At 39.9% G+C, this 52,654-nt stretch overlaps 1 protein-coding gene across 1 annotated transcript; it reads left to right on the forward strand.

The window, feature by feature from the left end:
* Nucleotides 1–1,805: 1,805 nt before the first annotated feature.
* On the forward strand, nt 1,806–38,732 carry SLC9A4 (solute carrier family 9 member A4). Its single transcript, XM_032100405.1, has 13 exons — nt 1,806–3,897; nt 4,053–4,573; nt 6,757–7,220; nt 12,456–12,715; nt 15,783–16,000; nt 19,517–19,719; nt 20,871–20,957; nt 22,160–22,230; nt 24,512–24,673; nt 30,385–30,481; nt 32,269–32,400; nt 33,114–33,201; nt 36,565–38,732. The coding sequence occupies exons 2-13, from the start codon at nt 4,264–4,266 to the stop codon at nt 36,861–36,863; spliced, it is 2,391 nt and encodes a 796-aa protein (XP_031956296.1). The 5' UTR covers nt 1,806–3,897; nt 4,053–4,263; the 3' UTR covers nt 36,864–38,732.
* Nucleotides 38,733–52,654: the final 13,922 nt, after the last annotated feature.

Below are 52,654 nucleotides of genomic sequence, written 5' to 3' on the forward strand. Positions count from 1 at the left end.
ATAAAAATTCTTTACCTGTGTTTCATTTGCACACAAACATTCTTTCAACGAGACTTAAAGTTCAATAACTGATCAGTGCTTGGTGTCTGAGCTGATATTTTGATCAGACTTAGCCATTGCTCCTTACACAAGTCTCTCTGTTTACAAACATAACAATGTATGAGAACAGCATATCTTTTGCAAGGAGCTAATATTTAAGAACATTTTTCCTTTAAGATTCATTATATTTTAAAAGAAGATTGACCATTGACAAGACTTTTTTTTGAATCAGCATTTGGGCAAATGAGAGAAAAGATTGGGAATCATTCCCTACCACATGGCTTTTGCCTGGAAGGGACCAGATCTTTAAACTGCCTTGCACTAAACATGAGTACCTTCCTTGTTTGCTTTGGTAGCATATGTCTACCAAATCTGCAAGACAGCAAGGAGCAAGGTTGTCTTTGGTGATTGGATAGCTGTAATCCAATAACAGGTCATAATTTTAGGTTTGTAATGTGCCTACTTAGATAGATATAAATGGAAGCCGAGCATTAAGAAAGAAGCTGAATGCTTCAGCCAGACTTGTTAATGTATAGAATTTATTTATTTATTTATTTATTTATTTTAGATGGCAAGGAATTTGATGCGTTTGTGTCCTATGCAAAAATAAACTCTTCTGAAAGTGACTCTGCTTTAATTAGTGAAGAAAAATTTGCCCTGGAGCTTCTTCCAGATATGCTAGAAAATAAATATGGATACAAGTTATGTATTCTTGAAAGAGATATTCTTCCAGGAGGAGGTAAGGTCCCTGGGGATGGTAGAAAATCTTCAGTTTTTATAAAATTGCGTTTCAATTTCCAAAAAAACCTTATGCACCAGAACAACAAATTGTATAATTTGGTAGTGGAATTTATGTTCAAATCTTATAACGTTTTGATCTTTGTACCTGGTCCCTGTGGCTGAGGCATACATACTTTGGAGTGAGATCACTGGGAGCTACTAGGCTGAGATGAAATTCCTTGTACAAGAATTTCTTTGCAAGCAAACTCTGTTCTCCGGAAAGAAAGCCTCGAATATTTCAGTAGTTACTTTCTAAGCGACTTTGATCAGTGCCACCTGCAGTAGTTAGAAAGCTCTGTGTATCTGTTCCTGGGAGAGATAAAGACAAGTCCAAGTGTCCCTTGAGACTCTGTTTAAGTGTGTTGAGGTCTCAGCTGTGCCCTTCATGTCCTGAGCAGAAAGTTGTGTTCTTCAGTTGTATAAGAACAGCCATGGTACCCTCTGATAGCAAACACATTTCTAGAGGTTATATGATTGCTCAACATTCTTAATCTTGGCTTTCCTTATTTCTGGGTTTTAACTGTTGATAAAGGAACTGATAAGATAAAAAATCCATTGTAGAATGCAGTAACTTTCACCATTTTCTCTCCAGCATACACAGATGAAGTTGTAACAGCTATTAAACAAAGCAGACGGGTAATCATTGTTTTGAGCCCAGCCTATGTCAGCGGACCAAGCATCTTTGAACTGCAGGCAGCAGTGAACTGTGCATTGGAAGATAAAAGAATCAAACTAGTATTAATAAAGTTCCAGGATTTCCAAGAGCCAGAGAATCTGCCTCCAGTAGTGAAGAAAGCACTTCGGATTTTACCAATCGTTACCTGGAAGTCTTCCATTTCTGCTGCTCCACACAAGAAGTTCTGGAAATACATGCATTACCACATGCCAATGAAAACTACGAAGAGGCTGGGAAGTTTCAGCCTGAAGAGCTTATCCCAAAGGTTATTCAGGCTGGTATATTGATAGGAGAAATTTCACAGGGGGATGACATCAGGATCAGAAATGGTAACATGATTGTCAAAGACCTTTTCTATATCGTCTGACCACTGTCAACTGTCACTACAGCCAGCAATAGCTCCCTCCAAAACAGTCAGGAGGACTGAAGTGTCACAGTGCACAGCAAAACTGTGCCACTTCACACAACTGTAAATGTGAGCTATCTCTCATAAATTAATATTTAATTACAATTTTTATTATATTTATTATACCATTTTGTTGTGATTTTGAGACATACAATGTTCTTTGCACTGTATTTCTTTCTGGAATATTTTTACACTTGTTTTCTAGAAAAAGATTAAAAAAAGGGAAATCAAGAGGAAGCTTGCAGTTTAATTTCTGATGCAGTCCAGTGGGACAAAGCCAAAGTTTTCAAATGAGTTACCTCCTCCAGTGCGAACACCAAGAAAATACAGTGGGAGACTAGTACAACTGGGTATGCCAAAGGGATTCAGAAAAGAGGGACCACTGCATAGGCTTATGCCAGGCATCTCCATCCTTTCTTCAGTGAGAGGAAGAATTCTACCACTTTTGAAACAATTCACACTCAGGGACACCTGCACCTGATCATTGCTGATCCTGTCTGGTGCTGGTCACTCAATGCCCACTGAACCTGTTGGCATTATAGGTGTGTTGCAGGTGTAAATCAAAGCCCTGGTTGTCACAGCTAGTAGACTTCCAGGGTCTCCAAAGTCTTTCCCTTGTAGTCCTCTGGCTGCCAACTCTCCAGAGTTCTTATCACTTGCTGTCAAACCATCTTGCAGCCTGTGTGCGTATGTCTGCATCTGAGTGAAATGCAATGGTCCGTATTAAGCAATCTGAGTAGTATAGCCACTGCTCTGCTGTTCTGCTCACTTCATTCCTCCTTTGAGTTAACAACTTCCTGTTTTATAATGCTAATTGAATATCTCATTTGCCAGATTCCTTGTTGGAAAGGGGTTTCAAGAAACACTGCTGTTAACAGGATCAGTATACTGAAAAAAGAACTCTTTTGCAAGCAGGCTGAGCATTATCTACCTAATGCTATATTGGGTTCAAAGCTTTCATGGGAGGACTGATGGTGCTGTGAGGCTGATGGAAGATGGTTCTTCATGTAGAAGCAGAACATCAAAGGCCATCACTGAGTGTACCACAGAAAATGTTGACATTGCAGCTGCACCTGTATTGGAGATTCGGTTCAGATCATCACAATTTTGATGCAAATTTCCCAGCTGTCACCACATATTGCCTTTTGTTTTTCATTATAGAGCATCACAGTTGCACACACTGGATCCCTTCCGCAGAAAGTCAAGTGGAAGACATTCTCCATCCATGAAGGGACTTTCAGTCTGTGAGATCAGTTGGTCTGAAGGAATCCCCTCCCGAGTACACACAGTGTGGTTGTAGGGTTCTCAGAACTAGTTGTTTCAGGGTATCACAACTATTCTCCCCATCTGCACTATCTGCACTGTCTTCTAACACAATCAAATCATTACTGAATTTGAGTATTTTGAATAATTTGTCAGTAAATCAAATACACTCAGTTCTAATGCAAGTAACACAGGCTTTAGAAGCTTCTAATAAACAGCACTATGTTTGTACACCCTGTTATCCTCAATATCCTGACCTTTTAAAAAAATGATCCTGAAGAGCAGTTGGATGAGTATAATGTGTCTGCCCAGTAAATGCCTTACTGGTATGAGCAAAATAAATTCCAAATACAGGAAAACTCAAGATCCAGTTTTAGCTAGGTGGTGTGACTCAGACCTTCCTCTTTACGTTGTTATTACCTGCTAAATTACATACACGTTTAAGAGAGGGAGGCCCTCTCCAAACGAGGCTGTAATTTGCGCAGTCCCCCACCAGATGTCCCTACCGCGAGCCCCGCACAGTCTATTTACACACCGACTGGTTTTGTTACCAGGTGCTACAGGACCAGGGAGTAGAGCCAAGTGTGGCGCCCGAGGTGCCGCTGAGCAGGGGAGGCAGCCAGGGAGCGAGGGCAAGAGAGGCAGGCACGAAGCAGGTTTTCCTATCTGCCCAGGCTGCCACCACCTCTCCCAGCTAATGCTGTTCCCTCGTGCTGTGCTTGCTGCCTGAACGGTGAGCATCAAAAGTTTTTTGTTTTGTTTTGTTTGGGTTTTTGGTCTTGTTGGTTTGTTTTGGTTTTTTTTTTTTTTTTTTTTTTTTGGACAGTGGAGAAATCAGAGAGGCTGGATAAATAATGCAGTGGGAAAGTATTTTTTATTCCTCAACAGGGTGATGCTGTGGCCAAGGATTTTCTGGGTCAGAGAAACCTGCACAACTGGTATCTTCATGCAGCTCTAGGTCCGTTTGTAACACAAGGAATGGGACAGGCACATTAGGACTATAAAATGACCTCTAACAGGCAGCTAAAAGAGCCCTGAGAAAGAAGCGGCTGTGGCTGTGGGCAGCGTGAATCAGCAGAAGGGACAGTAGCACACCTTCATGCACCCACTATATGCTAAATCTGTAATAAAGTCGTCACAGCCCAATATGGGCTCTACCACGCTTGCACATGCAAAGCTTTCCAACCTGCTTCTGTTGCTGTTGAGTGTGGCATCCTGCTCTGCTTCTGCTAATGTGGATGAGCCCAGCTTGGGCAAGAGGTCCTTGCCTCACTATGAACCTGATTCCAGTGGTGCTGTTGGCTCCTCACAAGACACAAGGCTACATGTTCTCACACTGGACTATGACTATGTGCAAATTCCCTATGAAGTTACCCTTTGGATCCTCCTTGCCTCTTTTGCAAAAATAGGTAAGTAGAAAATGGGGTCTCGGGTCCTCCTATCTTGGAAAGAAGTTAAAAAAGTACAATGTAACCAAGTAACTTTCATTCATTTTGTAGCTGGGATTGATTTTACAGTGTCTGTTCTCAAAAGAACAACTGTGTTCATTACCATGGCAATGCCAAAATTCCACCTTAAAATGATTCCATCCTACTTCAGTTAACGTATGACCTCTAACCTTCATGTCTCTTGGATTGTGAGTAGTAAGTAGCAACAGATCTCCCTGACACAGTGCTGTCCACTCATTTTTCTAGTCCTTATACATCACAAGATGCTGGAATTTGCAACCTGACACAGCTGCAGAAATCAGTTACACCAGACTGAGAGTTCAAGTGTATTGAATTTTGAGGAGAAAGTGTAAAGAATTCTTCCTTTGTGTGAATAAGAGGAAACATTTCCCTCTGAGTCTTTGTTTTACATATTTGCTCTTTCAAGTTCGTGTGAAAAGTAATACCAGAGGAGAGAGACTGAGAGTCTCTGAGGGTGTGGATCATCAGAGATGCAGGCTAAGTACCTTTTGAATACACACCAATGCATCTAGCTTCTATTAGAGCTCCATGTGGGTATCTGAATGGGAAAAGACAATTCATGGAGCAGTAATTACAGTAGGGACTGCAATTAACATGGCAAAAAAGCTCATCATACCTTACACATTTTCATAACTGGACTTAAATTATTTTGACCATTCAAAAGTAATGCAGCAATATCAAATAAACGAAGAAGATAGTAATAATGCAAAGAGTTGCACACATAAAATCTCCCTTTTCTTTTGATCTTTCTGTAGGATTTTCAAACATTTCTTTAGAACAGACTCATAGGTGAGACTGATGTTTTTCTGGAGGTGGCCTGAAGATAAACATTTTTCATGTCATAGTCACCCAGCTGACAAAAATCATTACCACTAACCATAATTTGCCAGTTTCATTATAGCTGATGCCCTCAATCCAATTCCAAAAAATGTCTTCACTGATAACATAACAATCAAAATTTTCACAAATAAAATTTGTTATGGCATCAGCAGAGTGTGTTAACAGTAAACATATCGACCAAATTCTTTATTTGTCATCCATAAAATCATAGGACTTAACATATGGCACATCTACACAATATTCTTGTTTTGAACAAGAAATAGATACTTTAGAAGAACTGTGTGGTGCCTCCCAGATGGACCTGTTACTTTTACTGTGAGTTTTCAAATAATATTATTTCTGATGAAAAGTGTGGAGCTGTTAATTTCAAATATAAATCAATGAAAGAGTTAGTCAGAATAATCCGGTTACCCAGGGAAGAAGATTTCCAAACTGTTAAAGTTTTCAGTGTTTTATTCAGGTATGATCTTCTTTCTGGATTTCAAGATTTAAGGGTGGAAAAAAGTTCCAAGATCTTAAAAGGCAGAACAATCCCCTTATTCTGGCAGAAGACTTGAAAATGATTTTTTAAATTAAAAGGCGAATGAGTGGATTTATAATATTAACATACTTCTTGATTTAAAAAAAAAAAAAAAAGTGTCCTAAAAACCCATTGAAAATTTCATAAAAATATTTTTATATTCCTTTGTGTTTGAAGTCTGATAATTCAAGGATCACAGAAATACAGTCATGGCAGAGCCTTCTAGAGCTGCAAGATGAAATCTGAGCTAGCTTCAAGCATGGGGTCACTGACATCGGGTTTAAAGGTTTCTTAGTCTTCCTCATTCTCATTCTTTCAAATTTAAAAAAAATCCTGACATTTGTTGTACAGGCACCTCTCACTCACGATATGATCACACAGTTCCTTGTATAGTGACTAGATGAGCCAGTAGCAGGTGGGAAGTCAGGATTCTTAGAGAATATGTTCCTTCCAAATTGTGGAGGATCTTTTCAAAGAGGTTTCTGCCTTTCCAAAAGTGAAGCTTAAGATCAGACATGCTCGCTCAGAAATCAGGAGCTGGGCAGCAGGAAAAAAAGAAATTCAGGGTCAAACTCTTGCCCTGCTTTAGTGATAGACGTGTGGGAATGTTTAGTTTTGAAAGGAAGAGTACTGTCTGTTTTTACCTTCATAATCCTTAGAGCAAAACCTGCCTGGCTGAAGACAAAGTGTTCAAATGGAGGCAAGACAATTGTGTGACATCAGGTAATTTAAACTTGAATAATCTCCAAATGTTTTATTCAAGGTTTCCATATCTATCACCGATTACCAAGACTTATGCCTGAAAGCTGCATCCTGATTGCCATTGGAGCACTAGTAGGAGCAATCATCTTTGCCTCCCATCACAAATCTCCACCAGTGATGAACACTAGTATTTACTTCCTGTATCTCCTTCCCCCTATTGTCCTGGAGGAGGGTTATTTCATGCCAACTCGACCATTTTTTGAAAACTTTGGATCCATTCTTTGGTGGTCTGTTCTGGGAGCTCTGCTAAACTCATTTGGTATTGGCCTCTCCCTCTATGGAGTCTGCCAGATCGAAGCCTTCGGCCTGACTGACCTGAACCTGCTGCAGAACCTGCTCTTTGGCAGCATGATTTCAGCAGTGGATCCCGTGGCAGCTCTGGTAGTTTTTGAAGAAGCCTCCGTTAATGAGCAGCTTTACATGATGATCTTTGGAGAGTCATTGCTAAATGATGGCATAACTGTGGTGAGTTTCTTTCCACTCCTTGTTTTCCCCTCTTTGTACTCATGTGGCTTGCAGGGTTACTGGGCACAGGGCAAGAACAGCTCAAAGGAGATCCTAATACATTATTTATTTTATGAATACGCCACTCAATTGCACACAAGGGATTTTAATGTATGCAAAAATTACATCTTATATTACCACTTTCAAAAGCATGTATTTTAGAGCTGCCAGAAGAGGGAAACATGCATATGAGATGTGCACTTGCATTCACTGAAGTGAATGGATAAGCTACAGCTGATTTTCCTGGTAGGATCGGTGTAGGACCTCGGAATGTTCTTGACATTGTACAAGCAAATGAATAGAAAATTGTACTGCTTAAAGACTGAAGGCAGCAAGGGTAGAAATACAGGAGACTCTGCTTTCTCACATACCTGAGAGAATGCTCTGGAAAAAAATAAAAGGCAAGCTAGATGTGGACAACCTCTAGAGGCTACACTCTGTCCTCCAGCCCTTTCTAGAAATTTCACCAGAGACCTTAGTCAGGAATTCAAAATGCCACTAATAACTTCACACAACTGTTTCTATCAGTAAAAAAATTGACATCTGACAAATGTTTGCCTTTTTTAGCTGTCTTGTCATAAATATCCAGAAACAACGTTTCCTGAATAAGAGAGATTTTGTTTGGTTGATTGGGTTTTTGTTGTTGTTGTTTTTTTCTTTTTAAAAGGTAAAGAGTTTTACAGAGCTCCTTTTGCTAATATTTTTCCCTCTATCTCATTAGTTCTGCTAAAATTGGAGCAACCTGAAATTCTAGCTGTAAGCATAGGTGACAAGAACATTTAAAACATATGTTTTTCAAGGAAGAAATTTCAAGCAGGACGTTTATTGCTCAGAAACCAACAGGACTGCTCATGTGGTACAAGTTAATGGCAGGTTCAGGAGTTTCACTAGATAAGATCTTTACAGAATTTAAATCACAGGAATCTAAACCACATAAAAACTATTCAGATACTGCTATACATGAGGTACAGCCCAACTCGGACTTGTAAAATCTGTACAGAGTTCACTGCTGAAAGGCTTCATGGGAGAGGTGCAGTTTATGAGTATCGAGAAAAGAAAAAGGAACAAAGTAACTTCTTGCAGCCACAGCCTATTGATCATAAATCCTTCTTCTTGGTGATCAGAGATACAGGGTTGATGTAGAACTAAGGGACAAGTGTAATTTAGTTTTCATGCAAACTACATGGGCGCTACAGGTGTAACAGAAAAATCCCCACTGCATCTATTACTTACACTTTTTGGTTTCCTCAAAAACGGACCTCAAAAATGTAATACCTCTTTTTCATACTGGAAGAGCTTGTTTCATGCTTTTTTTTGATGGGCTTGCTACCTTCCCTTTCCTTTTCTCCCAGATGTTTATGGTGCAGGTCCAACTCCTGATGGTATTTACCTGAGCTTCCAGTCAGGATCCTGTTAGAGTATAAATGTGCAGTGACAGAAAGCCTTTTAAAACAGCAGACTTAGGCACTCCTCAGCAGCACTGGGTGTGTTAGTAAATGAGATGAAAGGGATATGTTGGGTCCACCACTGAGAGTTCCCATTGCCCCACACACTCTCATCTTTGGGGCTCATCTCAGAGCAGCTGTGTTGCCATCAGTTTGTCAGCTCCTGCTACTGCATCTCTGTATCAACCACCACTCATCCTATTTCTGGGCATTTGAGTTTTCAAAATCTCTACCTGGCTTCACGGTTAAGAACACTGAAGTATTTGTCACCTGAATGGAGCCCAGTAGGTGACTTTCCCCTCTCTGATATCCCACTTACTTTTTTCAAGACTTTAAAACTATTTATCTCAGGTGTCTTCTCTTACCATTTCCTTCTCTTTCTCTCTTAACAGTTTCATTTGCTCTAACTGTTTAAAAAAGATAGTATCACCAAGATACATTAAGCATACATATCTTTTTATTGTTTTAATACAAATATCCCCTGGTTCTCTCCAGCCAGCTTATCAGCTTGAACATTTTTTCCCCAGCAGGAAAAACTGGTATGAGTTTTGTTGAACTTGTATGTTACATTTGAGGAAACAATAGCTCTGTCTTCTATATTTAGTTCAATATCCTGGTATATATAAAAAAAATGGCAAAATAACAGACTGTAGAATTAGAATTATAATCTAGAAGTTAGGACTTTGCCTTAAGGGGGTGGGAGAAAAATGGGTAATTTACCCTTTCTACACATTGGTACCTTTTCCTATTCCCCTCAGTAGGGCCATATCTGTGGATGGAACAAGAAGGGTCCAAATCCTGTTAATTGCTTCTTTCCCCACTTACTTCTGAGTGGTCTGCTAGTATCAGAATAGTTCAGACAGCAACAGGTCTGGACCTAGGATTCATCATACATTAGTGGAGTTTCAAAGCCCTGTTCAAAAAAGTGTAGTAAATCCAGTGCAGATCTTATTCAAATCTGAACTCGGGTAGAATACCCTGATTTTGCTGTGAATTTGTGCTTCAGGTTTCTGAAGCTCTGCTCCCACATATACACAGATAATTTTGTTTCTAAACAGGAGCTGAGAACCTGTATGCACCAGGAAATGGAATATTCTCTTACTGCTTAGTCTCTGAGGCTTGATTTTAGAAATACTGAGAACACCTATATATCATGCTGTATTCAAAATGAGTGACAGAGACTATATTCTCTAATGGAACACTCTCTTCTTTGTATGCAGCAGAACAGTTAAGTCTAATACATATTGAAGACCTAAGTAAAATTATTCTTTTATTTGAGGAGACTTGAAACTTCCTCTTTGATGTCACTGAGAAAGACTTTGACCACTGGTTTGGGTGCCAGGAAGGATGATGGAGATATTCTCTGCTCCCACTGTAAAAGTAGTTCCACTGTGCTTACAGTAAAACTAACTACAGTGGTCAGAAATAATTATCAGGGTAGTAAGAAAGAATTATCAAGAAAGTCTGTGTTGCTGGTTAAGGCAGTCAGTTGAGAATCTTTTCTTCCAGTGCTTCTGATGTGGGTGGTATGTGCAGTAATTGTACAGAGACACCTGGAGCATGGAGCAGTCCCTGCGGAGTCCCCTGTGGCAACAGTGTCATGCTCTCTCTTCCTCTCCCTGGCTCTAAGAGCTGCCCAGTGGTACAAAATCCTCTCCAAACAACTCAAAGCATGATGTTCTCAGTCTTGCTACATGACACCACTATCAATCCATCCCTTCTTTTTGTGTGAGCAAAAGCCTCCTAATCTGATTCAGGCTTTCCTAATATGAAAAGAAGTCTAGTATTCCATTTACTGGCATAAACACTGCAATGTAACTTAGCTGATCCTTACTTATATGACACAGTGCATGTTGTGGTACAGAACAATTTACTCCCACAAAGCATGTTACAAAAGAAAAAAGGAAATTATGTCATATTTCCATAGCTTCCATTTTGATGCCAAGTCAGTTAAATCATATAGACACTTTAGGAACTAAAAAAGAGAAAAAAATTTCTTGTTAAGTCATTTGCTGAGAATAACTTTCTTTCTTCATAAGTCAGCAATAGATGCGTTTATAAAGAATGACAAGTCTTAGGAAGAGGTCAAAGTCTACAAGGAAGGGAAACAGAGAGAAAACAGGCTCTGAAATTAAAAGCTATAAGGTAGGTAGGGTGAGGTTTGCTTACTGTGGAGACATGAACCCTCTTTTCCTTATCTGCCGCTGAAGAGCCAAATTTCATACGCTGGCATTAGGAAAAAGTAGTTCTGGGTATTTTCTTAAATGAAATATTTTGTTTGGCTTTGTCTGTCTCCCAGAACTATTAGCAGTGAGCCTCCTGAAGAACAGACTGTGTGACAGCTCAAGGTTATATGTCCCCAGCAGCAATTTAAGATTAGATAGTAGCTGAGCAGTAATTATTATCCTAATGAGCTTGACTCTTCTACCTGCAAATACCTGCTTTAGTCTTCTTAATAACCTTCTGGAATTAACTAGATGAAGAAGAAAGACCAAAGAAAACCATAAAATGCAAATTACTTTGGTCTATTTATTGTTTTTGAACTAATGCTTTAATGCAACATCTTTGGAGAGCTGGTGTCTTTAGTTGTTTATCAAATTCTCTTTGAAACTGAAAGGTCACTTTCATGTGTTACACATGCACTGTAAACAGATCTGACAGGACTTAATATTAACTGATTGTCAACAACCTCTAAGGCCTTTTTATTACTACACCACTCATTACTCTGGAAATTTTCTATTAATTTCTAAAAGATGAATGAAAGTGAAATATGCTTAAAATTTTTCATTAACAGTTTCTGCAGAATAGAAATTATTGATAATAGAAGTATGGTAAAGTTTTCTGCTCTAAAGACATTTTCTTTACAGACCAAATTATAAAATACATTATATAAAATTTTAATTTGAATTCAATTCAATCTTTCTTCTAATCTGATATTTTCTTTTAATTTTTGTAATTTCAAGATTTCTAGTCAAAATGTGTATAAGTGCAGGGTCCTTAGAACATTTAGAGTGTCACAGTATTTGGTTCTTACTTTGAGATTGTTCTCTGGGGAGGTGATTAAGTGGCATCAAGCTCCAAATATATGATGATAGAGAAGCTTTATTTATCTATCTAGAGACAATATGAAACTGAGGCTACCCCCTTCCCTTCCCTTCCCTTCCCTTCCCTTCCCTTCCCTTCCCTTCCCTTCCCTTCCCTTCCCTTCCCTTCCCTTCCCTTCCCTTCCCTTCCCTTCCCTTCCCTTCCCTTCATCAAGTGCTATTGCAAAACATGTAACATTCGTGAGTCCATCCAATGAAGTTTGTCCAGTCTACTGATCCTATAGACAACCTAAATAGGATTTAAGTCAGAAGGAGAATGCGGAGGGTAGAGCCTGGGGCTGTCAAGGTACATGGCTGGGCTTTTAACTTCTGATACAAAGACCAAAACTTAAATTTACCTTCAGAAAACAAACAAACAAAAGACTATTTTTTTATTATTCAGTGGCATGTGGTCCCACAGTAATTTACTTCTATTCCACAGCCATTTACCCTTCTTTTTTTTTGTCTTTTTCAGGACACTTAACAGACTCTTACTTCTGGGACTTGTTAAGAACAATCTGAGATTTCAATTGTTACTTTGCTGATATGTTTAATGCAATTTCAGGCATACAAAGACACAGACACACACAATGTTTCACCTAAGAAATGAGTAAACCTGCCAGGTTCAGAAGCATGCCTGACTGCTTTCTTCTTCTTTTCACATGTAGGTTTTATATAACATCTTCATCGCCTTCACCCAGATGCACAGGTATGAAGAAATTGAATCCATCGATATCTTTGCTGGCTTTGCTCGCTTCTTCGTGGTGGGGCTGGGTGGAGTCTTGTTTGGCATTGTATTTGGATTTGTCTCAGCATTCATGACTCGTTTCACCCACAACGTCTCTTCAATCGAACCACTGCTGGTCTTCATGTTCAGCTACCTGTCATACTTGTCTGCTGAAACCCTTTACATCTCTGGCATTTTGGCGTGAGTATTCCTTTCGCCTTTTTGGATGATGTCTTGGAGGAAGTGGCATTGCTTTTTGGTGGTTTGCTCAAGGCTGGTACAACGCAGCCTCAGAGAGGGAGTGGACAGCTTCTTAGATATCTGTAAAATGCAGTGGTAACTAGGAAAATCAAACCCACAGTCAGTGTAGGCACAAGTATGCTACCAAGGAACATTGGTGAAAGTACTGCCAGTTGTGGGTAAAGTGGCCAGTGCTGCCACCATCTGTCTGTGATCTCTGATAAGATCAACAGCAGGAGAGAATGATTTGTTAATACAGCAGTTTATCTGCATTTATTCCTAAGCAGTTTCACAATCAGATTATAAGAGAGACATAAGAGTATGAAAAACATAAGAAAGGACACCTGAGTTCTTTGTGAACTTCAGCTCTAACACAATTTAATGGAACTACATTACATTTGAACAGCATCACTGGGATTGAAACTGGGCAAAACCGGGCAAAACCAGGCAAAAGAGAGCATCACCTACCCTTGCATACTTACAGCCATGTATATGAATATTGACAATCATATTTTTTTGTGGTCAGGATAGCTTGATACTGCTGTAATGCTGGGGACATGTTCCTCAAAGTATGTGATGGTGTGGGTGTCTGATGCAGAAAGAAAGCTGGCAGGTTCTTGACTGGAGTAAATTCAGAGAGGATGAGAATTGTGGGAAGGAAAGAGGATGGCAGCAGGAAAGGAGCTGGAAGAGAAAGGAAGGAATAGGGATGGAAGTGAGAGACTTAAGGAGAAAACTGCTGTCAAGTGAGTTTCAAGGATACCACACCAAACAGCCCATCTGCAGGGTAAAGCATAAAGAGATGGGAACCTATGTTGCTAAATGCCCCAGCTGGTGCTGCTGGCTGCCGTAGGCTCAGCGCACAGCTGGTGGGTAGCAGCAGCTTTGCATGGCCTGTACTGGCTCTGAGCTTTCATGATGGGTCTTGGAGGACCTCATGTTCCAGAAAGTGTTTCCCTTTATAGAGGAAAAACCAGTTTAAACTTAACAAGTACAAGCATATGGCTGCTGATGACCAGACAGCTGCATGTACTCACCTCAACTTGTGAAGCTGATTTCACAGAATCACAGAATGGTTTGGGTTGGAATGGACATTTAAAGGCCATCTAGTCCAATGCCCTGGCAATGTGCAGGGACATCTTCAGCTAGATCAGGTTGTTCAGAGCCCTGTCCAAACTGGCCTTGAATGTTTTCACAGGTGGGACATCCGCCTCCATTCTGGGCAACATGTACCAGTGCTTCACCACTCTCATTGTAAAAAAAGTTTTTCCTTATATCTAGTCTAAATCTACCAAAATCTTTTAGTTTAAACCCATTATCCCCTGTCATTTTGCAATAGGTGTGACTAAAAAGTTTGTCCCCATCTTTCTTATAGGCTTCTTTTAAATGTCAAAAGATTGAAATAAGGTGTTCCTGAAACCTTCTCTAGGCTGAAGAATCCCAGGTTGTTCAGGTTCAGAGCAGAATTGCCTTTGTAAAAACAAAGCAGGATGGCCCTGGGAAGCAGTATTTGAATATTTAAACATTAAATAAGTAGTTAGTCAGGATATAGATTATCTTGAACAATTAGACAAAGCAGATGAGCCTTGTGCTATGTTTTGTATATCCAACACGTATACTCAGATTGAGGTGACTGGCAACTTTCTTCGAGCAGGATTAGATCTACTATGCAGTGAGCACTAATACCATATAGACCCTTTCCTACCTGCACTGCCCAAAATACTGCTTCCCTGCCTGTTCCTTGCACTAGACTACATAGCTCTTTATTTCTTTCACTTCTTATTTTCATTAGAGTTCTGAAATTATTAGTAATATAAGAATGTTAATATAATTGGGATTTATTATTCTTACTGCTTCATTAAGGAAATTATTGCTTGTTTTAGAGATGGGAACTTATTGTCACCTTTCTGAATTATTGAGGATTCATTCATTTTTCACTTGGATCATGAAAGTCTATTATGTATGTGTATCTGAAAGTCAACAGTATTAATCATTAATGCCTGATGGCCTTGCCTTGGAGTGTCCTTGGACATGCTAAATGACTCAGCTCCACCAGGATACCCTTGAGATTTCTTCAGTGGAAATTAAATGAGCAGAAACTAGAGAAAGGTTATTTAATAAAGAGTCATCATTCTCTGAATTCACAAGTTTGGAAAAATATCATTACAAGAAACCCCAAAAGACTAAAATCATATCAGTAGAAACTAGATAGGTGATAGAATATGTTACTAGCATAGCACTCAATCTGTACTACCTATGGAAATGCAAAGGGGAAAAGGGAATCCCCTTCAGTAGGGCTGATCAAAGACTGCTCCTCCCTGTGATTGTCACCAGCATCTGTGCTGGGTGGCTGCTGATTCCTCTGAAACAGGCTCTAGTCTTCATTAACAGTGAAGAAGTGGAAAACATCCCTTTGCTTCTATAGGCACATTCCCCATGCCCTAGGTAACTAAAGGGAGAAGGACACCTTTGTAGGTTAATTGAACTTTCTCCTGCTGTGGTTGGAGAGTCCTGAAGCTTGCCCTGGCACTGCTGATATGGCAGCCAGCTGCCGGGGAGCCATGGGAGCTTTGGCCCTGGCATGGGACTACCATGGTCTGCCGCTACCACCTCACGGGAGAATATCACTAAGAGGCAGGTTATGTCTGTCTAACTGGTCCACCTGTAGGCTGGTACAAAACACAACCTGCCTGCTGTTTGAGACAAATATTTGGTGCTTGGTGGCTCCATGTTAGGCATTCAGGATAAAATGGACTTTGAACTGGAATGTGATACCCTCACTTCCTTGTCAGGAAGGTTGATTAGTTTTCTTCCTTTATCCTGTATGTAAAACAGATTTGTAAACCTGAATGAAGATGCTTTTCTATCCTATGAAATAGCTGAAGTTACTGAAAAAAAAAAAAATGCTCCTTGTTATGATGAAGGTCAGAATCTGGTGATGGAGAGTGCTGGTAATGATGGCTGATGTTGTCCTTAACTGAAAAGAAGAAGGGGTTGTGGCTGATCTCTGATGTTTTGCTTGATACAGGATGACAGCATGTGCAGTGACAATGAAAAAATATGTGGAGGAGAATGTTTCCCAGAATTCTTATACCACAATAAAATATTTCATGAAGATGCTAAGCAGCATCAGTGAGACCCTGATTTTTGTGTTCATGGGAGTGTCTACAGTGGGGAAAAACCATGAATGGAACTGGGCCTTCATTTGCTTCACTCTGCTCTTCTGCCTCATTTGGCGGACACTGAGTAAGTCAGCTTTTGCAGACAACCTTCTCTGCGCCTCTGAGAAAAACTCTTTGTACAAAGTTGTGTTAAAAAAGCCTGTGGGGCAGGCACAACTTTTTTAACAACAAATTTACTAGGTTTATATTAGTGACAAGAAAAATTCACAAATCTACACACAGAGAAAAGGGGGAAAAAAGCCCCACACAAACCTGAATGCCAGTCTCTAAGCACAGACTTTACGTTCAGGTGAAAATTGAATTTTTAAAGCAAAATTAAAATATTATCATGGTTATGCATGTTTAGGTGAAAATGGAATTTGTTAAGCAAAATTAAAATATTATCATGGTTATGCTTATAGAGATGTTTATATCTTAATTTACTATATGCCCTTGGGTAAGTGAGCCTCATAATGATTTCATCACACACTATCATTAACTTACTAATTAGATAATGTATATCATCAAACTTCTAGTACTGTAACACTACAGGTCCTGGGCTGGGAATGCTAGAGATATACAAAAAGAGGGAAGGTGAAAATTAGCACTGATAGATAACTAAAGAGAGACTTACACCACATGTAAGCCAACCACACTATGCTACTGCTCCTCACAAGTCAAGTCCGAAGTTTTAAACTGCCCATGTGAAATGACTCAATTTTGCACATGCTATGTCCCATTCCTGCAAAGGTCTCCTACTCCGGACCTTTGAGACTGGGATTCCTCTAGCACGGGCAAGGTGGTTTATAGATAATGTCAGATGAGTTGTGAGACACAGTTTCTCATCTTCTCCTAATGTCCAGGATGGGTTGAAAGTAATGTTGAAAAGGGAGAAGCAATAAGGAGGCTGGTGGTTGGTGTTCTGGAGGTGACAGCAGTCCTCATACACTTCTCCTAAAAGCTGCCCTTGTGGCTTTTAACCAGTTCACTGCAACAGTGGAAGCAGAGAGGCAACACATTGCCAGCTTCTCCCTCATCTACTGCTACTGTCCTGCTAAACTTTCTAGACAACACAAGAAAAGAAGGAATGGTCTGCTGGGTCAGACTAACCCTCTAGTGCTGTCTTCAAGAGACCATGCAGGAGATGCTAATTTTTGTAAGGGTAATTTATAATTTTAAAGAAAATTAAGAAAATCCAATTATTCTATCTGGTGACCTTGGAGGAGATATTCCGAACACTGAAATTTAAGCTAACAACATTGGCTAAGTTAGCACTTTAGTTCCTCCATGATTCATTTTTAGTCAAAGGACTATAATGTGGGAAAGAATTCTATATTGGGCACCTGTCACCATCTCCTTCAGCCACCAGCCCCTGTTTATAACCCCTTTAGAGCCAGAGCTGGTGGCTAATGGCACCCCATGGGGCTCAGTACAGAGACCAATATATTTTTAGTCTTCCTTAATGAGCTGGAGGAAGGAATGAAGTGCACACCAAGCGACTTTGTGGCTGACAGAAAACTGCAGGGAGTAGTTAATATTCTGGATGGCTTCCATTCAAAACGACCTGTACAGGCTGAGAAATGGACTGACAGAAGGCTCATGAAGTTCAAGAAGAGCACATGCAAGGACTTGTGTGTTGGAGTAACTTCATACACCCGTATAGGCTTGGAGTCTTGTAAACAGCTCCGCAGAAAAGTCCTGGTCTGATAGACAGCAAGTTGAACACAAGCCAGAATTATGTCCTTATGACAAAGAAGTCAGCCACGTCCTGGGCTACATTAGCAAGTGTGTAGCCAGAAGGTCCAGCAAAATGTTTCTTACTCTTCAGCACTGGTGGAAATGCTTGCTGTCTTCAGTATGCTCTCTCCAGTTCTGGGCTCCCCAGCATATGAAGAGCAGGATTGGTCTGGACCAAGTGCAATAGAGGCCACCAACCTGGTCAGAGGCTGGGGAACTGGATGTATGAGGAATTTTTGGGAGTGCTGAGTCTGCAGCCTGGGGAAGATCAGGCACAAGATCTGATTAGCTCCGCTTTGAGTAGGGACTAGAATAGATGACTAGATGAACTCCAGAGTTATTTTCCAGCCTACAGTACAGATTCAAACATCTGGGACCAGACAAGTGTTGGCATCAAACATCTGAGATTAAAGTCCTATTTCTTAAATCTCTTAGACTGCTTATCCCTCAGTCAAAAAGAATACCAAAGCAGGAAGAAGGTGATGGTTTGACCCACAAAGCCAATATACCTTTCAAGACCTTTGACTTTTAAGTCTGGGAACCCTGGAGGAAGACATTGAACAGAAGAAAATGAGAAAAGGGGAAACCTGTGAAGCTTTGAGTATGTGCATCTGAACAACTTTATTATACAGGGAAGGCACAAGTAGCAAGCAATACAGGTGATATGATCCCTGTGGGTTGACAGCAAAAAGAAAGTAATTACATATTTTCTTGCTATATCTGGACCAAGCGTGGCCTGTAAATTTTTAAAGGCTTGCTTTCCATTTTGAAATATCCTTCCAATCAAGGGAAAATCAGTGCTCTCCTGATATAAAAGCTGTTTTCCAGCCACATGTCCATCCTTCTCTCAGACACCAAGGGGAGTGCTAGAGCTTTCCAGAGGATGGCCAAAATATTTTCTGCTAAATTTGTGTTTTAAAATGATTACATCATTTTCTCTGAAGCTTGAATAAAGTAAAGAGAATTGGCCTGAGGGTGATACCTCACATATGCCGTTTCAGTCTGAGTACCTGATGTCTAGCATAGTTATAAGTAGCCAAAAAAGCTCTTGCGTAAAGTGGTATTCAGCAACCTACATAACAGGATACTGCTACTGGCTTTACCTCTAATAATCTGAATATATCAGAGACAGCTGTGTAAAATAACACCAGTAATTATCAGCATTTGTCAGCTTTTAAGTCAGTAATTTAACGGTTTCCACATAAATCATAGGATACATATTTCTTATGGAAGATGAAGAAGATTGAGTAAATCAAAGGAACAGCTAAAAGTGCCCTAGAAAGAAAAGTTGCAGTCCCTAGACAGCTTCAGACTCTCTATTAATTTTAAAATTTTATTAAAACTAAAATGAAATTTGAGAAATAAACAAAGAATTAGAGACACAATAAGCCCGAGGATTAAAAATTAAAATGCTATTACTCTTTGTCTTTCAGTGAACCTGTCCACAGGAGTTGTTGGTAAAGCACTGTTCAAACACTTTAGGCAGATTCTGTGCAGAAGGCAGGAAACATCGCAAGGGAAGGCACAGGAAAAACTCTCAACCAGTCATTTTTCTTGTCTCCAGAACATTTTGGAGAAAACTATGGAACATAAATATAGGAAGTAAATATTTTCCCCTAATCTCTCTTCTAAACTGCATTAATGAATTTAAATCCTGAAGCCGTTAGGAACCACGGTATTTTATAGGAGATATTTCACACAAGCCAACTTCAGCAGTTGGTCAAAGAGGAGCTGCAAGAAACCAAAACTGAAAAAAACATGGGCTGTCAACAGCTCCCCAAGCCAAGACATTGTTTTGCTTTTAATATTTAATATTTTCTTTTTCTTCTTGATTAATAATAGCTGCGGATTTTTCCCTTCCTAGGTGTCTTTGCTCTCTTCTACATCAGTAACAAGTTCCGGACATATCCCTTCACCTTCAAAGACCAACTCATTATTTCTTACAGCGGCCTCCGAGGAGCCAGCAGCTTCTCTCTTGCATTCTTGCTTCCAGTGAATCTGTTCCCTAGAAAAAATCTATTCATCACTGCAACTCTTGTGGTTATATATTTCACTGTGTTCATCCAAGTACGTATATTCCTTAATGGATAACCTTCATGTAATCAAGGTGACTGAAAGCTTCCTAGTTAAATTGTGTTGAATTTACTCTTAGGCTAGGACAAGTTATTGCATTTTAGGGCCAGATTTAGCACTGCACTGTGTAATTAGCCTTCTTAGGGCTTTTAGATATTACAAAAATTCTCTATTGAAAACATGTATCTTCTAAAATATTCAGGGGAGAGGGCACTTGGTGTCCAAAATTGCTTATGTTCATTCCCCATGCATTTCCCGGTGCTTCCAATTTAATAAGTATTTTAACTTTACATTTCAGGGCTGATTCATCCTTTATTAGTGATGTATCTCAAACTGACCAGAAAACAGTATGCCTGTTCTATGATGGATTTTGAATTTTGTACTTTTATCTTTGTCTGTGTTGGAGACCAAACACAAATATTTTGAAATCCTTTGTAAAAGCATATTAAAAAAACCCCAAGTTAATAAGTCACATTTTTAAGTAGAGGTGTCTACTTTAGATACTTGGGTTATTCCACCTTGCTTACTGCTGTAGCTGGAAGAACTGAAACTTCTAGAGAATGTGCATCCCATATATTGTATTTTCCAATACCAAGGTCTCAGATCATCTAGGGTGCCAATGGGGCACTATGCACTTATGATAAGAAAGGCACTTAGGTTCCACCAGAATGTTTCAGAAAAAAACAATTTGTTTCTATTTTGCCTTTTAAAATGGTTTTCTGTAGCAGTGCAGTAAAGAAAGAAGAAAATCTGAAAGCTGTTTCTAAGTGAAAAACCCCTGGAATATTTAATACTGAAAGTGTTGAAGTAAATGGATTCATTTACCAAAATGAAAAAAGAAAAAGATTGCAAGACCTCACAAAGATAGTATTTTCTTTTAAGTGAGTCCGCTTTTGAAGATGATTGTTAATGAGTCAGTTACTTTACATAATTAGAATATGCCAATAAATATAATCTCACTGAAAAAGCCCTTTTTAAACAAAGTTTTTGATTTTTAATTCTCTTCTCTAGCTCTCCATACAAGTAATAGTTCATTTCTGTGCTAAGACACAGCTTTCCTAATTGATTAAAATTATCCTCTTTCACTTTCTTTCTATTTTTGCCTAAAAGATGATTAACAATTCAATTCATTATTCCAAATGCAGGGAATTACAATTGGACCATTGGTCAGATATCTGGATGTTAAAAAGACAAACAAAAAGGAATCTATCAATGAAGAAATTCATGTGCGAGTAAGTTTTTTATATCAGTAGCTGGTATCCCAAAAAGAAGAGAACAGGTATTCCAAAAGAGCTGGGCAGAGCGAGGCACTTGGAAGCCTGGCACTCAGTGGATTTGGACACTCATTACTTTTAAGAATATATGGAGGTAACCCTAGGGGTAATTTTCTAAAATATTGCATCTTATTTATATTCGTATTTACTATCATATTATACTATCACTTCACAAGTGTTGCAGCACAGTAAGTCTCTTATTTACTGGTACTTTGACCATGGGAGGATAGAGACAGAAATGAAATGTTTACGAAATGCACTCACCATCCTTCCCAGCTGGATCAGTCAGAAACATTTTTTGCCAACTTTTGACCATTTCTAGACATACTGAAACCTTAAAAGTCTTTAATCAAGATTTATTGAACTGAGTTGAACCATTGGACTGCGAACTTAGTTTCAAGTTATTCTGAGCAGTGATCTTTTCTCCTCTCAAACATTTACTTCAGTTCTCAAATTACTATTATATAACAGAAAGTTGTTCTATCTGATTTAACATTATAGAAAAGGTATGTACATTCTTTCATTTCACAACAGGGGATACGTTTGAAATTAACAGAAACGCTGTGCCTTCAAATGAAACACACACAGAGACATTGGCAAAATTAGAGTATCTCAAGTGATTTTGAATTTAAAGTGAATTAAATTCTTACTATTTGAACATTTACACTTAACCTTGCATTTAAAAGCATTCCTTATGACAATATGTCTGTAAAAATTGGCCTTTTTCTGTCTCTATAATGCTAGAAATGCACAAAAAAATTACTGAAAGTAATCATGGTTAGCAATGACCAGTCTCACATCATTCTGCAAATTCCTCAGACACCTTACCAGTCAAGGTGAAAGTGTTGGTACCTGGCCCTGTGCCTCTCCCAGGAAGGTCACACATGCAGAGGGGAAACCTGGTTGACAGAACCAAGAATTTATTTTTTGGGTTCAGCAGACAAAAAGGACCAGGCAATTTTTTGCCTCCATCAAAAAAAAGCCAAGCTGCCACAGTGGGATCTTTGCCTTGATTTTTAGAGAAATGTAGGTTCTTTCAGAATTAACTTACATGCTCCAATAACAAAATAAATCTCAAAATCATGTCAGCAAGTGCGTATATGTGGTAACATTCTTTTTTCACAATGGCCACTTAAAATTTTTCAATTTTTTTTCTACAGTTGATGGATCACTTGAAGGCTGGTATTGAAGACATATGTGGACATTGGAGTCATTATCAGCTGAGAGATAAGTAAGTATCCCTTACTGCAGTCTAATATAATAAAATATCTATCATGTAAAATATTGTAGGTAAATAGAATAGAAAATTAAAATGCTGGGGTCATGTGCCATATCTCTTTTTAAAAAAGTGAACTCCTGAGTAACCATTAACTCTTGAGAGTCCAGTGCTCATACAATGCCTGCTAAATTGAATCTGCACAAGCAGAAAATAAGCCTTCAGAAAGAAAAACATGGCATGGGAACTCATGCTGCAGACAGCAGCCTGTGTACGTAGCTTTGGTATAAATCTGGGATCCTGGGCAATGCTTCTTTAACTCTGGATTTAGAACATAAGCTACATATGGTGTCAATGCCACACTGACTTTTGCTGTGAGCCTCCATAGCAAATAGGATCCCTTGCTGGTGAGTAGATATTCAGTAATAATCAGTCACCTGTCCTTACAGGTCTTTGCATTCAGTAATATCTAAAATAAGAGTGCTGAAGGGATTGTTTGAATTTAACCATCCAGTAACATAAGCAGATACTCTCGAGCTAGTGCTCACTCAGAAATGCAGGGCCCGCCTTGTCTCTTCCATAAGCAGGATGAGGTGGTTTTGTGAAGCTTTGTGGCTCTTCCAAGCACTGTCCAGAAGAGATGAATGTGCTGTTCCCTCTACCTTTTCCCTAAGGGAGCCCTGTGGACATGTGTGGTGTGGCCACCACCAGAGCATGTGAAGGGAAATAGGGGAAAGACCGATTTTTCTTTCCCCCAAACATCTTATTAGGATACTGTGGGCTAAAAGTTATCCCTCGTTATCCTAGCTATGCCCAGACTTCCGTGCTGGAATCCTGTCTGACCTTTCAGTACTGGACTCCAGTAACCCAGCCAAGGGTGTCTGCTGGGACACGTGGCAAGTCCTTTCATGACTGGATTTCTCCCTATGGAAACCAGGAATTAACAGTGGGAAGAGGATGACTAGTTTGCACCCAATTCTTGTCCCAGTGGGGAGTAACAATATAATGTACTAGGGCAAACCCCGAAACTAAAAATACCTTTTTGGCTCTGACAGTCCAGAGATAGCTTTAGGACATCCATCTGCTGGGACCACATCACTGTCTGTGCGGTCAATAAACGGAACAAATCTCTGTTGGGGCAGTAAATCCATTGAAATAGCTGCATTTACACATACCCGTGAGTAAATGCTATCTCTTTGTCTCACATCTACCTGATAGCTCTGAAAAGAGAATTTTGCCCAAACTAGCCATAAATGTAGTATTTTGGTTCACAGATAGATTCAAAAAACACACTGTGTCTGAAGACATTTAATGTAAGAAGATTATATGAAAAATAATCCCTAAACCTATCTATGCAACTTTAAAGTTGTGTATCAGAATTAATTACCTAAGTGATGACAATCCAGGAGGCCTTCTGTTACACAGAAAAACATTAAGAGCTCTAATCCCCGTGCAAACATTTGTGTCCCTACCTCTGCTACTAATGAATAAAAAATGGCCTTTGCTAAGGAAAAAAATATACAAATGCTGTAGTACTTTTCCCAGCATTGTGGAGCACCTTACCTTGCTGTGGTAAACTGTTCCTTTGAAAGAAACAGAACTGTTGCTCTGCTGAAAATCTACTGTTGTTCTGCTAAATGTCTGCCTGAAAGCACGTACCTGTTCCAAGACACACACACACATTCGCATTCAAATTATGCCACGCATTAGCGATATTTTACAATCTGCAGCATGCAAGCACATGGTATTTTGGGGTCCTTTCAATTTCTCTGTTATTCAGAGTACAAAGAAATGTATTTTCTCCGCTCTAATTGTCAGGATTCAAAATTATCAGCAATGTAATGGGCCCTAACTACTGTAACTGCTGGGCCACTTAGAGCCTCATTGGTGACTGGCTGAATAGGCCAGGATTACAGTAAGAGCAGCTGCTGCTGTTATGCCCTACTATAATACAACATTTGTACAAAAGCCTGGAGACTGCCCATATTCTTTTCTGACAAATGTGGCAGTGTAATATGCAAACATACATGCAGCCCTCTTTTTTGCTCTGATTGCAGCTTGTTTCTTTCTTTTGTCTAGCGGGCTCTGCAATCTCTGTGGACCAGTAGACTATGCCAAATATCCCCCTAAAAGTCTCTGCTCACCAGGCCTTCAGGAGTCCACAGGTGCCTCTAATTTGTATTCAGCTTCCACCACTGAATTGTAGATGTATGCATTTGAATGAAGATCAGCTTGTACTACAGAAACGAAAACATATTTCCTTTTTTACCCTTTGATTTTGTTATCTCTTTTGCAGATTTAAGAAGTTTGACAATAAGTATTTGAAGAAAATTTTAATTCGGGAACACCAGCCCAAATCCAGCCTTGTGTCATTGTACAAAAAGATGGAGATAAAACTGGCCATTGAGATGGCTGAGAGTGGCATGAAAATTTCAAAATCATCCTCTACTTCTTTACAGTGAGTACTAACCTCCCAACCCTTTGCAGAGTAGGGGCTGGAAAGAACGGGACAAAAATGAGGAAGTACCCAAGGTATTCCATGACTTCAATTGAAATATAAGCAAAAAGAAGACAGTTATGAGAAGAGCAGGTGCAATTTGGTGTTTGTCATATTTGCACTTCGCTCAGAGAGTGAAAATTAAATCCATGGACATTTTCTCTGTTTCTTTTCGATGATGGGCACTCCTGAACCATGAGTCAGGTACAGAAGCCACTCCAGTTGCTTTAAATCACAGTAGTGACCCAAGACAGATGTACTTATCGCTTACCTGGCCAGTGGGTTTCGTTAATCCCTGCCAGGTGCTGAGAGACCTGCATACTGCTCCTGACTCCATTATCCCAACCATGAATTTTTTTCTGAGAGCAGATTTCTTTGTAGCATTTGCAATTTTTGCAACTCCAGTTTGCAAACCTGTAACCGTCTTGCCATATTTTGGTATTTCCCAAACAAACAATTTTGTCCAATTAAACACTGAGAGCAGCCTGCCAAGAAGGACTTGAGAATGCTTCTGGTGGAAATGCTGGACATGAACTGTCAACGTGGACTTGCAGCCCAGAAAGACAAACCATATCCTGCATCAAAAGTAGCATGGCCAGCAGGTTGAGGGAGGGGATTCTCTCCTGCTGCTCTGTCCTTGTGAGACTCTACAGTACTATGTCCAGCTTTGGGATCCTCAGTACAGGAAAGACATGGACCTGTTGGAGCAGGTCCAGAGGAGTGCCACAAAGCAGGCTGAAGCGCCTCTCTTACGAGACAATGCTGAGACAGTTTGGGCTGTTTAACCTGGAGAAGAGAAGGCCCTGGGAAAACTTGATTGTAACTTTTCAGTACTTAAAGAGGGCTTACAAGAAAGATGGGGACAGGCCTTTTAGGAGGCTTTGTAGCAACAGGACTAGGAGAAGGTAGATTCAGACTAGGTACAAGAACTTTCTTAGGATGAGGGTGGTGAAAATCTGGAACAGGTTGCTCTGGGAGGTGGTAGATGCCTCATCCTGGGAAACATTCAAGGTTGGATGTGATGGGGTTTTGAACAACCTGACAAGAGTTGAGGATGTCCCTGCTCATTGTGGTGGGTTTGGAACCAGATGCAAGCCATTCTATGATTCTATCAAACAGTAATGCAACTTGGTATCAGACTGACCAGGGGACAAAACTGGTGGGATCTCCAGAGGGAACGGAGGGAACTACCCTCTAGGAGAAGAGTCTGCACAAATCTTCCCTCCTGCACACCATAACTGACATGCATGTATTTATCCTCACCTTGCATCACACTGTCCAGAGTACAGGTACTGCTGAAGGCACTTGCCTCCACAAATTCTTTCCCAGGCTCTTGCTGCCCACTGTTGCTGTTGCCTGCTCTTCCCTGTTGCATCCTTAAACCGCTCTCCATTTTGCAGCAGCCTCTGGGAGGGTCCAGCATATTATTTTTTTTGAATGATGATCTCTGCCAATAAGAGAAAATCCAAATACCAACTGGATATTAAATTAAAATCTCTCTTGAAACTTTGGCTTAATCATGTCAAGATCAATCTGCTTTCTTGTACTGATGTCAGCACGCAGTGTAAGACCTAGCCCTTTTCTCTCTAAATTATTCTTTGGTGAATGGATGATATTAAAAAAACCTGCATGTATGTCAGGCTCCTTTCTGTCTGCTGTAATCCCTTAACCATTCTGAGCCAAGAGAAAATGTGCAAGGTTGTTAGACAATCCATGGCAGTCAAACCACATCCCTCTTCTTTTCCCAAGGGAGAGAGAAAAGAAGAAAAATTGCTCCATCAGAGTTCAGAAATTCTCTCCTGAGCTGAGAATTTAGATTGAAAAATACTCTTTAATAAACAGCTGATATGATGGACTAATTTTTGCTGTCTCTACTCTGGCTATAATTGAATTTTACTATGCTTCATCCTCTGATGAGAAAGCCTTTATAAAAATGAAGTGTCAACTTCAAAAAAGCAGCCTGTGGCTCAAAACCATTCTGATCTTGCAGGCTGTGAGAGTTCTAGGAAAATACACGTTTTCCCACCTCTGTTCATTGATAAGTGTCTGCTGTTGAGCACTGCAGGAGACAAGATATTGAGCTAGCTGGACCTTTGGTCTGAGCCAATACAGCAGTTCCTGTTGCCATTCCTCACAGCAATTAAATGAACCTGTGTAAAAGGTTTCTAAGTGTATTTATAAATTGTCTGATTGATATAATTGAGACAGCGTGTACCCAAAGTCCCTGTCTTCAGTGAGGATACAAAACTCTGGCCATGAACAAGAGGAGATTTGAAATAAAATTCCAATGTATGGCAAGTAAAGCATTATTAGCAGTGTCAGAGTAGTGAGAAAACTCTCACTCACACTTCTGATCAGTTTTGCAGCCTTTATGCACACAAAGAGATTTACTTTATAAGAATCAAAGCAGATCTCCAATACTGTGGATTAGCAGAATTGCATTCATGCTGGTGTGATTCCTGCAGGTGGAGTGGGTGTCCAATTCACAGTATTTCCAGTGCAGAGTGAAAAAATTTGCCCATGGATTGTGCAACAAAAAATCCACATTTGAATGAAAGCAGAGCATTTGGTTATGATGTTTTGGAGAATACAAGCCTTATAAATAAGGATGGAAATGGCAAAAGCAGAGTCTAGGAGATATTATCAAAACTGTGGGTTTATGGCTGTTTTTTGTAGGAAATTGTAGGAAATATGACCATTAGAGAAAAAGATGGTTTGATACTGAGTTTACTTAATGTTGGCTTCATATTGGTGCAATGTTGGCTTTGGTAAATCTTAAAACATATCAATACAGTACAGATCAGAACCAAGTGTGTTGTCATTTGTGGTAGTACAGTTATGAGAGAGCTGTGCCCAATAATGTTATTCCTTCACAGGACTAGTGAAGATTAATGGAGAGTTTACAAAGTCCAAAATTTTAGATATAATATGAAAAATAGTATTACACAGATTGTGCAAGCATCAATGTATCAAGTATCAACTATCTCCATATCTAAGGAAGAAAGATATACTGTCATGGCTATCATTACAGAGAGACAGTTTTCATGGCGTATTATAATTTTTTTCATCACATATATATATCCTGTGCTATTCTTTGTTGTAACATGTTGGAAGATTCAATAAGAACAAAGAAATTGTTTCAATAAGGATTACTTCACATGTTCGGTAACATACCGAACATATTTGGGGTTTTTTGAAAGTCCTTTCTTAAGGTATTGCAAAATGTAAAAGCAATCTATTCCTTATTACCATATATATGCATTGTTATCAGTTGGGTAGGTTAATATCCAATCCCATGAAAGGAATGACTGTTTTTTATTTGTGCTCCAGAACAATATAGATTATCTTCATGCTATTTGTTCTCTTGTTACCCCAGCTGAACTGAAACTCAAGGAGTTTTATTTATTCTATTTAATTCACTTCAAGAGTGAAATAATAAGCTTTTAAACGACTTAGAACTGGCTACTTCTGTGCTGGCATGTGGAGAAAGTCAGGTATGCAGCTGGAAAAGTAAAGAGAGAATCTGGTGTCTCCACAGTGGAGTCAAGCTTTTCCCTGTTTAGATCCTTTCCCATATTTATGCCCAACCGTAAGGGATAAAGACCCTGTGGACACATTCAGTGAAGCACAAAGCAGGGAGGCAGTTGTTCCCTGTGATGTCAAAGCCACCTGCAGCAACTATTCCAGTTCCATTTGCATTACACAAATGAGCCAAGCCTGTATTTTAGAGACCAATACTTGTTGACAGTCCCCAGGGTTTGTGTTTGTGTGTACTTTCCCAGGTATACCTAGGGTCTCCCTGTTGTCCAAAGGGACATCAGATGAGGGCTGCTGACGGCAGGGAGTCTGGATTCCTTGCTGTGGAAGGCAGGATACATGGGCTGAACCCCAGTCTGAGACACACCACACCCAGCTGGAGTAAAGGTGCAGTACACCCAAGCCTTATGTAGCATCCCTGGATCCTCTCAGTGTTATCTCTGGGAACTGAAAGCAAATGAAAAGGGAACCAACCAACCCATGCACCCACCCACCCAGACAGCCTGGAATTGGGCAGCACTGAAGGTCTTTTTTTCCTAATGGTAACTAAATAACTTTGTTGTTGCTACAATTTTTGAGACTTGATGAATTCAATTAAATATTTGTTGGGAAGTATTTGTCAGGGTCAAGATAAGATTCCTTGTCAAATCCAGAAAGGCAGTCCTTTTCTGTCACACTGACTTGCCAGCAGCTCAGTGGCAGACTCATGGGTCTCTCATGCTTCAGTGAGGTCCTTAACCTCTTGCTTATCCCAGTCCTAGTTCTGATACTATACCTTAGTCTGTTGTTAATTTCTCTCTGGTTTTACTTCACAAAAAAAAAATGTCAGATCTCAGTTTTAGTCTGATGGCAGAATGAAAACACATCCCGAAACCTTGAAATATATTAGGAATTAACTCTTATATTCCAGAGGCTTTGGACAGGGCCAGGGCACCAGGGATCACTGTCTACTTGATGGTGAGAGGCAGTAAAATATAGAATCGAGGCAGTTCAGGTCGGTCCTAAAAGTTTTCAAGATGTTCATGTTAGATTATAGAACAAAACAGTGGTAATATTGTTAAACTAGATGTAATTGCAAATTCCAGCCTTTTTCCTATGTTTACATCATAATCTCAGTTTAGCTTGAGATCCATCTTCCTTTGCCATTAAAAGTTTTAAATTTATTTTAGAGGAAGTATGAGATAGATGCACACAAATCTTTGGCAATACTGTACATTGATCATCATCAATTTTTTAATTGCACAATTTACAGACATCACTTTAGGACAACAGCTGAAAACAAACACTTGCAATCACTTTTTTTTTTTTTTTTAAGAGGCAAGAAAACAACATGGAGAAAGGAAAAAATCAGAAACAACTAGATGAACCCAGACTGATTCATCCTGGATGATCACTACCTATTTCCCTTTCTTTTCCTGGGAGTTCATCTGAACACTACCTCTCACAGTGATTGACTGATGCAGTGAAACCCGATAACATTTCACCGCAGCCCTCCTCCACTGTTTTGCTAGTGAAAAAACCAGGCAGCTACAAGTGACTGTGGGCTTGTCAAAGTTTTTAAAAAACACAATCTTTTAGGTACTTCTTTCATTTCAAATGCAGAAACACTTTCAGTAGCAAGGAAACTCTATATGTGCTCCTCACCACAGGGCAGGTCTCTCAGGCTTCACAATTGGCATACTCTTTCATTCTTAAGGATTTTCTTCACTCTCTCAAAGGAGTAAAAATCAGTAAGATGACAAAGCCCAGACTGCTAGACCATGCTGAGGTCTTTATTCAGACAGAGGAGGGAACTTTCAGTGCTTTCTTGAGCTGGCTATGGCCTAATCTAATCCTTAAATAGGAACTTCTTTATGGAGAAGGAAGTTCTTATTTAAGAAAGAAGAGTTTCTGCTGCCAGCTGTATGACGACTTAGGGCCCAATTTGACTACCCACTGTATGGATAAAACCCATGAAAGAGCAAAATTTGACCTTTTTTTTGTTCATCTTTGGATGATTTCCAGGTGTTGCTGGTCACTGAAAGACTCTTCATATCCTTCTGTTCTAGCACTAAAAATAGACTGTGCATTATTTAATGGTATTAGTATTTAATCAGCTCATTAATATCGTATTTAATTTTCCCTTTTATTTACAGGAGCAGCAGGAACCAGCGTGCGCACAGGCTGTCCCCCGCAGAGGTGGAGTCCATGAGAGATGTCCTGGCACACAACCTGTACCAAGTGCGACAAAGGGTGTGTGAGCCACCGGCTGTCGCGCTCTGTTTGCAGACCCGCAGCTCTTGTTTGCCCTCCCCGTGCCGGGGCACCTGCTGGGAGCTGGGAGCCCGCAGCCGCTCCCAGCCGACCGGGGAGGGCAAGCAGGGAAGAACCCCGGGCTTGGGCACTGATCTGGGTGGAATAAATGAAAGCTGGGGCTTTTTTTTTTCCATCGGCTTCACCCTGACGGCAGCGAGAAAAGTCAGGAAAATCTATGAATGAGCTGTAGAGGTCAGGCTTCCCTCGCTGCACAGCTGTCTGGATGGGAAGCCGCCTTCTCTTGGCTCCCCGGGCTCCCGGGAGGGCAGCCTGGCCGTGGGAGGCAGGGCTGGCAGGGCTCTGGCAGCAGCGAAACTCCGCTGCGGGGGCGGGCGGACCAGCGCCGGCAAACACTGCGCAGCCCTGCGTGGGAGCGGCATTTACCCGCGCCACAGGAGGAAAAAAACGAAGGAAAAAAATTTCCACGTCCTCCGGAGCTTCATTTTACACATTTAAGTGTTTTTTTTTTTTTTTTTTTTTTTCTCTGTAAAAATGGTGTGATAATACCTCAGCAGGGATTTGTTTTGCAGAAATTTGCACTGACCCTGACGCAGCCCAGGGTATGGTATCTACTTAATCCAGTCTTGGGCACTGAATAGACAACTGAGTGCTCGCCCACAGCAATGAGTGGTAGAGGATGTATTAGAGTAACCTTGAAATTATGCTGATAAACAGGGCTAACTCATGTAACACACGTGTACTAGAAAATGGTAGGGCCTGCTCATTTAAATGTGGCATTATTAATATGTTATTCATTCCTAACGTTGTTTGATTTGCCATGGCTAATTATCCTTATGATATTAATTTCTTATCTTACCAGCGACAATTTGCATATATAGTTAGCTTACTGAAATGAACTCCCCCTCTTCAAAATCAATTACATTAATGGCTATTTTTGCCAGTCATTTCCTGTGTAGTATTGACAATGCTGTGCTTTTGGAAATAAAAGATTGGAAGAAAAATAAGGCCACTTCTACTACTTTTTTTCAGCTCTGAAAAGCTCTGGCTTAGCAGACCAGCTTTACAAGCAGCCTTGCACATGAAACTAAGATCAGATTCTACTTTTTAAGAGCATTTATAAATTTCAAAGAATTTTTCTCTTTAAGGCAGATAATGATTTCCTTCATTTCACTAGATATATGCAATAAACTAAAAAGCTTGTCTTAAATGATGCTCAGTTTTAGGGTAATATTAATTTGTAGTTTGTCCAAGTACGGAAAGGTAACTCAGCTGTACATCTCATTCTGGAGATACATTCTTTGTTCCTGAGTGCATCTGAAGCTTGCTCCATGCTCAGTAGCATTAGTACCAAAGCTCAGAGCTGAGTTCACCAGTTATCTCTTTATTGGGACCTGCATCATATCTGTAGCTCCCAAATGTGTGATGAGAAAAGAGATGACAAAAAGATGACAAGCCCAGATGAAAATAACCTTCTTAGGCAGGTGTATTTTATATACTTGCACTATGAGCAGGAAAGAGGCTATCAAAAATGGCATCAAAATGCAGCCCTTGAGGTCTGAGACTTAGAGCTGTGTTCGTGCTTCCTCGCATCTTGCTCTGGCAGTGAGGTTTGTGCATGGCTGCATTTTGCCATGAGATACCAGAGAGCTCTGTGGTGAGCTGGTGACTGAGCTGAGGCAGATGTCCCCTTGGTCCTGTGATTGACCAGACTGATTAACATTGCAAATGCAACAGAAATGAGCTGGGTGCATTTTCTGTTTCAGGCACCAGCATACAACCGGCACAATCTACCTACTAACACAAGTGAGAAACAAGCGCAAGAAATCCTCATCCGTCGGGAACACAGCCTGAGGCAAAGTTGCAGGAAGGGAAACAGCTTGCCTTGGGGTAGACCGGTACCTGTTATCTATCTGCTATTTATGTAAAATTGCCTCTGCTTCTCTGCAAGCATGGAAAGACACCCATTTTTATGTGCTCTTTGCTATAATTAAAATGGATATTTCCCCCGGTATGCTCATGCAGCACCTAAGAAGAAAGAGCTTCACTTAGCATGTGAACAGCAAAGTTTTCGTGTCTGATCTCTATACATTGGTCAGAAATCAGCTACTCTGGCTGCTTGTGGTAAAATAATGTAACTTGCATTGATTTTGCGTGTGCAAAGTATAGTGTAATCAAAAAAGGCCTGATGCAAAGTGTCTGGCACGTTGAAGATTTGGGCTCTCAATCAGTGAGAGATTTGTCTGACCAAAGGTAGGCATTGAACAGCACAGACATTTACAGCTGAGATAATCATGGCTAAGGAAGAGAAATAAGTTCTTTTTGGATACATGATTTGTATTTAAATTTTTCACCTGAAATAAGAAAGGTTTATCTTAGAAGAACATGTTTTTCTCCACTGATGGTAAAAAAACCCTATGACTATTATATCAGACAGACATTCTCACTGGAGCTGACGTTGAGTTCAACCATCCAAATTAACCATTGATCATACCTCTCAAAATCTGGCTGTAAAGGTGCAGCATATTACCATCCCTCTTTACTGTTTCACCAAGTAAGTGCCAAGTGGAGGCAACCACGGGCACTGAACACACTTCTGTCTCCTACACAGGTTAACACCAGGGAAGTACGCTACCTCTCCTTGCCTCAGGGTCCACGCCAGTCCACTAGAAGGAAAGCCAGGCATGTTACTTTTACAGGTAATGGAAACACTTTACTCTGTATCCTACTCCAGCAGCAAAAGAAACTTGGCCAGTTGTTTGGTGGATTTAACAGTACTACGTGAATACTCCCATGGAAGTCCATGGCCTCTTTAAATGAGATACACCCTTCTCTCCTTTCTGTTTTATCTGTGTTGTTTATATGATCATTACTGCAGCAGTTTCTGTTTTGTTCCAGCACCTCCTACTTTTCTCTTTTTCCCTCCTGAACAAACATTCCTGTGATCCCTGCAATTCCACCTGGCCAAGCCCAAGAACACAAATTATGTGTTCCCCGCAGCCCCACAGACAAAACTGTATGCAAAATTATTGTGAGTTGCTGAACCTGTAGCCCAGTCCAGGTGAGACTGATGGAGCTCCATGCCCCCAGGTCCTGCAGGTACCAAGACTGAGCAGGTATTCCCAATGCACAGCCCCACACCAAAATTCAGTGCACGTGTACACACAGCTAGACACAGAGAGCAGCACAGACATGGCACAGTGCTCACACAAATGCAAACAGCACTGATGGCGTCATCCTTGTCCCCTCTCTGGCTGATGAGGCTGACAGACTGTTAGTGAAAAATTACAAATACATACATGCTATCTGAATCCCCAGCAACTGGCCTGACATACATGCTTCTCTCAGTAGCTGGCCCTGGACCTTCCATCTGCACATTTGGTGGCACTTGGGCATGTAATCCCCTGGGGACACAGCCCCATAACAGCTGCTGGTACGCAGCCCTACACATACGCACACACATGCACACAGAGACATGGTCTTCACTCCATATATTGTAGGACCCTCCAGTAGCTGGCCTTGGACAGCCAGTCTTCCCTGGAGCAGCTTCCTGGATCCCCTGGTCTCCTCTCCTCACACACAGGGACACACACATGCAAACCTCTCTTTGGTACCCAGTCCAGATTATGGCCTTACTAGTAGCCAACCACAGATCCCATGGTCTCTTCAGTCACTGCTCTGGACCTTGTGTTTCTTCCAGTAGTCAGCTTACAGACCTTCTGCCCTCCTCAGTCTTTGTTCCAAACTCGTGGTTGCTCCAATAGGCAGTTCCCAAGCCTCTTATCCTACTTAATGGCTACTCTGGCTTGATGATTGCCAGCAATTTTGCACTGACAGATGCATCCCAGTCCCTCCAGTTGCTGGCACTCAGCCCTCCACACACACAAGCACACAGTATAGGGAGCTGCTAATAGAGGAACACAGTCAGAAGTACAGTCAAATGAAAAAAACAGGATAAACTGTGTGGATCAAGTGCAGGGCATTACTGGACACATGTACTGACTGGCCCTTTTTATCCTCCTTTTCCTTTATTTTCCTGCACTAGTTTCTCCCTGGACTTCCCAAGATTCTTCCTTTCACTGTCATTGGTTCTTGCCTTAAACACTCCATCCTAAGTCCTGTATGGGCACCCACACATGACGACAGCAAAATGGAAACCAATAGGATCTACTCAGAGGGGAAAATAAATGTTACTCAAGGGGATTTTTGTTGTCCTTTTTGTCAGGGCATCATCACAGGAGATATGTGTCTTTCTAAAAGATTTAAAGTGTTCCACACAGCAGTCTCAGACCTAAAATCACTGCAGACACTTTCAAGGGACCAAATGCTGCTATAGGAGGTAGGCATATTATTTTAGTGGGGAGAGAGCTAAATCCTGAAGCAATGAATGGAGGTACTTTTTTACTATTAGATAGGCCTGAATTTGAGCCCTGCCTTGTGATCTATGCAAATAAATAGACTTTTTGGTCCAGCTTCTGGTCCCATCTTAGGGCCATTGGGTAGCATTAACACCATTTTAGGTGTCTTCAGCAGGAAAAAGCCACCCTAAAGTCCTCTCATAAACTCTTGGGATGAGATGAATTGCACTTGGAAAATAAAAAGAGAAGTACTCAGTATGAAGGGAATTAGAGTGACAACCTCATATATGCACATATGCATTTGCAGAGATAAATGTCATCTCTTCTGTCTATGCCTGGGAGACCTTCTGGAAAAAGCATCCTCCAGCAAGCTTGGTTTAGCTCTTATATATAGCGTGTGCAGAAAGTTTAGTAACTAAGAGGCCAGAAATGACCACAATTAGATCCTTAAGTCACCTGTCAGCTCTTTTTGCCACTCATAAATGAATTGTCCAGAGAGGTTGTTGTTGCCCAGCCAAGTTATGGACTCCCCATCCCTGGAGGTGCTCATTAGTAAGCTGAATGGGACTGAGAACCTGGACTAGTGGAAGGTTTCCTGTTCATGGAAGGGGGCCTGGAAGTAAGGGATCTTAAGGGTCCCTTCCAACCCTAACCAGTCTATGATTCTATGAATTATTTCTTTGGCAATATATATCATTCATACTTTGAAGAAGTAATGCTCCCAAAGGGCTAGGTAGAAGCCCTTGAAATCTGAGAAATCCTATCCTGCTTAGGGTGTAGTATGTCCACGTGGCATATGAGCAGCAGTGCTTTACTGTGCCAACTGTGAAATAAATATTAGCTTACAATAATGTAATAATTATGGATCTGCAATAATTTGTTAAATTTTGACTCAGTGACCATATGCAATACATGTGCACTTTAACTGTAGCAGGATTTGGACTAATTTTATTCATAGACTTTTGTGCTTACATCCCAGAACCTCCTACTTAGATTGTTAGCTGTTTCTTACATTAACTACTTTGCTACTGTGTAGTTAGACTAAAAGTGGCTTTAAGAAAAGTGAAAAGGTATATTCTATAAACTCAACAGGATGAGAATGCCAGTTATTGGCTTATTGCAGGCAAATTTTCACAATGTACTTACGGCAAAGCAAGCTGGTAGGAGCAGATCTGAGACATCTAAAGAAATCAAAGCACCCCTGGTTTCAGATGAAACTCTTCTCTTCCCTCTTCTTAGTCACAGGACACTGGTAAACTTGATTTTTAATGGACTAGAGTTTTCTTCTTTGTCACTGTGGGTTTCAAAATGCTTTATACCTTGGCACGAGGTATACTTGTGAAATTTGAGGAAAATTCAAATTACATAAAGGAACACTCTTGCATTTCACTCTTGCCCTTCACCTTTGCAGTGAAGGCACAGGGCAGGTCTGTGAGACACCAAAAAGTAGCTGAATGCGCTTATCCTCTGGGGTTTCAGAGCTGAGATAAGATAAATAAAATATTTTAAACATCAGCTTTGAGATGAAAATTAAAAATTAGGGCTATTTTTAGTTCTTGACTTCTCCCTTATTCTATAGTAATTATTTAAAATGCTTCAGTTCCAGGGTATTATATTGTATTGAATACCCTTTATCTCTCCTTGCCAATACCATGGCATTTCTCTTTTCTCTAAAAAATGTGTTATTTGTCTATTTTTCTTTAGATCAGCATAGAAGTGGCTCTGATGCTGCGTTCCCATTAGTGTCAAGATCCCAGCCCCGACTACGGCCACTGGAATCCAAGCACCGCCAAGAACTGATTCCAATGGCACACTTGGGTAGAGGAGCAGCTCCATCCAATCTGCCAGGTCAAAGAGGAAATTCAAGTGGCCGTCATCGCTTCACCAGAGCAGACAATCTAGCTCCAATGCCAAAGGCTCGGTTTGCTGTCAGAGAAGTAGAAGAGTATAAGTCAGAAGAAGAGACAGAAATGATGGCACCAGCAAGGCCATTAGTTATATGAGGAGCAGAGAAGATCAGTGTTTGCATCTCTAGGGCCCCTCATACACTGCTTCAAAAGAAATAACAAAGCTCTTATACAGCCCAAAGTATGATTTTCCTCTGGGGACCAGCGTACTTGTTCTCATATCACTTTCAAGAGCTGTATTAAGGTACTTAGTGGCTCAGAGAAGACTCAAATTCTTCTGTGCCTATATCAAGCTTTCTTTCCAATGAAACACTGCTGGAAAGAGGAGAACATGACATTTGTAGGGGTTTGGACGTGGATTTAAACAGCAGTAGTTGGGTGCATGCAATGCTATGGGTGGAAGCTGACACTGCCTTTGTTTCATACTATGGTCTGCATCCAGAGGAAAGACATATATAAAGGCATCCTTGACACGTGAATGCACAGATTGATTACTTCAACTTGCTTTTGACCTCAGAGTAGCTGCAATTCCAGGAAATAGCTAAAAACAGAACGGCATTTTTCAGGGCATGTAAATGTCACTGAAGGTGCCTAAGCAAGACCTTAAGTCAAAAGGATTTTTGGTAGACATCTTCAGCACTTGGGAACCTCTTGGTAGCTTAGATTTTGGCTGTGCAAAACTGCCTAAAGTCAGCTGCTGTGATGATCCGTGACTCCTGCTACTTAAATCAATGTCAACATGCAGGCTCCTATCTCTCACCTACGGTTGTTTTGGATGGATAAAGGAGGTATCCTTGTATGTACAAATCCAGAGGAGTTTTCAGGCAGGAGTGCTGTCAGGATTTTATTTGTAAGCATGGGCTGGCAAGAACATACACCATATTCCTGTGATTCAGCAAGTGGGAAACTTCCTTTTAAAGTATGTAACTTCTCCATTCCCCACTCCCACCTTGTATGCTCAAATGCATACACCATTCTTCATGCTACAACCGGAAGTTGCAGATAGGAAGCAAGAAACTGGGATTAAAGGTAAAGGGACCCTAATCCTGTAGCCTGCTAGCTAGCAGGAAAGAGAGGCCCTATATTTTTCTCCCAGCTTTTTGTGGTGTGTCTGCCTATATGTTGTACAGAGAAACTTTTCCTTTAAAAAAGCGGAAATAACCAGAGGGATGTGCACTACAGCCCTTGACCTCCCAACCTTTCTACAAAGCTCCCTTCCAAGTGGCTCTCTGTGCCCATGCTCCACTCTCAATGGTGGGTCTCCCTAGCAGCAGGAGAAGCAAGAAGTATGGTCTTGAGTAATTTTAGCTAAGTCTTAGACACTTAGTTCCTCTTATGAAGTTATTTTCTGCAGAATGGAAGCAGCATCGCCACTGTCTTCTGTGTCGTGGCACTGTAGTTGAGCTGGAGTCCATAAGTCCATAAACCCGCCATTACAGCTGCACTAAAGTCAAAGCTATGGTTAAGAAATGCACCAAGTTCAGTCGTGTTTTTGTCAGGTTTCCTTCTGTCTCCTCCACTCAGACCTTAGCTGCCCAACTCAAGTATCTGTAAGTGATACTCTAAGAGTCAGAGAGGCAAGAGTTAGAACCTGCATGTTTCTCTTTTTTATATTGCTGGTAAGCACTTGTCTGTCCTGGTCCATAAAAGAACTTATTTCTGTAAGTTATCATTTCCCATTTCTTACAAAGGGTTTCTGATTCAAGACAGGTAGAATATAAACTAACAAATTCGAAAAGCATCACCAGAGGAAAAACACCCTACAAGCTCTTTTCCCCATTTTCTCATGTCTGTAGGTTTTATGTTAAGTAAGTTATAATGAATCATCTATACTGAAACTGTACAAAGCTTTATGAAACTTGAGTTCTGTTTGTATTTCCTTATTGTGCCAGAGAAATTATACGACTTCCTCTTATTAAAACAGTGGTATGTTATTAAAACGGTAGGATTTTGCTTCTGTACCGATACTGAATTAACAATGAAATACAGTTCTGTACCTGAAAATCAACAAATAAACCCAGCTCCACCAAAGGAGGAAGTGCTCCTCAGCTTTTTAAACAAAAGCCCTGTGCCAGATCTCAGTCCTATAGCAAGTTATATTGACATATCATAAATCTAAATTAAAACATGATATTAAGGGAAAGAGTTATCATACAAAATCAGGTCTTAAATTGCACTGTAAGCCACACAGTTGCCACATGATATTTAATCGAGGGCAAAATTAGTACCCTTATGTTGTGGTCTTAGGCCACAAAGGTGCATGGAGTGGGGTGTCAGAGGTGTGAAACCTGCTTCTTCATTGCAGAGTTGTGGGGGAGTAGGATCTCCAAAACTGGCTGGTGGGTGATATGAACTGCTGGCAATCCTTGGAGACAGAGAGAATGTGGAAATTTGAAAGGAAGGTGAAGAAGGGATAGTGTCTCATCTTCCAAAGGAGGCTCACAAGAGACAGCTTTAACGGAGGAATTACTGTGAGGTGCAAATTCAGCATTTCATCTTTAAGAAGATTTAATCAATGAATTGTCTGGGGCAACTGGACAGAGACAAACTCTGTGAGATGAGGATTAATGGGATGTCTGGAGTGGCATGGGAAGGGACCAGACATACATCATGAAAAAGAGGAGTCTGTGCAGTTTGGTCAGTGTATGTTTGACAGACATGCCCAAAATTGACTCCTAATACCCACCAGAAGTAGGGAGCAAAACATTCAGTTTCTAATTATGGTTTTATATCAGGACTAGAGAAAAATAATAAAATATTAAGAGAATTAGTGCACAGATGGAGTCAAATCTCCCTCCTTTGCTTCATTCCTAATCTTCTCATTGATGAAATCAGCGACCCAGAACTTCAGAGAGTGTAAAACTGTGGAGCAGCTAGAACTTAACAGAGTGGTCTCAGATTTTGCAGTCTGGCACCTAAACTTGTAAAGTCTATTTTTAGTTTTCTTTCCTAGCCATTAGTAAATAGTACTGGAAGAAAATTTCCTTCTGTGCCATTAGTTACTGTTAATGGCTTTGCTGGCCATCAGCCAAGAAGCAATGCTGCAGATGCCTGTATAAAATATGTTCCAAAATATAAAGTTGCACATTTTATTTTTTTTCATAGTTATTTCTTACTTGTGGACAAAAAAGTTCTCCTGAAAGAAGAACATTATTTATGTTTTAAATAGTAATAACTACAGCAATATCTTATTACAAGTAATTTAATCAATGTCTATAGGCTTTCAGGCCTCACCATAAAGAAAACTGAAATGGTTTAGGGCATGAATTTAAATCCACTGTGTGTAGATATTCTTAAACTCTTTAACCTCAGTCACATCCAGGAATATTGTGCTGATAATTTACAAAGGTAAGTTAATTCAAGACCTCTTTTTTTTTAGGCTGGTACAGTGTTATTTACTCAGGAATTTAAATTCCACACTTATTTAAGGTGAACTGGCACAGGAAACTCAAACCCAGTAGGTGAAGAATATTATTCAAAATCCAGAGAGGAAATAGGAGCTCAGAAAATTAAGACTATTTCCTTGGGCAGGAGGATAGAGCAGGACAGGTGAGTTTCAGGAAGGAACAATAATGAATAGCCTTTACCTTTCACAGTAGAGAAAATAGGAGATACACTATGTTGTGGTTTAACCCCAGCTTCCAACTCAGCCCCATGCAGTCACTCATTCACTCCCCTGCAGTGGGATGGGGGAGAGAACTGGAAGAAAACCCTGTGGGTTGGGATAAAACCAGTTTAATAAGTAAAGCAAAAGTCATGCACACATGCAAAACAAAACAAGAAATTAATTCACCACTTCCTATGGACCGGCAGGGGTTCAGACATCTCCAGGAAAACCAGGCTCCCATACCCATAACAGGGACTTGTGAAGGCAAACACCATCACTCTGAGTGTGCCCCGGCTTCCTTCCTATTTCCCCAACTTTTACTGCTGAGCATGACACCATATAGTGTGGGATATCTCTTTGGTCAGTTGGTCAGCTGTCCTGTCTTGTGCACTCCCAGCCTGTTCACTGGTGGGGTGGGGTGGGGTGAGGGGCAGAACAGGTCTTGACTCTGTGTAAGCACTGCTCAGCAATAACAAAAACATCCTGTTATAAACACTGTTTCCTGCACAAATCCAAAATACAGCCCCATATGAGCTGCTATGAAGAAAATTAACTCTATCCCAGCCTAAACCAGCTCATATCTGAACTTGCTAATCAATGAGAAAAATTAGACGATAGTAAGAACAGTCATAATGAGAAAATATTTTAGTAGTAAAAGAAATAATGGTGAAACAGAATATTACAGAAAAAGGGAGGGATTTATCGAGGTCAGTAATATGCTATGAGCAGCTGGCAATACTTTCATATTTATTGCACGATGTAATTAACTCTTAGATCTCCTTCCTCTTGTTGTAGCTATTGCTTTTCAACTAATATCCCTAGTGAGTAAGAATGTGTAGCAAAAGGACAATCTCTTCCTGAGAGAGCTCAGCAAGAAGGATGCAGCAGCAAGGGGAGTGCCAGCAATCAGGACATGATAGCAGCTTGTGCAGGGAGCATCTGTGCTGTGACCTCCAGAAATACCAGTTAACAGGGTGCACTGGAAGAAAGCATTACTATGGTCCCTCTTCAAGGGGCAATGGTGGGTGCCCACCCGTGTGCAGTCAGGGCTGCTGCCAGCTGTAAAGCACCCATGGGAAAAGCATGCTGGATACAGGATAATGCCAGGAAGCAGGATAGGGAAGGACACTGTGAAAGGCCCAAAAGCAGTTTCTGAGTCTCACTAGGGGAAGACATTGGTGAAGGATGCAGAACCAGGGACTGGGGGAGGTAACTCCCCTTGTAGAATGGCTCAAAACTCCAGTGAATGGAGCAGGCATGTGTCTATCAAAGCCAGAGGGAAGAAGCTGCAACAGATGGAAAAGAGCAAATGTCCCAGCAGGGGTTCCAGGTGGACTATTTAGTGCTCTGTGTGTGTGCCAAGGAAATACACCGGCTTAAACTACAAAAGTTCAGGTGTGTTCAGAGCAGCAAAGGAAGGCTGTATGAGATTCAGAAAAGTAGGTCAGCATTTCAGGCTGGAAAGGCTGATAGAGATCATTTTTAATGTGAGAAGGATAAAATTCGTATTTACGAGAGAGGTAGTCAGAGAAAGAGGACCAATGATATCTGCATGGGAAATCACCAAATTGCTGTGGATGAAAAACACAATATATAAGTAACAAAAGATAAAAAAAATTGTGAAATTTTCCTTATTTTCTTGCTGTTGTGTTAGTTTTGAGAACTGACACTTTCAAGCTTTTTTCCCTGCAGCCATTAGATCCTGAAAACTCACATTTAATTGTCATATATGAGTGGAAACTACTATTTAAAAGCCTGTGGGAGACTGGAAAATAGCAACAAATATTTTCAAGCTTCCTTTTTTCATACATACTCTTTTAAAATTTTTCTATTTACATATATGGATAAAATACAAACACTGAGAGTGGAAAGGGAGATTACTTTATCTTTATATTTTGTTTGCTTTTTAGGTAGGACAATTACACTTATTGTTTTGCCAAACTCACTATACTTGAGAACCTTAAAATTAGAGGTGTTAGGTTATATGAGTAATATCCTGAACCAGTGAAAAGGCCTGGAAGTCTATTGAGCTAAGTTGCTTAGTTAATTTCATTTTGAGAACCTGTCTCAGTGTTAATCATAAGTGAACCTCTTTTTTCCTTTCCTTCTTTGGTTTCACAGGTATTAAATTTCAAAAATTAATATTAATTCTTGTTTATTTCTAGTCCACCCATCCTCATGGAAAATTTTGAGTACCTTTCAATCCTAAGAAAAGAGACATAGACTGAAGAAAAGAATGCCAAATTCTGATTTTCAGAATTTTCTTTGGCAGGGCAGATTGAAGCCACACCAACAGCGAACAGCTGGTCAGGAGTAGACATCCAAACTGAACATCATACCTTACTTATTTTTCTACTGTCCTTGTGGGAGAAAGTTAGAAAAAAACCCAGTATCTGTCAAGAATAGCCACAGTGAGCTGTGGGCACAGGTATTAATCATCTGCAACTTCCCTTTTACATGTGCAAACACTAGTCAGATCATTAGATATCTCCTCAGCTTTCTCACCAGTAAACTATTCTGCTAAATACAAAATTATCATAAAAGGTGCTTGAAGCTAAACTGCTGTCACCTGTGCCAGGTGTTAATTTAGACTCATTATTTGGTACTAAGCCTAGCTCCTTTTGCTCCTTGCTCTAACGTATCATCAGCAGTGTTAAGGGGTGAAAATAATGAGTTATGCACAAATGTCAAAATAAAAGGGATCTTACTTTTTTAGGATATCTTGGAATAAACCCTATAACCCTTTAGATAGCTATAATCATGACTTTACCTATGGGTAAATTTCCCATCACAGAAGGTTGCAAAGGGTGAGAAAACAACATAAAAATCAAAGTCAACTACCCAAATATATTCAGCTTCAATACTACATGATGATGAATATTGATAATATTTGCTGTGGTGCACAGTGTCTTCCAGGTGCTGTGTGAAGGCAAAGCACAGACAATTCAGTGTCAGGGCATCCTGAGATTTATGCCAGTGCTAAAATCCTGTGTGTAAAATGGAGAAACTTGCACAAAAAAAATGAGCAGTGTGTACACATAACACAGGAACAGTGCCAGGAACAAGAGACACTGCTTCCTTGACCCCAAGTTTACCTTTACTTCCCTTTGGCTTTCAGGTGACTGAAAACTATGGAAAGGAACAAAAGAACAGGCTGAAACCTTTCATTCATCTTGCACCACAAAAAAGGAAACAATTCACACAGAAATTGTTTGTACGCTTCTTCAAACCAGGCATCAGGACTTGCTGCTTACAAACACCCAATGTCCTAAGATATGACATAAAATTTTACCATACTTAAGATACATGTAAAAAATATATGTAATGTGAAAAAAATACTTTTTTTTCACTCATTTTTCCCTTGTACATTCACTGTTGTTTACATATGTTCTGCATGTTTTGCTTAGTTCCAAAAACTGGTGATATTGTAGGAAGTGAATATACTATGGCAAACACATTTTTCTCTTGGAAAATGGAACAGAAACTCTTGGAAGCTGCTCCTCTTCCATTTAGGTCTGATGGGGATGGGAAGCTGCAGATGTGTAGCACAGGTGTTAGAACTAGGAGAAGTCTCTTAGGGCTGAAGACACTCAAGGCTAAGTCATACACAGATGCCACAAGCCATCTGAGTTGATAGGTTGGCAGAGGAACCACAGGAGTTCTTTGCTCCCTGGATCAGCAGCCAGAGGTTAAAGATCGGGCCACCTTTAGGGCAGCTGGACAGAACCCCTGAGGCTGAAATTGGTGGGGATCTGCTCGAGGCAGCCAATGGCACTAAGGGCATAAATCGATTGAACATGTGGATGGCTACCTTGCAGTGACCTGATAAAGAGTTCAGCCTCTGCTGACTCCAGGGGCTGCTCAGACACCTTCCCCATGTGTAGACACCTTAGTGGCGAACATATGCAGCTTTCTGTGCCTGGAGTAGTATTCCACTGACCTCATCCTTTTGGCACTTATGAAAGAAAAGCTAGCTTTTGTTATGACTGCTTTATCTTTGAGACAAATCTTCTTTTCCTCCTCTGTAAGCTAAGCTATTTCTACATGTACACATTAAGCACATATACACATATATAAACATCTATCTATCTATCTATCTATCTATCTGTCTTTAACAGTGTCTCACTGTGTACAACTCCCATATTCTCCTCATTTCTAAAAGACTCTCTGTCTTTAAGTGTATTTGGCTCTGTCAGCTGTAATGGCTTTAGCAATACAAAATTACAAGGCTCACATTACTGCTGCCTCAGATGGACCCTTTGGCTTGAATTCCACTTAATGATAAATATTCCAAAATTGTTCCTCATCATTTTCATAAATATGCAAACATAGATTCAAATGAAAGTGATGACTGCTGTCAAAAGTCTCAACAATTTGAAGGAGCCTTTTCAGGAGCTTTTTCCTTGTTTTTCCATTGTGTAAAAATGCCTGATACTGATTTACCAAGAACTGCAGAGCAGATAGAACAGCTGGTGCCAAGATCAGATTTACATGTCTTGTTCCTAGGTAATGTAAAGAAAGGCAGATGTAGTGATCAAGCTCAAAACTTCATATAAACAAGTTTGCATGAATTAGGTTAAGTTCCCAAGCTCAAATGAGCTCACTTTATTATTATTGTTGTTATTTTTGTTATTGGTGGGGTTTTGTTTCAGCTTGTCTTGGTTTGTTGGGTTTTTTTACCCAGCCTTCCATTATGTGCAAATTTTCCTGTACTATTTTTTCTGTTTCTAATGGATAAACTTCTGCTATATGACAGCATTAATTCTGCTTTATCTGCTGGAAGAGGAATGCTTTCACCGAAGAGGAAAGGAGCTACAGTGACCTCTGTTGATGGAATTAAGCAATGTATTTAAAGAGCCAATAAGGAAAGGCGACGCATTCAGATCCTCTGCTGTAAACCAATAGAACCAAAAGTAAGCTGTGCTAAGAAGAAATAAGTTTCGGGCTGAATATGAAAAAGAATGACACCCACACTTAACACCCACTGAAGTCAGAACCCTTATCAGAGTAGTTGGCTTTTAAAAACTATCTTTAGGAAATTTTTTCTTTTTTTTTTTTTTTGGTGTAGGATTAAAAACCATTAGCATAAAGAAGACAGAAGACATAACACAGAAGGGAGATGTGGGTTTTTTGAAGTTCTATACTCCATTCCAAAAGTTTATATCACCGAAAGAAAACATCATGCCTCTATGTATTACATGATCTGAATTTAGTGACCAGTTCCCTGTGCCAGACTGACACACGATATTCTTGAAGTTTTGAGGCAAAGAAGCTTTCCAGTTGGCAGGCTGCCTATGGAAAAAGAAGTATCTAGGAACTGTCATGCCTTTATGACCAAGAATTTGGAACGTGTCTTTATGGGCTAGCTCTGATACAGGAAAATAATTAAACACGTAAATACCCACAAGGATCTGGACCTTAATGCTTAACTTGAAGGTTGGAAGCAGTCTCATTAAAGGCAAGCATTTAAAGGTTGATCCCATATGAATAAAGTTATTGAAATCAATAAGAAATCTTCCATTAAGAGCTAAATAACTTGTGGAAATGACAGTAGTATGTCTTTATTTTTTTTCAGACTTGGGCCTTCGCTAAGGACTACTCAGTATTAAACAAAGGCATAAATGAAGGACAGGGCTTTGTGCTCTTAAAGTTATTTTATGTTTCCAAACTGCCCAGTAAACAATTGGTGTCCCCACTGTTTGTCTTTTCCAGGAACCACAGTGATACAAATTGGTATTGTTTTCCTTTAGTGTCAGGTGTTATGGTAGGTCTGACCATGATAACCATGATAGAATTTTCAGGTATTTCAGCTTGAAAATGCCTCCACCAAAGCCTGAGAAGATTTATTTTTAGTATACTTTACAGAGCCACTGCTGTCCCTAAAACATCCTTCTCACAAGAGACAAACGGGTATTGCTAATGACATTTTATTAGTATCTACTATGGTATTCTCATTCAGGGTTTGTACAGAATGATTTCTGCAAGTGTAAGGAGGGAAAAATACCAAGTTCATTCTGGTTTTAATAAAAAATACTAAAAAATGTACATAAAGAGATATTTTGATAGAGATAAATGTAAACCCCAAAATAATAGATCAGTGCACTATGATATCATTAACTAGATATTAATAGTGTACTTGTTCTGTCAGTCTAAGAACATCAAGATACACAAAGAGTAAAGAATTAAAACCAATCTGAGTCTGCATATGTTATAGATGCCATAGATATTATGGTGTCTTTATACAAATTTCACAGTAAAGCCAGATACTTATAGCTGCCTCTTTGAGAACTAAATGCTGCCAGGCAGGAAGGAAGTATTGATGTATCTTCTGTATATAATTAATTATCCTGGTGAAGATCTTCATTGACTGCTGGGAAATTATGTCTGGATAGTCTCTCTGCATGAGTCTGACAAATTTTTGTGCACAGTGGTCAGGATATGAGGTACAGCTGGGTGGTAGCTTAGATCAAAGATTTCTTTTCCTCAATACATTATCATCCTACACAGACCTCTACATGTTAAAGGACATCAAATACCCACTCACCATACTAAATATAAACCAAAAGAAGACTGTTCCCAGAAGAGTTTACATATTAAGTAAATTAACTATATGTTAGAATAGCACATAGAACCATTCTATATAAAGAATAATTTTTTTCTGCTAATTGTTATCCTACCTTGTGGTAAGAAATTTTTTTTAAGTTGCTTGACATAATTATAAAAGGAACCTTTGTAATTTTGTACATAGCTACAACTTTTGCAATGAGGCTGAAATCACCTATGCTCTGACATCTGAGCTAAAAACAAGCTCCAATTCCACATGTATTATCTCTGTGACCTCAGGTATCATTTTAGGAAGCAGGTTGTGACTTGAAAGGAATCAAAATATCTTATTGCTGCTTTCTACTGTGCATTCTTATTACCCAGCATTCATGATTTATAATTTAGTTCTTTTCCAGTTTAATCTTATAGTGCATTTATGAACAAGTTCCTGAGTTGTTATTTATGTACCAGTCTTTAGAGGTCATCTCTTTTGGCTTATCTTATAGAAGAGAAAGGAAAAAGTCAGCAGTCATCTTTTTTTATGTCTGCAAAAGTATCTTTTTCATACAATTATAACTGTTTGACAGGAATTTGCTCAAAGTTAATGAATATCTTTGGATAGAGATTAAAAACAGAAAATTACATCTTCAGAGATGTACTTTTCTTTAAATTACTAGTATGTGAAAACTGTTTTGGAACTTTAATTGCTGCTACAGGCTTACTACAAAATAAACTTTGCAATAAACCCTGGCTGATCCTTATCTATAACCAAAAGATCTCCACACTGGCAATAGTATAATGTAGGGTGAAATCATATTTGGATTTGGAATTTTTTGCAACTGAGTTCAACAAAGCAGGATTTTCTCTTCAAATAGACCCAAACTTCTCCTCTCTGTATGTGGAGATTATCTGGATCCTGCAGTAATTGCTGGTTTGGTCAACTGCTTGATTTTCTACACTGAGGAGACTTACATACTTTCTGGTTTTGGCCTTACACAGAAGCATTTGGGTATCATTTCTCAGGGTAAACTGCACAGTTCAAACCCAGAATTTGAGTGACCTCCTGAGTTGGAAGCCAACTTCTCAGCTCAGTGCCAGCTCTGAATCATAACAATTATGCCTGTTTCTGAAAACTGCATCTGAACCTGCCGTTCTTTAGACCCATGTGATTTTGGAAATTTGTATCTATCTATTCATCCTATTTTAGCATGATACAGGTGAGAGAATCCTGAGTCTCAATCCCAGGAGAGAAGGCTTCATCAAATGCTCCCAGGGAGGCAACCACTAGAAAGTTGGTAGGTAAAATCTCTGCTCATCACAGAATCACAGAATGGTTCAGAAAGGACCTCTGGAGGTCATCTACTCCAAACCCTCATCCATGGCTCCTGTCCAGTGAGTAATCAATTAAAAAATACCTGGAGAATGCACACACCTACAAGTTTCTCAGCAAGGGTCAGAATTCATATTCCATCCCAGCACTGTAGGAACAAAATTCAGGAAAAGAGATAAAAGCAGTGAGCCATGGAGGAGGAGGCACCTTTCCTAGGCTGGCCTGTGATATTTTAATAGTAGCTGTGGGAAAATGTAGGATTTGAATCCACCACATTTGGCTTCAGACGTGTGCCCAGCTTATTAAGGCGGGGCGTCTTTTGTGCTCAGCTCTAAGAGGCAGAATCTACAGGCAGTGATTGATGGACCTTTTCAAAGTGCCTGCTGCTTTCCAGGAGCCCTAAATAGATCCCAGCGTGCCATTGCTACAGGACAGATGAGGCACCCTAAAAATAAAATTATGACTACATTTTACTGGGGAGTTGAAGGAGGTTTGAGAGATTTTGGTCTTTTTTAGAGCAGCATCTGAACACATTTTATGTGATGCTAGGGCTGATCTTGTGAGCAGTTGTTAAAAATCATGCTGATACTTTTTACAGTCGTTCTGTACCAAGATACTTGCATGAACCCTAAAAAAGCAATTTCCAGAATCAGAACAGCTGTACCATCACCTGTATCATGAACCCCATGCCCATGTTCATTTAAGAAGCTCATCTATTTTGCCTTACAAATGCATCTTCTCACATGTGTGGGGTACTGAGCTAGTCTGGGAATCCTAGGACTGCTAGGACTGGACTGCATGTAGGATCAAAAATTTGTTGGCTCTTCACTACTGGACTTCTTACAGCTTCGAGTTTCAAGGTATTTGACTTCTGCAATAGAAAACACAGGTCAGACAGATTCCTCTTTCCTCTCTAAGGTTTTTTTTGTTAAACAACTGCTCTGGTTTATTTCAAACATGGAGGGATGGTGTTTGCTACAATTACAGGACTGGCACCAACATGCTGGTCAAGCTGAGATGAGAACCAAACCGCTTATGTGACAAATTTACTTCACCACAAGACAAGCAGAGGTTAATTGCACAGGACAGACATACAGCCTCTGCTCCTCTCCTCATAAGTGGCGTTTTCCAAGGCACCTGCAAATGGAGAAGGGGATTTACTTATTTTATACACCAAGAGGTGACAATTTCTAACAAATTATGTTAGAAATTTTGCTAATTCTTTATTTTGGTAGTGTGTTCCTTCCTCATAAAGTATAGACGGAGTGCCATGCAGGAGGAGTTAAAAAAAATGCTGGTAGTTAATGACTGTGAATATAACTGCTCCACCTTTTTTTTCCATGATGCAATGTTCCAAGAGAGACTGTTGCATAAGAAAGCAATCAGAGGCAGGTTAAATTACAAGGAAATGGATACAATCTTCTCAATAAAGTAATGCTATCCTAACATGGCTTCTACGAGTAGGTTTGTTTGTTGTAGGCATTGGAACACACTTTGCCATTCATCTGCACTTTTCAGCTTTGGTACTTAGGATGGTTTTCTTCAGGGTGTAGTTTTTCATTTGTTGGGTTTGTTGTTTGTTTTCCCTAGGGCTTTTTTGTTTGTTTGTTTGTTGGTTTTTTGCCCTGTGCAGCCTTTTCCCTGATTAAAATTATGCTTACATTTTGATGGCCATATGTAATTGCGGGATCAAATCCTACTGCTTTTTCTTGACTTTTAAATGCTTGCAATTAAGTTGAGAAGTCTAACATTTAAGTATCTATGCCCAGCTGAAATGGTTTATAAATGAGCAGATTGTATATGCATACATGAAGAAAGGGAAAAGTAATTTAGAATGTAGGACTGTTTATTAGAGCTAATTAAATGGAAGATATAAAAAAATAAATAAAATTATACTCATATATATATGTGCATATATGTGTGCATGTGTGTTTGTGTGTAAATTAATTGATATAGATATTAAATATATATATAAAAGGAAAAGAGGCTGTCTGCTAGTCACTGAAGAAGCAATAAATTTGCTCTCTACTAAACTATTAGCATTTCAGTATAATCAAAACCAGATAGATGAAGAGGGTATAGGAGCCAAAGTGATACTGTGATTACCAAAGCATTGTCAGTACTAAAAAAGTTCATCAGATCTTTTCAGTGCTATGTTACATATATCTTGCATTTAAAAAGTTTATCAAACACTGAGAAAATTAACTGAAGTAATTTCACTGAGGCAGAGAAAATCTGACATCTTCCTCATTATGCCAGTGTGTCCAGTTTGTTTCTATAGCAGTGAGCAACCATTAGCTTGTTAACAAAAGCTTCCACTCTTTTCAAAGCTTTCCAAGGAAGTGTCCACATTTTCCATTCCTGAAAGCTCCTGTATGCTCCTATCTTCCCAGTTTAAAATGTCATATAAATTCTTTGAGAAGTTTTATAATATCAGCAATTTTTGCTATTACTGTTCATTTTTTCTTTTGAAAAACTGTGATAATGAGAGTGTTGTACCTTTTTCTTGATACTCTTTTGGAATGTTAAATGAGGCATAGGGTTCAATAGTATCTTTTTTGAAATCATGAGAAAGCTCTTCCTAGGAAAAAAAAATAAGGATTTTGATGCCTGGCTTCTGCCTGCTCTAAGGACTGCAGCTTTGCTCTCTTAACCCCATACACTGATGCAATTCCACTTCGGAAGTGCTAAAATCCAGGCTGTAGGCTGGGGAGGTTTCCTTGTGCAGCTGAATGTCGTACTCTTTATCTCTGGAGCGCAGAGGCAGAATTTAACAGCTGTAGTCCTTTTAAATCTAAATTTATGGTGTCTTCAAATCAGAGGCTTTCTTCCAACTCTCACAGCCTCGCTGACTGTATTCTACCAAATACACTTCCTCTTTAAGAAGCAAACGGAAGGGTGGACTTTCCCATTATATGTCTTCTCGAATGAATGAATGATCTTCTTTAAGTTCTTACCTGATTGTTTTGTGTTAACTTTCCCAAAGACAGGATTATGCGAAGAGGTGAAGAAGATTTATTTTTACACGTGAATCATAGGAACAATGAGCTGGACTATTTATTGAAAACAAGCCACACATAACATTCTGTGTAAAATTTAAAGCCAAACTCCACCAAGTCAAGTGGAAAACCTATTTTCACACCAGCTATCTATTGGTTGTAGAGCCAAACAGCTGAGGTAAGCACTTAAAGACTCTGCAAGGGTTTTTTAACATTCTGCAGTGAAAATATAGTCACATAAGCGATGCTAATTGACTTCAGTGGTTAGGCTGGATAAAGAGAAATACATAATGGAAAACTGAGTAGAGATAAACAAAACACAAGCCAGTGGAAAGAATAATTAATCAACTCTTGAAACACATCTTTCTGAATCCTAACAGAAAATTATACATAGTCTATAAAAATTACCACCTATTCTGGTTTAATTATTTTTCTAGATAACATACGCTCACAATTTAAGTCTGACATACACAGTATTAGTGTACAGACACTTAATTCTCTGTCTGACCACTGCAGCAATTCACAAACTACCTTTCAGTGCAATTCAAATTGCAAAACACCTTCTTTGTATTGGGGCTACTTCTGCTTCAGCTGCCAGGAACACTTCCCTGCCTTCAGTGGGATACATATAGCATGTATCCCACTCTCTCAAGAGAGAGTCAGCTTCGAGGATTGTAGAGAATCTAAGGTAGTGTTTACGCATTTGCTAAAGGATGGTTCCTCGGAGCTAGTGATGACCTGAGGAAGCACTGGGTGCATTTATTTGTATTTTGCAGGTGGGTTTTTGGGATAAAGAGGAGAAACAAGAGGGTGTCAGAAACAAGGTACAGATGAGAAAGGGGCCATGGGATGAACAGCTCCCTATACCATGTATTAATGCTGTTCCAGCTACTGTTATAAACTGACCTTCACCGCTGCTATGTGATGGCATTCTGTAAGGCAACCCAGTAGACATTTCTAGACTCTTGCTTAAGATCTGAGTCCTCTTAGAAAAGCTCTTATCAAGGGCCGAATTGTGACCTGCTATACCTGTTCAAACCAGGTCATGTCGGTGAAAGGGGAAGCAGAGTTTAGGCTGTGCTTGACTGAGAATAGGGTGGTAGTTGATTTCAAGACAGAGCACAGTCTGGGCACATTTTTTGCTTGCTTCAGAACTGCTTGAGAAACATTGTAACATTTATTTTTAAATGAAACTTCTTCAGGGAAAAAATCCACAACCCCCCAGCATTTTTGAAAGCAACACTTCTTCCACACACTTGTGCCACTAATCTAGTGGCAAAGAGTGAGTAGGAAATGTAGCTTAGCAAGATTGGGTCAGTCTTCACCTTGCCCTTTGCAAACAGAGGTTACATCTCTATGCTCCAAAGGTTGTCAGAGTTGTAAATATGGGCTACAGCACTAAAGGAAT

This window comes from Corvus moneduloides, chromosome 2 (assembly GCF_009650955.1).
Source record: "Corvus moneduloides isolate bCorMon1 chromosome 2, bCorMon1.pri, whole genome shotgun sequence".
Lineage (NCBI taxonomy): Eukaryota > Metazoa > Chordata > Aves > Passeriformes > Corvidae > Corvus > Corvus moneduloides.

What these genes read in the sequence shown, in the direction of transcription:
- SLC9A4 (XM_032100405.1), top strand. Translation starts at nt 4,264, where the DNA reads ATGCACCCACTATATGCTAAATCTGTAATAAAGTCGTCACAGCCCAAT. An exon ending in CCTCATTTGGCGGACACTGA is followed by an intron (nt 16,001 to 19,516) that starts GTAAGTCAGCTT and finishes TTCCCTTCCTAG; the next exon opens with GTGTCTTTGCTCTCTTCTAC. An exon ending in TCATCCTCTACTTCTTTACA is followed by an intron (nt 24,674 to 30,384) that starts GTGAGTACTAAC and finishes TTTTATTTACAG; the next exon opens with GAGCAGCAGGAACCAGCGTG.